The 72089-nt window shown below is 42.4% G+C and overlaps 3 protein-coding genes across 3 annotated transcripts in view; 2 read left to right on the top strand and 1 right to left on the bottom strand.

The window, feature by feature from the left end:
• Positions 1 to 24078: 24078 nt before the first annotated feature.
• Positions 24079 to 51715, top strand: nyap1 (neuronal tyrosine phosphorylated phosphoinositide-3-kinase adaptor 1; the record flags this gene model as incomplete). Its single annotated transcript, XM_080748800.1, has 6 exons — positions 24079 to 24272; positions 41587 to 41945; positions 42441 to 44432; positions 44725 to 44952; positions 50506 to 50612; positions 51293 to 51715. The coding sequence occupies 6 exons, from the start codon at positions 24079 to 24081 to the stop codon at positions 51713 to 51715; spliced, it is 3303 nt and encodes a 1100-aa protein (XP_080604926.1).
• A 7030-nt stretch (positions 51716 to 58745) lies between these two features.
• On the top strand, positions 58746 to 67510 carry atp1b2b (ATPase Na+/K+ transporting subunit beta 2b; the record flags this gene model as incomplete). Its single annotated transcript, XM_080748583.1, has 8 exons — positions 58746 to 58839; positions 64314 to 64442; positions 65323 to 65430; positions 65584 to 65789; positions 66413 to 66472; positions 66616 to 66639; positions 67101 to 67196; positions 67346 to 67510. 8 exons carry the CDS (start codon positions 58746 to 58748, stop codon positions 67508 to 67510), a joined length of 882 nt encoding a protein of 293 aa, XP_080604709.1.
• A 3442-nt stretch (positions 67511 to 70952) lies between these two features.
• Positions 70953 to 72089, bottom strand: part of gltpd2b (glycolipid transfer protein domain containing 2b) — a 9942-nt gene continuing 8805 nt past the window's right edge. Inside the window, exon 4 of the mRNA XM_080749167.1 lies at positions 70953 to 72089. This exon is cut by the window's right edge and continues 2473 nt beyond it. The gene's annotated coding sequence lies outside the window, so the exon portion shown is untranslated.

Here is a 72089-nt window from a genome sequence, read left to right as displayed (position 1 = left end):
CGCACAGCATTGCACACCAAATCCAATGCGTTTTAATCATGCAGCAAATGGAAAAAAAACGCAACGGCCTGTGTGCAAAGCCCTTTAAGCTGGTTGCACACTGCACTGCGTTTTGGAAATCCGAAATCTGGAGACCAGGGAGAGAGAGAGGAAAGAGAGAGAGGGAAAGGGAACAGTTGGGAAAATCGAAAATAAATACGAAACAGGCGGCATTGTGCAAACGTGATTGCTACGAAATTCGCTCCGATATTCGTCCCGAAAGACGCAGTGTGCAAAGACCTTAACTAATACCTACTAAACTGTGCGCATTTTGCGCACACTTTATTGCTCTGTACAGGTTAATTCACCCTTTGTCAGCCTTCTGATTGGTCCCTGACTGGCCAACCAGAAAAATCCTTCTCTTTTCCTACAGAGGGCGGAGCTATGCAGTGGGACAAAGTCCTCATTCTTTCATTCACATCAATGAAGAAATTGTAGTTTTAAATTGATATTTATTTTTATTTGTATTTAATCTTTTGCTTTGTCATGATAAATAGGAACGTTTCGGAACACAATAGAGTGAATACACAGTGAATATTTGTTGAAATGATAAAAATCGATATGTGTATTAAGCCTTCCATAGACATCTCCTGGCGAGACCTTTGCATTGTGACTGATGCGGAAGTCTCGGTACTAGGAGATCACCCCCGCTGCTGGCGGTTGAAGGCTGAATTCCAGCCGGGGAAGAGGGACTAAAAACGGACGAATTGTGGTGGTGCGGTGCGGTGCGGCGCGGCACGGTCATAACGATTTTGATAATTATTATGAATGTAACAAGATATTTGATTGGGTACATATTTTATGTGGGGTGGCATAGCTCAGGGGTAGAGAAACCGTTATTAGAGCACGAAGGGTTCCCAGTTCGAATCCGGGCTCCCCCTGAGTTAATCCTTGGGCAAGACTCTGAACCCCACATTGCTCCCGGTGAGCAGGTTGGTGCCTTGCATGGTTTCCTCCGCCACCGGTGTATGAATGTGTGCGTGAATGGGTGAATGTAATGCACAATCTCTGTAAAGCGCTTTGGATAAAAGCGCTATATAAATGCACCATTTACCATTTACCATTTTTAAATGGGCACATTGGGCAGAATTACATTTAAAATACATTTTATGTTGAGGCTACTTCCTAAATGTCCTGGTCAGTGCGAGTCAGCTGCTGTCTCTCTCTCTGCCCTCTGCCTGGATTTCTTTGGTTAAACTAAGAAAAACATGTATTTTCGGGGGAAAACCCCCGTTTTGCAATGTAACTACTGTACTTTTTTGTTCCTTTTTTATTAATATCACATAGATTTTGGATCTTTGGATATCAGTCTCATAGCAATAACACATAGATTCACATGCGCAATGTTTGAATCCAGGTTGTGGTATTACTAGCACACATAGCTTTGCTCAAACAACTTAACCATCAACTTGGTTGTGGGAGAGAGAGAGAGAGAGAGCGCACATCCCCGGGTATGCAGTATGCACTATTAGTAATAGTTTGTGTTTGGTTAATAGCATATTTATACTTCATAGTACAATATAGTTTGCTCAAAAATAATAATATTCACATCTACTTGGCCGATGCCAGGTGGGAACACTTCTACTACCCCTTCTGTCTCTCTGTCTCTTTTAAGGCCATGTATGGAGCCGCCGAACCGCTGATCTGTCCATTTATGGACATCGCTGATCTTCAAATAGGCACCACACTTCCTCGGGTCCTTGGGATACACCAGGGGTCTTCAACGTTTTCAGGCCGAGGACCCCTTAGTTGAGAGAGAGATGAAGCAGGGACCCCCACAACCTTTTCATAGATTCCATATAGTTTCATTGTTTGACAGCACAATCATCAGTGTATTTTGGATTCATGTCAATTTGTGTTTTCAGATATTTAACCACTTGAACCGTCAATACTTAATAAACTTGACCTTTCACTCTGTACTTGGTCTGCTCTTTTTCCCCTCTACTCCAAAGCTCTTTCCCAAAAATAGCCGATCTACAAGCTCACAACGCCTCGCAGCGCGAGGCGTTGTGAGCTTGTAGATCTGCTATTTTTGGCTTAAGTTCTCAAAATAAAGACACTAGGGTTCAAGTGGTTAATATAAAAAAATAATAAAAAAAGTTTCTATCACACAAAGATTTGGAGGACCCCCTGTAGTAACTCTGCGGACTCCCTAGGGGTCCCGGACCCCCTGTTGAAGACCCCTGGGATACACAACAGACAGATTATAAACACAGTCTCAGACTAACAAATCTGGAATCATATGTCATAGGTGACTGACATTACAGACAGGCCACATTAAGCCAGAGATTCCACATGGGAGCCGCACTGTTATTATTAGACCATGTGTTGTTTTAATTTGTAATGTACCGGTAAATGGTGCTGCTCAGTAATGACAGAATGTAGCTTGGGCTCTAAACTTAATCTATGCCTGTATGCATTGTCATGATTGTCTTCATGTTATAGATGATAATGTTCTCATCAAAGTGAGAAAGAATCCTCCTGTGTGAAGACATTGTTTGATATTCCTAGAGGTCACAGTGTAAAACTACACAATATATTGGTTTAGGCAAGAATAGGAAACAAATATTTTAGCTAACATGGTGTTCATTTTGTTGAGATTCAAGTACAAATGCAAAACAAGTTTTTATTTACATTATTTCCAAATGCTTTCCAAATGTATGAGGGTTGTGAAATCACAGTTTTAGCACTAGCACCCTATTTTGTTTTAGTTTGTAGGTTGAGAAAGTGATATGGCGGTCAGGGACAAAGGTGGCCAGCAAGTCATCAGTGGCTTGTCTCTGACCTACATGTGCCTCCCCATATAGGCTGTTCTGTTCAGGTTCCATTATAATGCTATTTGAATTGCTTGTCAATTCTCAGCTTAGCCTATCCCTTATGTAGTCTTGAGAGGTTGATCAATCGCAATCAACCGAGTTAAGTTGAAAATTGAACAGATCTGAAATACACTCTGGCATGATTGGTTAAAGGAACATCACATTTACAGCATACATGTTGTATTGAGGTGGGTCTATGATAGCCTATTGTTGCACAATCTTTTGAATTTGAGCCACTTAAGTCAGAATAAGCTAGTTCAGGAGCTACATATAATTGCCTAGATGGTTAATGTGCTATTTTCCCCATTCTATATTGTTGCCCTGCCATCTGTCCTTCTACTGTACACCCAACCAACCAACTACAATACAGAAAATGCTGCCTGAATTAATTGCCCTGCAATCAAGTCACCCATTATCATCTGTCATTTCCCACTGTTCCTTTTCGTTTATCATACACAGCATAATGCATAGCTAATAAGAATATGAATTGCGCATGCAAACCCCACAACTGAAAAGCTTTCAATCATGTCTTTAATGCCAATGAAAGCCGTGCATATTGCAGATGCATACTTATTCCAATATGGGTGTCATTCACCATTTTGCTCTGCACCTCACAGTGATAGCATCCATTCTCCAGATGGGTGGCATGCTCTAGTCTAAGAAATGTCTTTTCCCCCACAAAAAAACCTTTTAAAGCCAGTGATTGAATTCTGATTGCATGACATCCAAATCCGATTCTCAATTCCCAGACAGTGTGATACAAGAATACTCGTCCAGGACGTTCTAATCACACTTAAACATATTCATTAGTGAAGCCTCAGGTAGTATAGGTAGGCCTATGCAACAAGAAACGCCATAGGGAATTGATTGTAATAGTACAGTAGGAGAGGTGTTAACTATATATATATATATATATATATATATATATATATATATATATATATATATATATATATATATATATATATATATATAAAATATTATATATATATATATATAATATGAACTACACAGTTCAGTGGCTTCCTTAACAAGTGAAAATTTTGCTTGCTACTGTAAACATTCTTTTTACTGTAGTAGTAGGCAGGTGGGTACACCTGCCTTTCCAGTGACTCCACTCTTCTGTTAAATTACTCTCTTTTTCATCTGAAAACACAAGGGGTCATTCATCAAGTACACCAGCATCTTAAGCATGTCACCAGGACCTGATTACTAGATTTACCATTTCTGTGTTTATTGTAGTTGCATAATCCAAAATACCAGCTAACTATTTTGTAATAAACTCTAGATTTGTAAACTCAGAATCAACCTCCACACAGCTGAATCACTTGCATATAAGTTACCAATAAAAAGTAAGTATCTGCACTATATGGGCTAAAAAAGCCCATCCTCAAGAGAACTACAGTCATTTTGTGAAGAGATGTTTGGGTAGCGCGCCCTTCAAGTAATAGTCTCTTTATTGCACTTTTGTAGATTGTAAATATGGAAAACCTAATTATTTGCAGTTTCCAGGATGTTCCACTATTAGGCTCTAGGCTTTTTGGCTCCTCTTTATATGGTTGATGAGGTACTTTGTTCATCGTTGTGGGGAAGGTGAGGGGGGGTAGCTGTTAAAATCCTCATTTTGCATCAGTGTTTAAAATGAGCTGAAATACAAGAAAGATCCAATTTTACTTGAATGTACTCAATTATCACTCTTTTTTTTTTCCAGCCATGAAACACATGATTTCCTCACATCCATTGTCATAGCCAAATGCACTGGCCCAAGAAGGTATATAAATGATGTGACAGTTTACTCACAATACTGGACAATATCCCTCAAAGGCATAAGACTATCTTGTTGAGCAAGGATAACCCACTATAATTCAACAGCACCACAGACTATTAGAGTTTGAGCGTAGAAATACAGGTAGAGAAAGGGCATTTTCATTCATAGCTGTGCTTCTGTTTCCAGGAGGTACCCAATCCACGGGGACCCAATGTGATGCATTTATTTGATATAAAGATGTGTTGGTTAAGGTATCCATAGCAATAAGCTTCACCGGGTTCCCCAGGAAAGTCGGTGGCTGTGAACACAGAAGTAGGGCGCTTATGACCGATCCATACTTCTAGTGTATCTAGTCTAGTGTATGAGTTGAATGAATATCAGCGCTCATTTGTTTTTCCACTGATGCTGCTTGTACCCCATCCAGGCTGCTCTTGGGTTTCCTTATTCCCACTTGATTTTCTCTCTCTTTCTCTTCCCTTCTCTTGCACTTACTGATGCATGCACAGACTCCAGCAGAGCAAATAAATTGTCTGTCATTCCTTGCTGAGGGTGCATCTGCCTCAGACAGTGGAGGTGCTGTGGTCCGTCTGCAGAGGCCTTGCTGTTTTTTTTGTTTTGTTTTTTCATCTTGTTTTTTTTTTTTTTTTTTTTCAGGGTCAACTATGACCTTTCCCAACAGCATGTTCAACGTTTTCACATGCACACAGCTTGGCCGCTTGAGAGCGAGGGAGAGCATGCATGCCGTCAGGGGTGTCACACCAAATTTTGGGCCCTGGGTACTTTAACTATTGAAAAATAGCAGATATACAAGCTCACAGCGCGGCACGAGTGCCGCGCTGCGAGCTTGTAGAGTTGCTATTTTTGAAAAAGATTTCTTTGTTTCTGTCAGTGGTGCTCAAACCTTTTCATGTGAAGGACCCCCAAAATGATATGTATTTGGCCATGGACCCCCATCCCAAAATATTTAGTTCCAGGGGACCTCCTAGAAGCAAAATTTTAGTCACAAATGTTCGCTTAAAAATACATATATTGAAAGATTTGCACACATTTTTACGACTTTTCAAAAATAGCAGATCTACAAGTTCGCAGTGAGCTTGTCTGCTGTTTTTCAATAGCTAAAGTATAAAATAATTAACGCCCCTCCACCTTGGGCCCTAGTAACTCAGTCCCACTCCCCCCCCCCCTTTGTGACGCCACTGCATGCCGTCGTATGTGCATGCGTGAATCTGTAAGCCAGTACGTGTTCATGTATATGCTAAGTGCACTGGGTCACCTTGGTTACTGCAGATTCCAGCAAGAGATGATGAAGCCAAGGGCAGACTGGGTTGGGGAATGGAGAGCGGAGTGGACTGTGCTCTTATTTTGAAACCACGGGGAGACAGATAAGGGCCGCACAATTTTCACTTTCATTTACATTGTGATACAATATTCAGTGCAACTGCAGCTGTTGCCATTATGTTCTACTCATTATGCATACATTCGTTTGTGCACAGACGCACGCTCACACGCTCAAACAAACACGCACACACGCTCGAAACAAACGCACACACACACATACGCACACACACATACGCACACACACGCACACACACACACACAGACACACACACACACACACACACACACACACACACACACACACACACACACACACACACACACACACACACCTTTAACATGCTTCTGGCGGAATAGATGAGACAAACATTAAGCAATTCCATACATTGTTTACAATTCAAGTCTACACCTCAGTAGAGCAGAGAGGCTAACCAGGGAGGTTTATTTGAAGTGTATTTTTGGTTTCAGTCTATGAAAGATTTATTGGTAACTTAGTTTGTACAAGAGGAAGGGAAGCTGAAGTGTGTGTGAGCGTGCTGCTCCATCCATGTGTATTTATATACACATAATGTTAGTTTACCGCTTTTTTGATTTTCCTTTGTTGACCTGTTTGTCAATTTTGTTAATCGTGAGTGACAGTATAATCTCCTTTTGATTTAGCCATCTGATTTTCTTAGCCTTACGCAGAGAAATATTGAATACTATTTACCCCACTAACCATCGTCACATCTTGTTATTTATGGCGTTTTGAATTCTTTCTCCTGTTGGATGCTACTGTAAAACAAATCGTACCATATTTCTTTCTTGACATGTTCCTTCACAATTCACATAATATGGATTTCAGTTATATCTGCTGGAGAAGAGGAAAACAATAGACTGTGATTTTAACGGAACCACATACCTGCCTGGTACAGTATAGGAGAGCTATCAGTCATAACTCCATGTGTAAAGTACACCACACACTGTGTGACCACAGTATAAACAGTATGACATTGGATATATTCTGAGCGGCTAGAGAGACTGTTGAATAATTTTTATTCATGCATTTGACCGAGACATGATACACTCAAGATTACCTGAGATCAGGATAGGGTTTCCCTTCTGCAACAACAGCTTGGCATGTGAGATTTGAGTGGAAAGCATGAAATCAATTCAAGAAATGTGGAATCCCACTGAAGGAGACATACAAGTGAACATTGTACTGGTTCAAAAAGAATGGTTATGCACATTCATATACCGGTAGGTAGCTGGTGCAGACAAAAAGTTAAAATATATATATATAAAAAATAAGAAGAATAGTCTGCACAGGCAGCTGCTGCTCCGAGAAGTCTTGGTGCAAACAAGACAACGTTTCGACCATCAAATGGTCTTTTCTCAGGGGACCATTGCACTGGCACATAGACAAGCACCACAGTTGCTGTCGAAAACCTGGTTAAGGCAGACTGAGCATTTGGGTTGGTTTGACAGTACTTTTGATGATTTGCCTGTGACAAGTCAGAAGTTCTGCACCACAAGGGGAAATCACATAAAATAGGGCTTCAGAGAAAACTACAGTCTGAGGGGGACAGGTTAGATAAAGAAAAGAAAGCAACAAACAGGAAGCTGTGTGTTGCTTTGAGGTTAAGTTCCAGTGTCTACAGTCCAAGTTGTCAAGGTGCTGTATGAGTAGATTGTTCAGTAGAATACTTGTAGCACTAGCTAGCAAGATAACTTGCTAATTAGCTCTGGTATGGACAAATGAAGTATGAGAACATAGTATGAGAATAGTCTCAAATGCAAGCATAATATAGTATACTACAGCTTACTGTTTAGAGAAAAAAAGGAAAGATTGAATTAATTGCTGCTTTTGATTCGCCACATTGCTTCACTCTAAGACTAACTACTGTATATGCTTGGCAGAAATAAAATGCGATTATACAAAATATGTAAAGACAGGATTCAAGTTATAAGAAATTCATTTTTTACTTTAAATTGGTTTATGTTGGCTAGGTGTCAGATTGGCTGGCTGTATCTTCTTAACGCTAGGCTCTTAAATGTAGTAATTTTTTTTTACAAACCAAGACATAAAATAGCTCACCAATTTGAGAGACTAGCAATTCCTCTGGGTGCTGTTGTTTCAAATTGTTACTTCTCAGTCTCTCATGTAACTCACTATTCAAACCACTCTGGTCTCATACAAGTATTGATCCCATGATAAATGAGTTTTGGTAGACCTGTTGTTACATGCAGGGGTTTTCTTCAATCTGGCATGATCAAAAATCTGTTTAGTTATGTGGATGTTCTATTATGTTGGTCTGAGTTTTTGAGACCTGTCTCATTCGCAACCATATAAGGAGTTCCCATATACAGCTACCGGTACGCCCAAATATGGACCTCAATCTGTCGTCATGGCATCAGGTGCAAACAAATCAGTCAGCTCCTTATGGGCACAAAAGGGGGAATGCCCATATATGGGCATATATTGAACCTCTAGTTCTTGAAATTAGATGGAAATCTTTGAAAAACTTTAGTTTTAAATGTCATGACCGAATTAGGGTAAAAATATACACTAAATAAAAAAGAAGTATGGTAAAAATAACAGTTACAACACACCAAATCACATCTGTCAAGCACATGCCTGCTGGAGTCACACAACTAAGTATAAATCAGGCTCACGCTCCTTTCATATTCTGCAGCTTTGTGTCTGTAACCTTTAAAAAAAACATTCTGTTTAAAATCTGATAGCATCACATAGCCTGTCATGTCATTGCAGTTCTGGTATCAAATGCCTGTCCCACAACAACGTAAATATATATACTGTATATAGACAGACAGACAGACAGACAGACAGACAGACAGACAGACAGACAGACAGACAGACAGACAGACAGACAGACAGACAGACAGACAGACAGACAGACAGACAGACAGACAGACAGACAGACAGACACGCACGCACGCACGCACGCACACACACACACACACACACACACACACACACACAGTTGTTTTTAAAGGAATGTAATTTCCACATAATAAAATTACCTGCTTAGCGACCATGTTATTGTTTTGTTGTATGCCCTTAATTTAATTTAAATAGATGTATGGAATGGGAAGGTGGCGTGCCATGTGGAAAGTGTTCATAGTAGCTTAGTATGCCATGGATGTCTGCCGCTCACGCCGTTTGGGGCTAACACTGGTTGTCAGAGATAGAGGCTAATGGTAATTAAGATATAATGGCATGGTAAGTTCAAACACGTGCTTAGAAGTGTTAAATCAGATCTGCTGCATGTTAACTTTTATGCAGAGATAATCATGAATGACAAGCCTAACATCTTGCTTTGTGCATCATCGTCCATCTTGGTGTGGAAACCTTGTATGTCCAAAACCTTCCTTTTTTATTATTTTAAAAATGTTTTTAGATGGCGACAATAGACGATCTACACTTTTGTATGGTGAAGTAGGGCTTTACTTTACGAGAAGAAAAAAACATACAAATTTGAAACTCTGAGATACGAGGTTTCTGGCCGACAGTGACGATATATTCAGTGGCTAGGAAGAGATGCATTGCTGACAGTGTTGCTAGGAGACCACACACAGTGACTAGTGTGAGAGTCTTGATTCCACATCCCTCCCCCATTCTCCTCGTCTAGCTCCCTTTCACCGTTTCTCTATCCTCCCTTCCTCTGCCTTGACTCCTCGCTTATAACTGCACACTCTCATTTTCTGTCTTGATATTGGCTTCTGTCTGTCTGTCTGTCTGTCTGTCTGTCTGTCTGTCTGTCTGTCTCGGCTGCGTTTTCAGACTAATCATATTTGTCTCCAGCCCGCATGGTCGCTCCCGCTATCGCCTATTTACTGGCCTCCCCCATCCTCCATCCAGTGCTCCCTTCCATCTCTCTCTCTCTCTCTCCCCTGCTCTCCATCTACGTGTCTCCAGCTGCTCGTTCTTCTCCTCAGTGTACGCTGCTCTGTTTCTGCACCTCTCCTCTCTCTCTCCTGGTCCATTACTGTGAATGAGATGCAGCACTGCATGTCAGGCTGACATCAGAGCAGCGTTTACAGTCAGTGTGGCCATGAGGTCATGTTATGATAGCATGCAGAGTGGTGTAAGCACAAATACAATCAAAATATATTACACAATAATATATACATTTAGCAAATTAAGCAAAAATAGTGCCAGGGAGGAATTACAATTATTCTGACCCATCCCTAGTAAATGGCCCTATGGCATGATATGGAAACATAAACATTCACAAAGTCATGCCCATTCTCAGTTGATTGATAGCCAATCAGAACATAATGTAACTAAACTATGAGACCACATAAAATAAGGCATTTTCTGTTTCAGTTCAATTTTAATTTGACATGAACACTATAGGCTATGTTCAGTTCTGATAAGGGTATACGTACATTTGATCTATTGTAGAGAGTAATAATAAACCCTTAGCAGGACATTTATTTTTTCTTTCTTTTTTTGTGCTTTTCACACTTTATCTGGAGGTAATATGTAAACCTGTATTTTGAAAGAAATCCTGACCCTGTTACAAATAGCATGCAGATGTTTGGTTGCCTGAAAAATGCAAATTATATATACACAAAATTAATGAACTATGTAGTACCGTATATGCATTGGAAATGCAGCCCAGCTGTGGTGATGTGGGGCTCCATAATGGACCAGAACTGTGATGGTATTCAGTAATTCTGCTGCCCTGTCTGCCTGCCTCACTGGTGGGAACCAAAACACATTAGTCGCCATTTGTTTAGCTGGCCGCTCCCAGCGGTTCGTGTATTCTAGTATTTGTTTTACTGAGGTTACGGTTAGGAATACGGTTAGGCATAGTTTTACTGAGTTTAAATTAGGAATACGGTTAGTTTTAGGAATAGTTTTACTGAGGTTCCAAGGTCGCCGGATTAGACCCGGGGTGAGCGTGTTTTGGTATTCTTGTATTATCACTGACTACCAGGTGTAACACTTTAATGGTTAAAGGCATACTACTGTAGGTTGCAGATCTGTGTGTGTACACACACACTCCCCCATGCGGCTTGTTTTCATTGTTGACCTAGTTGCTTATTTCTCTCGCAAAATTTGGCAACGCGATAGCCAGGTGTACCACTGCTAATGTTACATTGTCATCTCACCGACCAGAACCAGCAGAATGTTAACCTGCTGTCTCACAGACAGTCAGGTGTGCGACCACGCTGCTTTGATTGATTGATTGATTGATTGAAGACTTTATTAGAAGTTTGCATAGGAAAGGGTACAGTTTCATGACAGTACAGTTCACTGGTACAAGGTCCTAGTAAGCTTTTCGACTTATTTACACAGGAAACCTTTATGTATCTCATATAACATTGAATTGGATAGAACACAGTACTAGATAATGCTAATGTACTCACTGACAGCCAGGTGTACCACCATCACTAATGCCTCGATGTCTCATAGACAGCCAGATTTAATTGTGTTATAGCCAGGTATATTGAACATCGGAACATATTGATAAAATGTACATTTCTGTTGGTTTTAAGGTAAATATACAAAGAAATCACTGATCTTTTTTTTCATAAGATATTTTTGGGGCTTTTTCTGCCTTTATTGATAGTACACAGTGTAGAGTGACAGGAAACAGGGAGAGAGAGACGGGGGAGTGACACGCAGCAAAGGCTGTCGGGGTCAGGACTCGAACCTGCAACACGCTGTCAGGCTTAGAGCCCATGTGGTATGCGCTTGGACCGCTAGGCCATGCAATAATGTAATAATTGTGACAGGCCTATGTACCACCACCGCTACCTTTGGATGACCTGCTGGATAGGACAGGAAGGGAGAGTACTGTACTACTGCACTGTACACCGTTAAGATTGTGAGTGTCAACTGTGAGAGATGCACATGGAACCAAGATGGTTGCACTCAGATTAACACTGAAGAATTATTTGTGTAGTACATGGGTCTTCAACAGGGGGTCCAGGACCCCTAGGGGGTCCTCAGAGCTACTACAGGGGGTCCTCAAAATCTTTTGAGTGACATTTTTATATGAACCACTTGAACCCTAGTGTCCATATGCTGAGAACTTTAGCCAAAAATAGCAAATCTAGATTGGCTATTTTCGGAAAAGAGCTTTGGTGTAGAGGGAAAAAAGAGCAGACTAAGTACAGAGTGAAAGGTCAAGTTTAGTAATTATTGATGGTTCAAGTGGTTAAATATCTGAAAACACAAATTGAAATGAATCCAAAATACACTGACGATTCACGATTGTGCTGTCAAACAATGACACTATACGGAATCTATGGACAGGTTGTGGGGGTCCCTGCTTCATCTCTCTCTCAGCTAAGGGGTCCTTGGCCTGAAAACGTTGAAGACCCCTGGTGTAGTAACAGATATCTTACACATCAGGTCTGGTGAAAGTGAGAGAGTCATCCATCCTTCACTTTCAGTTATACATATTAACTACTAATGTAGTTCATGGTAATTCATTTCAATGAATAGATCCTTCATTTAATATGATACTGAGCATTTGCGATTATACAGCTAGAAGGCATGTGTGTGTGTGTGTGTGTGTGTGTGTGTGTGTGTGTGTGTGTGTGTGTGTGTGTGTGTGTGTGTGTGTGTGTGTGTGTGTGTGTGTGTGTGTGTGTGTGTGTGCGTGCGTGCGTGCGTGCGTGCGTGCGTGTCTGTGATTTGTGTGCTTACGTGCATGAATGGGTAAATACTCTGCAGCCTTGCATTCAGATCCAGCTACATGAATCATGCCTCCATCTGCCTCCTGGTTCTAATGAGGGGGATTTGAATGATTTCTGACCCTGAAAATGCCTCATGTGCTGCTCCCTAAATTCACAATTTGTATTTTAAATTAGAAGGTGGATACATACAAACTGTGTGTGTGTGTGTGTGTGTGTGTGTGTGTGTGTGTGTGTGTGTGTGTGTGTGTGTGTGTGTGTGTGTGTGTGTGTGTGTGTGTGTGTGTGTGTGTGTGTGTGTGTGCGTGCGTGCGTGCGTGCGTGCGTGCGTGCGTGCGTGCGTGCGTTGCGTGCATGCACACATCCGTGTGCATGAAACACTCTAGCATATATATCGTCGTTGTCGGGTGGAAACCTTGTATCTCCAAGTTTCAAATGTGTACGTTCTTTCGCAAGTAAAGCCCTGCTACAAGGCAGTCGCACAAAAGTAGTGAAAACAGCAGATCTACAAGCACACAACGGCGTTGTGTGCTTGTAGATCGGCTGTTTTCACTAGTTTCACGTGGGGCGGCATAGCTCAGGGGTAGAGAAACCGTTATTAGAGCACAAAGGGTTCCCGAAGGGTTCCCAGTTCAAATCCGGGCTCCCCCTGAGTTAATGACGAAGGGTCCTTGGGCAAGACTCTGAACCCCACATTGCTCCCGGTGAGCTGGTTGGTACCTTGCATGGTTTCCTCCGCCACCGGTGTATGAATGTGTGCGTGAATGGGTGAATGTAATGCACAATCTCTGTAAAGCGCTTTGGATAAAAAGCGCTATATAAATGCACCATTTAGTTTAAATCATTTTTAACATACGAGGTTTTCACCCGACAATGACAATATGTACCATAGGAAACACCTTTACACTATACTAACCTATAGCACATGTTCTCGTAAGAGAAGCGCTGTGGCCGCTTACATGTTCTTTTCAGCTTGGCTAATTGCACACTACCTACAACATCAGGCTATAACATACACAGCAAAATCCTCATGGTTAATTCAGCTCTGAGAAACTGACCCAAATGGATCCACGATGTCAGAGTTTTAAAAATGAACACGTGAGGATCTTACTGTGTATATATTGTGACTGTGGCGAGTCATGCCCCGGCCGCTCAGCTGCTAGATTCTGGAAGCCCAAATCAAAGCCGATGTTTAACAAAAGCCCAACTTACACCAATTAACATTGAGTTGGCCAGCATGGCAGCCACAGCAGTGGGGGTTGTGGTCAGGGCTGTGGAATACAGGAATAGCAGTGGTCCAATCTGACATACTAGATTACACATAGTTTCATGTTGGAATCACACCGTTACACACCTCCACATGATGCATGGCCCAGTTCATGTGGTTGATTTAGCTCTTATCATATGGCAAGGCATGCATGTAACAGACAATTTGAATTGGTGGCACGAGCATTAATATTGCATGCATGTTTTAAGTGTTATGTAATGGAATGTGTGTCTGAATTAAGTCTTTAACTCTAGAGTCACGTCTTTAACTGTACTGTTATACTGTAAGTTGAATGCATTATATTACATATCATGTAATAATCATTTTTATTTCATTATTTACAAAAAGTAATAATAATGTTTGTTTATGTTTAAAGTTTTTCTGTTCTCTGATTCTGTAAAGATCAGTGTGATACGTCATACAGGAAGGAGAAGCAGCCAATGATGTGCCACAAACACTATCAGCCATTTTTATCTGAACCCCATAAAGTTGTGCCTAGCTGTTTGCAACCTAGCCAGTTACAGTACCAGGATGCCCCACAGAACACATTCAAAGTGCTTGATCCAGTTCTGACAATGCACTTCAACTTAAAACAAACTAACACAAAAATGCCAGGAGCACTAATTTTAGACATCCCAGTGCATGCCCACCTCCAAAAAAACACTTCAAACTCTCTGTTCCCATTTTAACATGGATGGAAAAATACTGGAAACATGCATCAGCTGACAGCTGCTCTTTTCTTAGCCAATTGCATTGCACACTCACAATCTCCTGTCTCCAATGCGAAAACACACAGTTGGGCCTTCAGAAATATCTGCCCCACAACAAGCCTGACTTCTCATGGGGTGAGCGTGTGTAGGAAGCTTGTGCATGCACTACATATGACAAACCGCATTACTGTCTGGATGGCGGACAACCCTAGCTAGGCCACCCCAAGGCCTGCAGTCAGGGACGTGCTGGGCCCCTGATTCAGCCCGGGAAAAAGAGTTGGAGAGGCCCTCATTGCTGCTACTCAAAGATTTACCATTTCAGATCACGACAAGTGACAAGCCAATTACATGAGTTATATATCGTTGTTGTCGGGTGGAAACCTTGTATGTCCAAAACCGTTTGTTTTGTATTTATCATTTTAAAAATTATTGAAACTAGTGAAAACAGCCGATCTACAAGCACACAACGCCTCGCACCGCGAGGCGTTGTGTGCTTGTAGATCGGCTGTTTTCACTACTTTTGTGCAACGGCCTTGTATGATGAAGCAGGGCTTTGCTTTGCGAATAAATCTACAAATTTGAAACTTGGAAATACGAGGTTTCTGCCCGACAGTGACGATTTACTTTGTTGGCCGCCCAGCCCCCAAAATGGAACGAAGGCAGACATTTTATTTAATTTTTTTTCCCAATGGCCGGCCTGGACCGGCCGGGAATGAACAGGCCGTTCGGGAGTTGTCCCGCTTTTCCCAATGGCCAGCACGTCCCTGCCTGCAGTCAGAGCTACGCCGCAGCTGAGTTACTGTGCTTACTCAAATATTCATAAGTGGATAATGAAAATATAAATAGTTTGCATGTGATACACTGGAGGTTGGGATAAAATAAAAAATGCAACCTCTGTCAACTTGCATCACTGTTTCCGTGCTTTGAGGCCAGCCTATACAGGAGTAATGGGCATGGGCTTCCAGAAATGTATTAGGCATGATCGCGAAATTGCATGTTTAACCCCCATACCAACCCATTCTTTCAAACATGGCAGCCATGTTTGTTTACATCTGAAGAAAACATAATGGCCCATAAATCATGAATGCCTGAACGGATTTCCAAGCGTATTTTTTTGTTTGAAAGCTGTGAACAGTGTGCACACACGTGGTGCATCAGCTAGGCATGGGCGTGCACTTTTTACACAATTGCGCAATTACATGGAAGTCTATGGTAACCATGGCAACGTGGGACATTGAAGAGAAAAAATCATAGCGACATAAGTGTTTTTGATGACATAACTCGAGTCACGTTAAAATAAATCAGTCTCAGTCATGTCACCTGAAAGCAGGTGATCTAGGAAGGCTACAGTATGTTGCAGACTTGCAGTGCTTGCCTATACTCTTAACCGTGCACTGAGAGGCAAGTTGGACAGTTGGATATGACATGGTTGAGATACTTGTATATGCTGAAGAACATATTTATGATTATTTCGATTATATTTAAAACTAGAATGGGGTGTTCCACAGAGTGCAGATCTCCACCAGGCTTGTTTTAATGCCTTTTTTCCTCTGCATACTGTAGTTCTTGGCTCGGATACTGGTCAGGTGGGCACTAGGGACATCGGGGCACCTTGATGTAAAATTGTCTATTTTGTCCAAAATGCTCCTATTTAAAGAAAGTATACATCATGTCTGAACAATGAACATGCATGGTACATCATTATCAGACTTATTTTTGAGCGGTGGTCACAACGCTCCTATACGTGGCCGTGTGTGTGGGTCTGTCTGTCTGTATGCGTGTCTGTATGTAGCCTACAGTACCTTTTGTGACCACCCATGTTAAGGGAGGGGCGCTGTTGTTCAGGCCAGGCCAGGCACACACACACACACACACACACACACACACACACACACACAATATATATATATATTTGTTTTGCTGTTGCGCAGCCTCCACGACCACCGCTCAGTTCACACGGGTGTGATTTTTATCCTCTTTGTTTATGCCCCCAAATAATGGATATAGAGGTTTTGTAGCAATTTTTAGAAATATTGTTGTTTAAGCATGCAATGATCATGTATATCATAAGTATATTTGCAGAGAAAGGAGGGCTGGGGGCATGGGGCAGAGGAGGCTACTACCAAGGTGTTCAAGGAGTTAAACTATGCTCGATTATGTTAGTGTGGTTCCCCTGACATCACAGCGAAGTCAGAGTGTGATGTCAGAGCGGCAAACCCATTCTCTTAGAGTGGTTCCCCTGACATCAGTGATGTCAGAGCATGATGTCAGAGTGCCAAACCCATAGACCGTAAAAAAGTGTACACGTCCAGACGGAGTCATGATGTGCCGTTTCACAAATGCCAAAACCCATTCCACGTTCATCACATGACCGAAAAACCAGTTTCCTGCGATTCAAAACATGTCATTATTTATCTCTCTGTTGTGAATGCACCTTAAAAGTGAAAAAATAACAACAACAAAGCCTAGAAAAAAGCAGGTGCGCTTCCTCTGAATGCCTTTTTGTTTAGGCAGTGGGTGCTGCAGCTATAAATACAGCTAGGTTCAAATACCACTGTAGTGAAAAAAGCAGCACATCAAAATAAAGGATGCAAGACTGGCTCAGATACACATTCTTATTTATTGAGGATGCTTGACGTGTTTTGTCCTCAGCCTTCCCCAGAGCAGATTCAAAATGTATTTTAAATCTGCTCTGAGGATATAATTATGTTAATAGCAGCAATTCTTGAAACAAACGTGACTGCAAACAATACGCACACACAGCTCAACTCAGTAAAAGTATGCAGACAAGACTACTAAAGTAACATGCGTAAGCATGACAAAATTGTCTGGCAGTGGTTTGAAATTGAGTTTTAATCCCACCACTCCAGGAAGAAGTGGCCTCTGTGAAATAAAATTCATTGATTTAGCCATGAAATAGTCTCAGAAAGCTTAAATAACAACATAAGACTAATGTTTCTAATCAGAACACTTGGCCTAGGCCCGGTCCGGGCACCTGGGCTGGGTGGAGTCTGGCGGTTTCACTCTCCATCTCTCCCCCCCATTTCCTGTCAGCCTACTGTCTATTCCTATCAATAAACGCATAAAACCCCAATAATAAATCTTTAAAAGATAATAATAACTAGAATTGACAGAGTCAATTTTGACAAGTGTGCCTGCAGCGCGCTAAATGCGCGACCTCGTGCGGCGGTTCGGACCGTGAGACCGTCCGCCGAGTCGTCCGCGTTTCGTCGTGAGAGGGTCGGTCCCCGTGAAAAACGCGTTCTGGCACGAAACGGTTACGTTTCGCGCGTTTGTGACGCCCCCTAGGGGTCGAAGTGGAAATGCTTTTGGGGAATCGTTGAGTATGCCGCCCGCGACCTGTGGTTGAAATTCAGTGTTGACTCGACCTATTGTTTGTGATTTATGGCTATCGTTTGCGAAACGGGCCCCTCCCGCTAACTTTGGAAGCGCGTTACGAACGAACGGTACGGACTATCGAAATATCCTTTGACTATGTTTATCGCGTGGCTTCATAGATCATGTGTACCGGTTTTTAAGACATTTGAAGAAAATATGTAGGAAAAGGAGCAAAAAGTGTGTTTTGGAGAAAATTTGAAATGGTGAAAAATCTTCCCATGTGCAAATTGCCGTGTCCTATATGGAGAGATGCGTCGTGACCCAAGGAATCCAGGGAAAAAAGAATTTTAATTCTCCGACCTATGGTTCAAGAGTTACGAGGCAAGTGGTCCGTTATAGCGCCACCATGTGGCCAATTGGAAATGCTTTTGGGGATCGTTGAGTATGCCACCCCCGACCTGTGGTTGAAATTCAGTGTTGACTGGACCTTTTGTTTGTGATTTATGGCTATTGTTTGCAAAACGGGCCCCTTTCGCTAACTTTGGAAGCACGTTACGAACAAACGTAATGGACTATCGCAATATCCCTTGAGTATGTTCATTGCATGGGTTCATAGATCATGTGTACCGTTTTTTGTGCAATTTGAAGAAAATATGTCGGAAAAGGAACAAAAAGTGTGTTTTGGAGAAAATTCAAGATGGCGGAAAATCTATCCTGGCGCAAATGGGCGTGGCCTATATCGGGAGATGCGTCTTGACCCAAGGAATCCAGGGAAAAAATAATTTTAATTTTCCGACCTACGGTTCAACAGTTACAGGCCAAAACGTAAAGTGGCCTGTTATAGCGCCACCATGAGGCCGAGTGATGTAATTATTTTTTGATTAATTCTTACAATCATTATGAACCTCCTCTCCAAGTCTTGAAACTGTAGCCCCTATGGTTTGCGAGAGAAAAATAATTGAATGTGAATTTTTGCTTTCTCCCATTATAAGTCAATGGGGACAATTTAATTCACTAATAAATTAATATAAATTAAACTATAGAACCTTTCTCTTAGCAAGTTACTAGCACACCATTCCCGAGTAAGCCGGTCGATTTGACATATGGCGCGAGTGTGTGGTGCAAAAACTGTGGGAGGAGTAGCGTGCCAAACTTTGGGGAAAAGCATGGACATACATACACTAGAATTGACAGAGTCAATTTTGACAAGTGTGCCTGCAGTGCGCGACCTTGTGCAGCGGTTTGGACGGTGAGACAATCCGCCGAGTCGCCCGTGTTACAGTTCACTACAGTAAGGCACAGAACGGTACCATAAAAGTACAGTACACTACCATACAGTACAGTACAGAAGACACAGTACACTACAATACAGTAAGGTACAGCACACTACAGTACGGTAAGGTACAGTACACTACAGCACAGTAAGCTACAGCACAGACAGTACAGAAGATACAGTACACTACAATACAGTAAGGTACAGTACACTACAGCAGAGTAAGGTACAGTACAGTACAGTACAGTACAGTACAGTACAGTACAGTACAGTACAGTACAGTACAGTACAGAAGACAGAGTACAATACAGTACGGTACGGTACAGTACAATACAGTGCAGTAAAGTACAGCACAGCTCAATCGCAATGCCTGTGTCTGAAACGCGTTCTGCCACGAAACGGTTACGTTTGGCGCGTTTGTGACGCCCCCTAGGGGTCGAAGTGGAAATGCTTTTGGGGATTCGTTGAGTATGCCACCCCCGACCTGTGGTTGAAATTCGGTGGTGACTCGACTTATTGTTTGTGATTTATGGCTATCGTTTGTGAAACGGGCCCCTCCCGCTAACTTTGGAAGCGCGTTACGAACAAACGGTATGGACTATCGAAATATCCTTTGACTATGTTTATCGCGTGGCTTCATAGATCATGTGTACCGGTTTTTAAGACATTTGAAGAAAATATGTAGGAAAAGGAGCAAAAAGTGTGTTTTGGAGAAAATTCAAGATGGCGGAAAATCTATCCATACGCAAATGGGCGTGGCCTATATGGGGAGATGCGTCATGACCCAAGGAATCCAGGGAAAAAATAATTTTCATTTTCCGACCTACGGTTCAAGAGTTACGGGGCAAAACGTAAAGTTGGCCGTTATAGCGCCACCATGAGGCCGAGTGATGTCATTATTTTTTGATTAATTCTTACAATCATTATGAACCTCCTCTCCAAGTCTTGAAACTGTAGCCCCTATGGTTTGCGAGAGAAAAATAATTGAATGCGATTCCCATTATAAGTCAATGGGGAAAATTAATTCACTAATAAATTAATATCAATTAAACTATAGAACCTTTCTCTTAGCAACTTGATAGCACACCATTCCCGAGTAAGCCGGTCGATTTGACATATGGCGCGAGTGTGTGGTGCAAAAACTGTGGGAGGAGTAGCGTGCCAAACTTTGGGGAAAAGTATGGACAGACTTAAGTAAGTAAATATGAGCGATAACAATAAGTCTGCCCATGCTATGCATAGGCACACTTAATAAATATGAGCGATTGCAATAAGTTGCCAATGCTATGCATAGGCACAATCCATTGCATTTCCTGACTGACTTTGTCCTATTATTATGTTATGGCCATTGGTGTTCCAGCCAATGTTCTGTGACCGTAACAACGGCCAGAGGGGATGACAACAGAAATGTCAATGAATGCTTCACAACTCTATTTTCACTGTACCTCTCTCTTATTTGTGAAATGATGTTACATTGTATTCAAATTCAAAATGACAATGAAAAGACAAGCATGTTTATTGTACTGTACCACTGCATATCTATTCATTATGCTCATTGATTTAATATACATAAGACAAAAAAAACTTACACGGTGTGGTCTCCTTTATTGTGTGGCCGTGAATTTCAACATTTTTTTGGACAATGTCTGATTCACATGGGATATAAGTACCAAAAGACATCTATATGCTCATTGATTTAATATACAGTGAGAGGGAAACAAACTTACACTGTGTGATTTCCTTTATTGTGGGGGAGTGAATTTAATCAATTTTGGAGAAACTGTCTGATTCACATGGGATATAAGTACCTAAATTCAAACTACAAGCTCTTAGAACATAGAAATGTAACTGACCTCAACAATTGCATGATGGCCCATTCACTTAGTTAGTCATAGCACATACCAATACACATTCAAAAGAACTTACACTTAAGGGAGGATAAGTGTTTCTCTTTGCTTAAATAATAACAATGTGAAAATGATGTTTTAATCAATCACAATTACATATTTCCTCAAAACATTAAGGCCTAGCCTAGACCCTATTCATATTAACCTGCATACATTTGTGTTACTTTTTGTGTGCATCCTGCTCCCACTGTGTCTGCATGCATGATGCACCACAAAGCTAACAGCAAAGCCGACGAACACTTTCATGTTATCCACTCATGCAACAGGAAAAAAACACTTCAAATCAATAGTTAGGCATGGCCCATACCAATAGACATTCAACAGAACTTACACTTAAGGCAGGATAAGTCTTTCTCTTTGGTTAAATAATAACAATGTAAAAATGATGTTTTAAGCTTTACAGAGAAAAAAACAATATAATACCTCACAAACACAATCACAATTACATATTTCCTCACAACGTTAAGGCCTAGCCTACACCCTATTCATATTAACCTGCATACATTTGTGTTACTTTTTAAGTGCATCCTGCTCCCACTGTGTCTGCATGCATGATGCACGACAAAGCTATATAACAGCAAACCAACGAACACTTTCATGTTATCCACTCACTCACACCATCGCCTCATGCAACAGGAAAAAACACATCCTGCGAGTCTGCATGTGGGCTTGTGGATCAGGGACCCCCAGATGTAAAAAATGACCACATGTGCTCACACGTCACACGTCACACTTGTCCCCTGCTCATATCTCCCCAACCATTGACCCCATCCATGCCAGATTTTACACACACTCCCCTTGCCTAACATACTACAACCTCCAAGGACCCCCGGAGCCCCAGGGACCCCCAGGTCCCTGGGGGACCCCCAGATGTAACACATGACCAAATGTGCAAAAATGACCAAATGAACACCCCAACAGGGCTGCTCACAGCCATTTCCCGGGGACCACCCACTCCTGGTGCTCCAGAACGGATGCAAAAGTGGTGGCGCCCCCAGTGGAGGACCCCCTGCCACTGCAGCGCACATAAAATGCTGTAACTCAACCTAGCAGCGTCCGGGAGAGCAGGGGCCAATTTTGTACAGTAAAATGTTACAAAGATGTTATCAGAGGTACAGTAGGACGTTCTTAGGGGATTGTCATTGTAATAGTGAACAGAACTATTATGGTGTTTTTTCAGTTAAATCTCAAAGTCCAGAGGTTTTGACTAAGTCCCATGTTTTTGTAGTGACTTTAAAACTATATTACTCCACCTTCTAAATAATGTGTTTTTGTTGTGACTTTAAAGCTATATTACTCCACTTTTGTACAGTAAAATCTTACAAAGATGTTATCAGAGGTAGAGTAAGACATTCTTAATGGATTCCCATTGTAATATTGAACAGAACTATTATGGTGTTTTTTGAGTTAAAGCTCAAAGTCCAGAGATTTTGTCTAAGTAATATGTTTACGTGTCGCATGTTTGTGACGCCCCCTAGGGGTCGAAGTGGAAATGCTTTTGGGGATCTGTTGAGTATGCCACCCGCAACCTGTGGTTGAAATTTAGTGTCGACTCAACCTTTTGTTTGTGAGTTAGGGCAATTTTTTGCCAAACGGGCCCCTCCCGCTAACTTTGGAAGCACGTTACGAACGAACGGTACGGACTATCGAAATATCCTTTGACTATGTTTATCGCGTGGCTTCATAGATCATGTGTACCGGTTTTTGAGACATTTGAAGAAAATATGTAGGAAAAGGAGCAAAAAGTGTGTTTTGGAGAAAATTCAAGATGGCGGAAAATCTACCCATACGCAAATGGGCGTGGCCTATATGGGGAGATGCGTCATGACCCAAGGAATCCAGGGAAAAAATAATTTTAATTTTCCGACCTACGGTTCAACAGTTACAGGCCAAAACGTAAACTGGGCTGTTATAGCGCCACCATGAGGCCAAATGACGTAATTATTTTTTGATTAATTCTTACAATCATTATGAACCTCCTCTCCAAGTCTTGAAACTGTAGCCCCTATGGTTTGCGAGAAAAAAATAATTGAATGCGATTCCCATTATAAGTCAATGGGGGAAATTAATTCACTAATAAATTAATATCAATTAAACTATAGAACCTTTCTCTTAGCAACTTGATAGCACACCATTCCCGAGCAAGCCGATCAATTTGACATATGGCGGGAGTGTGTGGTGCAAAAACTGTGGGAGGAGTAGCGTGCCAAACTTTTGGGGAATTGCATGGACAGACTTAAATATATAAATATGAGCAAGAACAATAAGTGTCCCCATGCTATGCATAGGCACACTTAATAAACACTTTGATAACTTTGTTTTTCTAATCCTATATCTATCCGACAGTGAAATAATTATTTACATCAATAAACGAAGGAAATAGTATTTGGGTTTATTCCAGGAAAGAGTTCCAGATCAATTCTTCTCACGTTAACACAGAGATACAAAGGTTTTATACACATAGGGTTTTACGCCTGGCGTCATCACGTCAAGCCGTCAGAATTGTGCTTAGTTTCCTGGGCAACCAGGGTTGTTGTGACATCAAAAAACTGTAAACAATTCTGAGGTTAACCTAACGTACTATCTACATATTGTTGACTTACACTCGTAGCCATTACACAAAACAACGTTGATAGCACAGCCTGGGAAGCTCAGACATTTTAACCAAACAGATACACCAGAGACATGCTGGCTACCTAATATGCACAAGCACATACACATGAAATATATCTATATCAGAGTGATAAATACATATTTTCATTCTATCACACTTGAATCAATGAATCCTCTGTAAATATAAGCAGGGCGATGTAGAAACAGCTGCTTGCGTCTGTCTTCTTGTCCGCGTGATTTCAAAGAACATATAAAATGATTTATGAATAACGTTGCCTCTATCTTCATGTCTAGGTGATTTGGAAGAGGCCGGCTGTGACGTACATCCCCTTCTACCAAGTGGTCTTCTATACCATGAACTCTGGCTCCTCCCAGGATGTGGCAGTCGAGCATTTCCTGCGTGACATAGAGAGGCGGAGCAAGCGGCTGCATTGTGCTGTGATAGGCTGCGAGGAAGAGCGTTCCTGCAGCGACATGAACCTACTTTATCGTAAGAGTCGTCTGGACTGGAGGCATCAAGGAAGGGACCAGGAGGGCAGTAAAAAGAGGTGAGAAGCTCAGGCTGGTTAGAATGACATGACATGAATTAAGTATTAATACAATGTACGGTACAATACAATATTTCTTCCACTGTAAAGTATGATGTGTGTCTTTGTCATTTGCTTAGTTGATTGGCTGTATTTGTTGACATTGTCTTTATTGGATTTAAAAGGCCCCTTGATTGTCCTGTCTGTTCCCCGTCAGGTGTGTCATTGTAGGTGTGTCATTGTGGCCTATATAAGAAGTCACCCTGCCATTGGTTGATTCTGAGGAAGGCCAACAGGTTGAAATGTCAATCAAATTAATCACTGCACATGGAGCCTTTTTTCTTCCGATTCTACAAATTCCTTCTAAACCAGTAGTTCTTTCAAGATCTTTCACAGATGTACAAGCTTGCAGTGTGGCACCAAGTGATGTGCACATGCACGCGTGCACACACATCCCTCTCAAACACACACGCACGCACACGCACGCACACGCACGCGCACGCACGCACGCACGCACGCACACACACACACACACACACACACACACAGAAATAAAAAAAGAAAGAAAGAAAACATTTGATCAGATTTCTCGTGAAGAGTTTCCAAAACAGTTGCAGGTTTGTCTATACAGTATACCGGTAGCAATATTTCAACAAGAGGAAATATAGAGAGCACAAACTTAGCTCCTTTAATTTAGGCTTTTCCAAATTAAAATATGGTATTATGAGAGAGGATAAGCTGAAATGTCAGTGTGGCTTTTGTATGAATAGAGGCTGAGAATTTGAGAAGCCCTATCGCCATCATCCTGTTTCCTTTGGATGAAGCGAGTTATTCTTAAACATGCAGCATTTCACTTGGCTCTAAATCAGCCTAGCCTCACAACTACAGCAAATTGTTCTTCATATTCATTAAGTTGTAAAACATCTGAAATGCATTTACAGTATGCGCTAATAAATTAATAGATTTATAGACGGTCGAATATAACTAGCCTCTACAGAAAGCCTTATGAAAACACTCAGTATGTTATGTGAATCAAATCAGATTTAAAGTATTTTTCCCATAGCAACTTCTCAGTATCCTTTACACAGTAAATGAAATCAGTAAGGAAAGAAAGCAAAGTGGTTATTGATGTAGCTGCGGTTAGTAGGATAAATTGGGGTTTATATAGCTTGTTAAAAATGGAAGGGCAGTGCTGACAGATTCACTCAAACTGTAAAGTGTTATAGCACTTATGTTGGCAGTATAGTCAAACTTCAGGACAGCACTAAAGTGGATTGCAGAGTAGAGGTGCAGGGCAGCACAGCACAGCATGAATGACCAACCTTTAAGCATGGCTTGGACACATGGAGTCGGGATGAGCCACAGGACAGGATAAGTGGTGATTAGGAACGGTGCAGGCCAGGGTCACCAAAGAAATGGCAGAACCTGGCAAACAGCCATTAGTCTAGGAACAGACACGGGGGAGCAGCAATAGCTGCAGGGCCGGTGTAGGTCTGTATTGGAGGATGTAAAGAAATGGAGAGAAACAGGACAACGGTTCTGTCCACACCGCACAGGGTTTGCTGAGAAGTGTGGATGACGTTGTTGTTTAGTATGTTTAGTATAGCGTCACTGTCCAAGATTCAAATTTGTAAAATGTTTCGCAAAGTAAAGCCTTGCTTCATCATACAAGGCCGTCTCACAAAACAAGTGAAAACAGCTGATCTACAAGCACACAACGCCTCGCGGTACGAGGCGTTGTGTGCTTGTAGATCGGCTGTTTTCACTTGTTTAAATAATTTTTAAAATGATAAATACAAAACACACGGCTTTGGACATCGACAACGACGATAGATGTTGCCCTGGAATAGTTGCAACTTCCCCGCGATCATGACATACGGTGCAAATCACCAGGACGCTCCAAACACTTTACAAGTTTGCACTCAAAAACATTACGAAGAAAGTCAAAAGACTTTTAAATTGTTTTTATAGGGGGTTGATAAGATCACAGACATTTTACACTGATGAGCCACAGGCTGAAACATCTGTACTCTTGTCAAACCCTCATAAAAATGAGTTTAAAGCCTTTCGGCTTTCTTCGTCATCTTCTTGAGTGCAAAGTGTTTGTGAGGCCCTCGTGCATGTTGAGGTGCTGCAGAATGCTGGACTGCACGGATCAGTGATCTTAGAGCAGTGGTTCTCAACCTGTGGGTCGGGACCCCCAGGGGGGTCCCCAAATTATTTTGGGGGGTCCCCAGATGATTAACTTAATGTGCAACATTGTTTTCTCACTCAAAAGTAAACAAACTAACTAACTAAAGTGTATAGACTAGAGCAGGGGTCTTCAACAGGGGGTCCGCGACCCCTATGGGGTCCGCGGAGGTACTGCAGGGGGTCCGCGAAATTATTGCAAAAAAAAAAAAAAAAAAAAAAAGATTTCAAAAAAAGTTTTTTTTTCTTTCATTTTTCACATTTATGTTAAAAAATAAATCATGATTCTATCCATTTTGAATAGCTTGAATACATGATTATTATGCAATTGACAGATTGTTGATATTATTGACATTGGTTCTCAGTTAATAAGTACTATATTTAGAAATGGTAGTGGTACGGCCCACCCTGCTCGCTGTAACTTGTACATGTTTAAAATAAAAAATATGTCGTAGCCCCCGCCCCCCCACCCTCCGATATGTCGTAGCCCCCACCCCCCCACCCTACGAGGTGGTAGGGGGTCCCTGCTCCATCTCTCCATCAGTTTGGGGGTCCCCGGCCTGAAAACGTTGAAGACCCCTGGACTAGAGGGTATCTGCACATTTCTCAATGTAAGGACTTTTTAATACCTCTAAAATGACAAATTAAACATTGGCCAAATTGTCAAATATTAGAGGCAGAAATTGTGAAAATAGCTGATCTACATGCTCACAACGCCTCGCGCTGCGAGGCGTTGTGAGCATGTAGATCGGCTATTTTCACAAGCATGTAGATCGGCTATTTTCACAATAAAACGGTGTTATAGAAAATGTAATGCCTCAACTCAATTATTTTGGGGATCCCCAGTTAAAATATGATTATTTTGGGGGTCGCGGCCTGAAAAGGTTGAGAACCACTGTCTTAGAGTGTGAACAGACAGGTACAGTATACGGTACATGTAGTATGGGTGTAACGATCCATTTTAATAACGATATGATACGCATCACGATACATGGTTGACGATACAATACATGGACGATATTGGTTCATTCATGGCGATACGATACGATTCGATTCAATGATTTAAAATCGATATATACTGTAGTAACTATTTAGCAAAGAAATTAAATCTGTGTGAAACGTGTCAATAGTGCATGTTTTTAAGGGAAGAATCTATTATTATGGATATAAATAAGTAAACACAGTGATTCTCTAGCAAATAGATGGACATTATATTTCAACACATATGGACAAACTTGCACCTTGACATGAACACAGAGATTACACACATTTATCGATAGACCAAGAGTAGCTATATGTAATGGAAAAGTAATTAAACCCCTCTTTTTCATTTTCCCTCTTAAAATTGCTAAATACAAGGCACAAATTCTTAGTTTCCATACAATCAATTATGTTCACTGCAAAACGATTACCGATTATCTGCATTGCAAAACGATAGGCCTACCGATACGATTCATAGCCAAAACGGTACAATATATGTTTTTGCATATCAATATAGTAGATCATTGTAAATTTAAATCAATTTTTCGATTCAGTTACTAGTATATCGTTACACCCCTAGTATGTAGCATAATTTTTTGCAACCGTCAGGTCGCAAGTTACTATGAAAAGCTCCACCGGCTGTCTGTCCCTCCGTCAGTCTGTCCGTCACGCCACGCCACGCCACGCCACGCCACACTTTTGGCCCTACTCTTATCTCTGCCACCGTTGCCCCTATCCATGCCAAACTTTGCAAACACACTCCTTGCCTGGCAAACCACTACCTCCGCCCCTGATTTCTCACATGCCCCTCTTCTAGCTTCACCATGGGGTTGCTGACCTGACGGTTGCTTATCTCCCGATTAGGGAGTCTTACTGGTATTTAGGTTCATGGTTGTGTTGTGATTCATGGGTTTGTGTGAGTTTGGTTAGTATTGGAGTGTTGTGGTCAAATTGCCATTTGACAGCTACAGTAATGCTCTGAACCAAAACATTTTTAAAGCTACAATCCATAATTTATGTATTTTCTGACAGAGAGATTCCAGCAATGTTCGTCCTACATTACAGATGACAGGGCATCCAGTGCACCGCCTGCTTCAAATACTTTAACGGTTGGAGGCGGGTTGGAGGTGGTTTCCCTACTCTTACATTGAGACCTCCCCCAACCACTGCAAATGTGCTACAGGGGCACATCAGTTCCAGACTTGCCCATTACATTAATCTTGATGTACTGTAGTCTTGATGTAGTAAAATCATTGATCAGTTTCTGCAAAATGAAAAGGGCAGAGATTGAGTTTGATAAATAAATGTATACCTGATTTTGCTGGAAATGTAAGGTCTTTATTTTAGTTAGACAAAACTGCATTCAACACAATTATGATATTGGGTTATTCATAAAACAAAGTATCAGCAGGTTTAGTAACGTTATTAGGACTATTACAATAGAGAGATTTCTGATTCATAGCATGGCACCCAAGTCATCAGAGATTTGTGAAAATACATCACCACCTTTACTCAGGGCCGTCGACAGGATTCTTGGGTGGGGGGAGAAGATAGAAGATAACGGGCCCCCTCCTCGGTTGTGAGGTTTTCGGGTCGGATCGGGTGTCTTTGCATTAAACAAGTACACAACCACAACGTCAACTGTGGCTAGAATAAACAAGGGATATGCTGTTGTTTCCAGTGAGAAATTATGCTCAAAACATCAGACTTTTCAAAGCATCTCTGACGCCGTTTTACAACTGGTATTTGCCTGAGTACTGGGGCAGCTGAGGCTCTTTTCAATATTTCATATTAATTTGACACACTATTCAATAATCTTGGAGTAATCCCATACAAACACTTGTTGTCGATGTAAGCATAACATTTTAGTTCTCTTAAAGGAGTAGTTCACCCCCAAAATGACTTTTTTTCCATTGATTAGTCATGCCATGGAGACTAGAGTTCAATAATATTTTTTGTTTTTTGTCGCATTCCTAAGACAAAAATGTGATAACAATAAATGTACCCCCATTCGTTCCGGATGGGGACCCGTTTCGAAACGGGTCCTCATCCGGAATCAATGGGGGTAAATTTACTCGAATCAAATTTTTGTCTTAGGAATGTGACAAAAAACCCAAAATATTATTGAACTACTCTCCATGGCATGAGTAATCAATAGAAAAAAAGTCATTTTGGGGGTGAACTACTCTTTTAAGGGCAGGGGTATTCAACTAAATTGTTCAGGGGGCCACATTGTCAGAAACCCAAGTGTCCCACACACACACACACACTCACACACAACGTGCTACCACATTTCATCCAACTACATTGCATGTAAAAGTGCTTAATTTCTGTGCAACAACCGTAAACATGCTTTCTTAATTAGAACCTAGCCTACTGTAGCTACATCACACTAGTGATGGCCAAGTTCCACTTGGCTTTGATGCTATCTTAGATTAGATGTCAACCTATTTGACAGTGTAGACACATAATTGCCTTCTTTGATGCATTAATGATACGTCAACGAGCATCAGCTGGTCCCTCCTGGGAGGGGGGGAAACTCCCCTCTATCCCCCCCATCGACGGGCCTGCCTTTACTTGAACTACGGCAGGCTTGTCAAACTCATTTTGGGGTGAGGGCCGCATTGGACGAAAGGTGACTTGATGAGGGCCGCAATGGTATAACCATGGACAGATTAACCCCCGCGAGGGCCCCTGGCCGATAATTTTTTAGGGCCCCCCCACCCCCCACCATAACCCCTCCTCCCTCCCGACGTGCACTATCCAGCTCGGATTTTAAGCGATGATGATCATCTGTGGACCAAGAAAGCACCTGTAGACAACAGAGGAGGGGCCCACACATTTGATTTTTTTTAATTGTCAATGACCACGCGGGCCAGTTCACCCAAGGGCCCCTGAGAGCCAAGGGCCCCTGGCAACGGCCCCACCGGCCCAATGGTTAATACAGCCCTGGGTATAACCAGCCGCGGATCGGATGGCATGCACACTCGCGCTCTGTTTTTGTTTTTGTTTTTTTCCTGTTGTCTCAGTCACTGCTATAGCTAGCAGTATAGCAGTATATCATTTTCCAAATCGTGTTCATTATTAAGTAAAATAGCTACTTTCATTAATAGTGCGACGATTCGTAAGGATCAAAGCGAGTTCAGGGGGCGGTCCCAAGGGAGCGCGCGCGCGGAGGGGGGTGGGTCACTAGGTCCTGCCCCCCCCCTTACCCATAGTTCTTAGGGAAGTCAGATGGTGGGACTCAGTCTTGTTGCATAGCACTGCTGCTTGCTACCATGCTGCAGTACACACACAAGTGCCACACTTGTTGCTTGCAGGTAGCTGTGCTGCTGCCCACCGCTTGGAGAGGGTGCCTAACTTGGCTGAGTATTTCTGTCTGTTTCTGCTATTTTTCTATCGCTCAATTCATGTATGTTCAATGACCATACATGAAGCTAGTTAACATTTGTTTGTTAGGTTTCTTTAGAACTTGATTATATTGTGTTTTTCTCTAGATAGATATCCATTTACATTGTTATATTGCTGTTAATGTACTGACCTATTATCTTGTTTATTATTGCGATGTTGTATCTGCTTATTGTAAATCGCTTTGGATTAAAAGCGTCTGCTAAATGCCTAAACTGTAAACTGTAAACTGTAAACTTAGCTGCCAAACTAAGAAGCTGTGTTCTTGGCCAGGTTGTATGGGAAGTTTGAGATTGTTATTCTGGTAATCGCTGAATTCTAAACTGCTGTTTCAAGGTTCAGATTTCTTGCTATCGTTGCTGGTGCCTAGCTGATTTCTGTACTTTCAGTTTGTTGCTAAAGCTATTTTAAAGGTGTTACAGGCTTGCTAAAGTTGCTAAAGGTAAACTCAGTATCATAGAAGTTGGCTGTGGCTACGGGCTAAATGCTAACTTATTTCGTGCCCTGGTGGGCCTTTACTGGGCTACCATGAGTTAAAGTAATCTCAGTCGTTGGGTTTGTCGATAACCATGTCAGTACTTTGCAACGGCGCGGGCCGTATCGGCTAGCGCGGAACAACAGGTTTAATGTATAGTCAGCTAGGAGCTAGCTGGTGGCTATTGCTAGCCGGCTATTTCGGTAAGGATGCTGTTAGCTGGTAAATCAATGTGCTAGCCATTAGAGCGGCGGCCCGCGTGAAAACACAGCCCCGTAGCAGGTAATGAATCACGCTAGGAGGATTCAGTTTGTAGGTTGCAGGTGTCTGTAAACGGCAGAGTTCACCTAGCTCCTGAGCTAGCCGAGTTACGTCAAGCGGTGATTTACGGCATGACGTTCGGCAGCAAATACTAAGCGCTGCGTGTGGGAAATGTAGTTCTCTATCATGCCAAGCCTCGGCGTCGTGCTAGTAGCAAGCTTCGCCCGCAGCGTGCTTAATCTAGTTAGTATGGGGCCTATATTGCTTCTGCCTCGCCTCGGGTTATGTGTATGTTTTCCTCTTTTTGCACTGTCTGGCCGTCTTAACAGCTGCTGCTTATGAGGTGCTAGTTGCTATACCTTAGCAGCTACTAAATGGTTCCTGTCGCTTCTTGGACCATAGTAGGGCTGCTGCCATTTACCGTGGCGTAGAAGCCCTCGCGGGAGGAACTATTAAAAACAGTAATCGCCTCTCTTTGAGAAGCCTATTAAGGATGTTTTCCGTGTGAGCTCCTGGGAGGAGGAAAACCCGCAGGCTATACAGTTTACGTGCGAACTTGTTTTGCTTCCGCTAACACAGTCGTGCCTGTCTGTCCTGACGTCACCAGTTGAACTCGCTAGTGCATGCAGGGAATCGTAGTCTACTCTAAATGCTCGATAGACCACCCTCCCTCCCTCCCATCCAGCTAAACATTCTCTTTCAGTTTCAGCATCCATCAGCTGTAGCTTTTCCTCGCATCGTAGGCTTTTAGTTGATAAGTTCTAAGTTGTCAGCGGTACTGCTATACTAAATGCTATAAAAACCAGCAAGTTATTGTTTCTACTGATGTCAAGCTGTTAACAGGGTGTTGAGTGTTTTCTGCTAACATGTTGTCATTACTGCTCCAGTATGGCAGCTCCAGGCTAAAGCGGCACAGGTCCAGCTAAATCACTTTCTTAACAGCGTCTCGCTGCGGCGGCTATAAGGGCGCGGCTAACACCAGGTCTACGTTTTAACTTCAGGTTCCTAACCTAACATTATGTTTATTTTTCAGGTTTCCTAACCCTAACATCAGGTCTATCTTTCAGCTTCGGGCTAAAGCCGACGCATAGCGACAGCTACAGCAGGTCGTCTTTGCAGCGTCGCACGGCAGCTGCGGGGTGTTTCTACTGCATGTTAAGCTGCTACCAGTGTTTCAGAAGTTAAAGGGGTTTAACTCAAATATTTGTTGCAAACTAAGGTTATAGTACTGGGTCACATAGCACACCGTATGTTCTAGTGGTGTTTCCGTAGCCGCTGCACTTGGCTTCAGTACTGTTTTCCTTCAGCTCAGGCTAAAGCTAATACTTGCTGGTTGCTATTCATCCTGTCTATTATTCCAGCTTCAGGCCGGCGTGGCTGCAGGCCCACGGCTAGGACAGCAGGTTATCATGGCAGCTTTAGCTGCAGGTTCCACTAATCATGTCATGAAGGTTATGTTTCTAGCTTCGTCTAATGTTGTGTGCGGCTGGGAGTCCAGTTGGGAGTCGGTCGGCACCACGGAGGGTATCGCTGCGACGGCCACAGCTGCTTCCGTGCTGCCTTGGGACAGCCGGCCCGCCAGCCTCCTGACTTCCCGGCGGCCCGCGAGCCCACGACGGAGGCACGTAGGGCACAGGCTCATCTTCCGGGGGGAGCGGCACACCGACACCGCCGTCACGCCGCAAAGGAACGCCAGTTCTAGCGCCAACGGCGGGAGCCAGTTTTCTCGCCAGCGACGGCTGCCCTGGAAGCACGGCGGAGCCAGACTCTAGCAGTTCGCCGCGAGACTGAGGGAGCAGGGCCAGAGTGAAGGCGTCGCGCCATCTCTCTACACGCCGCATTCCCTGCGGAGCGGAGCAGTTTCGGCAGCGGTGCCCCGGGCGTGGAGCAGCTTCAGCGGCGGCGCTCCGGGCGCCCTCGGGCTCAGCCAGATGCCCTGAGGAGCCACACTCTAGCAGGTAAATAGCAACGCATTCGCTTGTTCGATTCTGTGAGCGTTCAGCCGCTCTCTAAGCTTGCTAATAATAGGCAACCATAGTTACATGGCAGCGTCTTACTTGTACTGAATGTTGGGCTTTAGCCGCTCTCTAGGCTTGCATAGCTTGCCTTTAAAGGTCAAGACGGGTATCTCGTGGAGATTCTCATATGTGCAGCAGCAGACTCTGCAGCAGAGCGCTCCGTGGGCTGCGAAAATTTCTCTGTGATCCTAAAAGTCAGCGTCCTTAGGCGTGGTTTCATTGTTATGGTCAGCTAAAGCTAAGATTGTAATTTCTGCGGCAAGCACATGCGGTCACCAAGGCCAGGCTTAAGATGCGACTAGCACATGGCCTCTGAAGATTGCAGCTCGCAGTTTAAGCAGGGAAGGTACACCAGTGTCAGTCGCAGAACTAACTCTCCCTTCTGTCCTTTCATGTCCATGCTGAACACCGGGCCGTCTGCCCGACGTCCTCGTCACACGACCCCCGGAGAGAGCTGCCAGATTTGCGGCCCGCCCCTCTTCACTCTGCATTCTCTCCGGATCGGAGCAGCCACACCACCAGCACTTCTGGTGCCCTCAGCTAACTCAAGATCCTGCACGCCAAGCTATCAAGCACACACAACACAGGACTGACCGAAGCGTAATGGTTCCAAGCTGGAGTTGGACGCGTTTCAGTTAACGCTTCTGCTGCTGATGTTAATAGTGCTGCAGGCACTATTAGCAGGGTTGTTCCATAGGGTTTTATTTGCTGCTTCTGTTGCGTTACTCGGGGCTCGCGCCCCTGATAGGTTGCGGGCCACGATAAATATTACGCTTTAATATTTCAATCATCGCTGCGAGTTATAAATTCTATCATGCAAAAGCTAGGTGGTTGCTGGGGTGTTAGTTAGGTAGGATGTGAAGCTGTATGGCGCTGTAGTTATTTGAATTAAAGGTTTCATCGCTGCTTCTGGTTCTGCTGTCTATATATATACGTCCATGTTGCTGCTCCCGCTTTCTCTAGGGTGTTTTAGTATGGCTTCAGTTAGATTGCAGTATATCGTTATAGTCAGCAGTACCACCTTCCTCACCGTTGGTTCGGTCTGCCAGCTGCTAACATTCTTAATTATTAAATTGCTTTAGCAGTACTTATAGCGTTTTGGCAAGCTGCCAATATCATTGCTTAGTATTTTGCCTTAGTAATATTCGCTCTGCCAGATGCTAATATGCTTAATTATTATTTTTGCGTTAGCAGGAAAGGCAGTTCATAGTTGCCCCGCAGTAATGATAATTTAATCGCTAGAGTCACAGCAGAGCTGCCTTCCTCGCAGTTGGCTAGCACTGGCATGGGATTCTGAGATTTTGGCGTGCTTTGGGGGTTTGTAGTTTTGGGGGGTATCGGGCCAGGGCTCGCTGTAATTAGATTATGCCCTCGATGCTCATGGTAACATGAGGATCGTGGGTTCAGCGAGCCATGGCCCGAGGCAGAACCCCATGCCAAACCATGCTAACTTAGGCTATAGATTCTAGGCTGTCTTATAGTAGAGCTAAGGTAGGCTGCCAATACTATGCGCTTAGATATAGGCTTAGATTCTATGCTGTCTCTATAGTAGGGTGCTCAATATGCCATGTTGTGTGATGCTTGCTTTCTGCTTCATTCTGGTCAATAAAGTATATCTTAACCCAAGTGATCGTCTCCTGAAATAGTGCGACGATTCGTAAGGATCAAAGCGAGTTCAGGGGGCGGTCCCAAGGGAGTGCGCGCGCGGAGGGGGGTGGGTCACTAGGTCCTGCCCCCCCCCTTACCCATAGTTCTTAGGGAAGTCAGATGGTGGGACTCAGTCTTGTTGCATAGCACTGCCCCGCCACCACCCCAGCGCCACCTTCAGGTTCTGCCTTAGATCCCCCTCGGGGGGTATCGGGCCAGGGCTCGCTGTAATTAGATTATGCCCTCGATGCTCATGGTAACATGAGGATCGTGGGTTCAGCGAGCCATGGCCCGAGGCAGAACCCCATGCCAAACCATGCTAACTTAGGCTATAGATTCTAGGCTGTCTTATAGTAGAGCTAAGGTAGGCTGCCAATACTATGCGCTTAGATATAGGCTTAGATTCTATGCTGTCTCTATAGTAGGGTGCTCAATATGCCATGTTGTGTGATGCTTGCTTTCTGCTTCATTCTGGTCAATAAAGTATATCTTAACCCAAGTGATCGTCTCCTGAATTGGTGTTACAGTTAGCAGTATAGCAGTATATAATTTTCCAAATCGTGTTCATTATTAAGTAAAATAGCTACTTTCATTATTGGTGTTACAGTTGCAGCCTACAAGAAATTTGGTACGAGAAATGCTATTTGTTTAAGTGCCAATTAGAATAAATCATTTGATAATAGAATAATTATTTTTATTTTATTTTATTTTGAGTAATGAACAATATAGTCTAGTAGCCAAAATGTGAACCTGGACATTTTGAGTACCCTAAAGTTTTATGTTAGAAATGTTGAGTATGGGTCCCCTACATGTAGAAACTGCTGGATGCTGTTGAGCAATTTGCATAATATGCATAACTAGAAGGGCGGCCCAGCGTCTAGTCGGCGACCTGGCCAACTCGGAACAATGTAAATAGGGAATGAATGCCCCGCCCTTTAATGCAAACTCCATTATACCTGTTTTCATAGGACCCGTTTTGACCATCTGTCTGCCTGTGTCCATTTATGCCCATATACGGAGATATCTGTATCTGTCTGTCTGTCTGTCGGCGTCCATTTTATGTCCATATATGGAGATCACTGCAGTTATAGTTCTGGGTCCATTTTATGCCCATATATGGAGATATCTGTCTATCTGCGTCCATTTTATGCCCATATATGGAGTATCTGTCTGTGCCTCCAACTGTGTTGCAGACACAGTGCCGGTTCCCCCTTTAATGCAAACCTCATTATACCTGTTGTCATAGGACCCGTTTTGAACATCTGTTTGCCTGTGTCCATTTATGCCCATATATGGAGATATCTGTATCTGTCTGTCTGCGTCCATTTTATGCCCATATATGGAGATCTTTGACCATCTGTTTGCCTCTGTCCATTTATGTCCATATATGGAGATATCTGTATCTGTCTGTCTGCAATCCATTTTATGCCCATATATGGGGGCATTCATTTTATGCCCATATATGGAGAACGCGCGTGCCCGTGGGACGAACGGTTCTCGAGATACGCGGATTACATACATACATACACACTCACAGAGATTTTTTGTTGACTCATGTGGCGTACGTGATGTCAGAGCCTTTTATGAAGTGATGTCACAATGAGTCAGAGCTTTTGCCGATTTCCTCCGGAACAGACTGATGTCAACAATCAACCCCGCATAAGGAGATTCCGAACGTTTCGCGCCGGTTCGGGAAAACCGCGCGTCGGGTCGGGTCGAGACCCGGCACTGCACTCCGTGCCGCGGCGGGGAACGCGCGAATCTGAAGCCGGTGGGACGAACGGTTCTCGAGATACGCGGATTACAGACACACAGACAGACAGACACGCAGAGACTTCTCGCATTTATAGATAGATAAGCTTTAATTAGCATAATCACCTATATGGATAATATGTCAAAAACTGATAGGACGATTTGAACAATATTGGAGTGGTTTTGGGGGTTATTGAAGATGCTGAATCCATTTATGACATTTTCTAAATTCAAAATGGCCGCTTTAAACTGTAAATGGCCATATACCAACTTAAATTGGGATGATTTTGATACTTTTTTGTTGATTTTGATTATGAATTAAATTATAAATGTGGTTATTTATATGCTTATACTTTATCTGCATTTCAAAAGCCAAATATAGACAATCCACACAAAATGATTAGAACAATGACTGCCACAATAGCCTAGCAAAAATAGTCACTTCATCATTTGGAAAATCAACAAAAAACTATCAAAATCATCCCAATTTAAGTTGGTATATGGCCATTTCCGGTTTAAAACAGACATTTTGAATTTAGAAAATATCATAAATGGATTCAGCATCCTCAATAACCCCCAAAACCACTCCAATATTGTTCAAATCAGCCAATCAGTTTTTGACATATTATCCACCAGTAAGACTCCCTAATCGGGAGATAAGCGACCGTTGGTCGCTTATCTCCACAAATAGGCCAAAAGTTTGTTTTACCAATTATTACACTCTATGTGAACATTTACATCAACAAATCCCAAGTACTAGCAGAACGACCCATTTCAAGTTTTTAATGTACAACAATATTTAGAAAATAGGTCTACAAGCTGACAGTCCTCGTCCCTTATATTCCCATAGGTTATATGGAGATCTCAGTGTTTGTCAGTCCTTGTTCATTTATGCCCATATATGGACATCTCTATATCTACTGTAACAGTCCTTGTCCCTTTATGCCCATATATGGAGATCTCTTAACTGTAAGTCCTTGTCCCTTTTATGCCCATATATGGATATTCCTGATGTCATCAGTATATGAACATATATGGGCTTTCTGATATGCCCATATATGGAGATCTCTTAACTGTAAGCCCTTGTCCCTTTTATGCCCATATATGGATATCCCTGATGTCATCCGTATATGCCCATATATGGGCTTTCTAATATGCCCATATATGGAGATCTCTGTATCTCCATATATGGGTATAAAAGGATACTTCAGGTCTGACATCAGGTTTGTTTATATTGGGTTGCTAGGTTTGACATCACAAACTCTATGGGCCATCTGACCTAGAAATCTATATTTGGGCATAGATGACTCATCGTGACCTCATCACACGTCGACCGCACGTGTGACGTGCGGTCGACCGCACGTGTGACCGACGGACGGCCGGTGGAGGTTTTCATACCAGTAAGACTCCCTAATCGGGAGATAAGCGACCGTTGGTCGCTTATCTCCACAATGCCCATATATGGAGATCTCTTAACTGTAAGTCCTTGTCCCTTTTATGCCCAAAAAAATCATAACTCTTGACAGGAATGGGCTAGAGACTTACTTTTTTTCCCTAAATGCTCAGAAATGTATGCTCTACAAGCCTGGGCCGGATTGAATCATCTCGCGGGCCGGATCCGGCCCACGGGCCGTATGTTTGACATCCCTGAACTACGGAGTTATATGGATGAACAGGCTGACTATTCATGTCACACTCATGCCTTTAATGTGGCTCATGGCACTTGCCCATAATGTGGTTAACCAGTAGATTATCTATTAAATATGCAAAAGCCTGCATAAGAATTTCATTTGCCGTAATCTGCACCTCTTAGTCAGAATATTGCAACGGTAATATTATATGATAGCGTCACGAAAGTCACCACTGTGGTGACTTTGCACTTCCACTTGTGAGACAGGACACGCTTACCGTTGTGTGTGTATAATAACCATGCACGATGTCAAGAACAAGACATTATTTGTAATTCTCAGTTGTACACTCAAAGGCACCTTTGATTTTAAGTCCTTCACTATCTGTCTTTATCGCCCCCTCCTTTTCCCCCTCTGCACCCCAAATTTTGGGATAACACCATTTCCGTTTGTATTCTGGGATCTGTAGTCCTGGGATCACTCACGGTTTGCGGGAGAGCGTGTTTTCAGCAAATCACTGAAAACAAGGACATGAGGTTGGCGGTCAACCGTTCTAACAGGACATGACGTAGATCTACGTCTTTGGTGGTGATTAAGACTAGGGTTCATGTGGTTGATTGCTATTGAAGTGCTACTGTATATAAGAGGTTGGTGGGAGAGAATATGATATACAGGTGCAAAGAAGTAGAACTCAGAATTATTAAGCTACTGAGCACCACAGCTTCTTTTGTAGGCTAAATATAGCCTTGTGGTATTTATCATGATTTATGTCAAGTGAACACCCCATTCACAGACATACACATTCTGTAGACAAAAACATTCAAGTACATTTATCTACACACAGACCTTCTCCCATAATGCGATAAGAAAGGAAACAGTTGCAGCTTTGTTCTCCGTGATGAGCAGCGTCGGAGTTGCCTGGTTAATAAACCAGACCGAACACAACAACACACCCTGGCGGTAGTGGTGTTGTAGTACGGTCTGGAACCGATCCATTGAGATTCTATTTCCTCAACCAGCTTCAAGGGTTGGCCAATCAGGGTTGTATGCTTGGGGCATGTGGTTTGGGGCTTGCGTCACTAGGCTTTAGCCCGCCCCCCCAGAAATGAAAGCTCGATCTTCCTGAAATCCCAGACTCTCTTCCCAAAACGAAGTGTGTGATAGAGGCTGGCAACGCCAGGCAGGTGTCGGAGAGGTTTCAATTTCACGAACAGCACTGTATGCCCTGAAATGCCCAATTGATCTGCGTTCTTGCCAGGGACGTGCTGGGCCCCTGATTCAGCCCGGGAAAAAGAGTTGTAGAGGCCCCCATTGCGCGCTATAGAGAGAGATCTCTCTCTATAGCGCTGCTGCTACTCAAAGATTTGCCATTTCAGATCATGACAAGTGACAAGCCATTGGGCCAATTACATGAGTTATATTTCGTCGTTGTCGGGTGGAAACCTTGTATGTCCAAAACCGTTTGTTTTGTATTTATCATTTAAAAAATTAATTAAACTAGTGAAAACAGCCGATCTACAAGCACACAACGCTTCGCACCGCGAGGCGTTGTGTGCTTGTAGATCTGCTGTTTTCACTACTTTTGTGCAACGGCCTTATATGATGAAGCAGGGCTTTGCTTTGCGAAAAAATGTATACATTTGAAACTTGGAGATACGAGGTTTCTGCCCGACAGTGACGATTTACTTTGTTGGCCGCACAGCCCCCAAAATGGAACGAAGGCCGACATTTAATTTTAAATTTTTTCCTAATGGCCGGCCTGGACCGGCCGTTCGGGAGTTGTCCCGCTTTTCCCAATGGCCAGCACGTCCGTGGTTCTCGCAGACAATAACTGATCTTCAATCCAACAACGTGCCGTGGTAAATTGATCCTAAGTGTTCATGTTGCATTCTGTTGCTTTCCCCTGGCACCAACCAAGCACACACATCCAGCCCTAAAGTTTGTTTGCATGTAATAATAACCACATGAATGAGGGATTTGATTAGATGTTGAGAAATGAAATATCTTATTTCACCACACATGTACACAATGAAATGGATATCCAGATGTCCCCGTCTCTGCTGAGGCAATAGATAATAATAGATCAATACATACCTTGAAATAAAATCTGATGCTAAATAAAAACACACTCTATTCTATGGGATTTCTTCCTGGATGGCATCAGAAAACAGCAATAATGCGTTCAGTTCAGCACAGAGTTTAAAGCATCTTCTCAACTGAATTCTTACATGGTACAACAGAAAGCACATTTATTGAATTACTATAAATTCATGAGTTCAAAGAAACCAATCTAACAAATATAGTACAATACACATCACAGCTCACAACTACAGACACTGTACTATACATACAGTAGGGCGGTAGTGTATGTAGTGATGTAATTATGTTGTATGGAGATATAAAAGGAATTGCAGAGAAAGTTAAATTGAAATTATTTTGTTTTAGGATGTCAGCAGTGAATGTATTTGAGATGAGAGAAGGTAAGGGAGGAAATGGACGGATATAACCAGTATCTGCTGGTTTTATAAATCTCTTTGTGATTCAGGGCAACAGATGATTTTAATTGCTGGAAATTCTAATAATGTGAAAAACATTACTATATATATATATATTCACACACATATATGTTGAAAATAGGTATTTGAACAGCTTATATTGCCCTGCCCAGTTTTGTGATGTCAGGAGTGGAGGAGTCCAACCTGGTAAACTCACCTGAACTCCCTAATACAATTAGGATAAGGTGTGTGTGCGTGCGTGTGTTTTCTGCAGAACAGAGAGATAAACAGAAAAAGGGAGAGAAGACACCCAATTAAAATGTATGTGTATATATTCTTTTTTTAAGGGAGAGGAAGTGATGAGGTCAACTAAAAGGGATAGGATAGAAAATGTGTTGTTGCTGTCTTGTTTACTTTCAACTGCAACTGCTAAATGCTAGAATGTCTTTTTCTCCATTCTCCCCCCAAACCCCACCTCAGCTCCACTCAGAATGACCCCTCGGCCACCGTCGGCAAGGCCCGCGACCTGGCCTCCTTCCGCCGGCACTTCCGAATGGGCTTCATGACCATGCCGGCCTCCCAGGACCTGTCCCCTCACTCCTGTGCCTCGGCCATGGCACCGCGCTCGCAGTCCTGCCACGCCGTGGGCGCCGGAGACGCCGGTCTGGAGAACGGCGACGACTACTCTGACACCCAGTCGCAGCACGGCGGCCGCTGCCCCCCGGTCAAGCCTAAACGACACCCCAGCACTCGACTCACCGCCTCTTCCTCAGACCCCAGAGGACCCTTTGAGACCCCACCTGCTCACTCACAAGCCAAACATTCAGATAAGAAGAACGGTAGGCTTTTGGTTTTTGGAGTTGCAGAAGGAATAATATCTCTGGCCTTGGTCAGATTTTATATTCTCTTGTTACTGTTTCTTTTTTATTCCCTCTCAAAGTCCAATTGTGTGTGTGTGTGTGTGTGTGTGTGTGTGTGTGTGTGTGTGTGTGTGTGTGTGTGTGTGTGTGTGTGTGTGTGCGTGTGCGTGTGTGTGTGCTTTTTCCTTACATGCTTTTATTATTTTTTTTACATTTCTATTCAGGTTTTGCTCGACTTTAGATAGGACTGCAGCAATAGATAAGGCACTGAGGGCAGAGATGGGGAAGCACTCGGTTTGCTAGCTGTGCACCCCATAAGTATTTTTAAAATATTACATAGACTCCTGTTTCCATTTGGACTATTGCACGGTTTCTAGAACACTTTGTAACTTTGTTCTTAAAAAGCGCTACAGTATATGCGTGATTATGATGATGAAGATTGTTATCATTATTAACCCGTTACTTCTCCCACAGCCATGAAGAAGTCTGAGTCAGGAGACGTAGGAGGGAAGAAGGTACCGCCGTTAAAACCCAAGAGGAGCCCCAGTACTCAGCTGTCGTTCGACACGCCTCCGCGCTCGACTCCGTCTGCCACCTCGCTGCCTTTCCAAGCGGCGGAGACCAAGCCTCAGCGAGGGGACAGGGACGACGAGCCCGTCTACATAGAGATGGTGGGACAGGTGTTCACCAGAGAGAGCCAGACCGCCACGCCTCACCCGGTCACGCCCGTGGCCACCACGCCGGACTCGGACTCGGACCAGAGCGAGGCCATCTACGAGGAGATGAAGTACCCGCAGCAGGACGACAGGGAGGCCCACCGACGGCCCCCAGTCAAACACGATAAACTGAAATCCTCCAAACACTTCCATTCCACGCCGGCCTCCGGCAGCTCCTCCTCGCCGCTGCCACGACCTTCCTCCTCCTCTCCCTCTTGCTCCAAGTCGAAATCCGCTGTGTCTGTGTCCCACTCCTCTCCCCTGCCCTCCTCTGTGTCCTCCACCCCTGTGCCCCAGGCCCTGTCGTCGAGTCCGCACACTCCCCGGGCGCCCACCCCCTACCTGCTGCAGGGGAGCAAGTCGGAGACGGAGCCCAGCAGCACTAAGATCCCTGCCCCCTTCCCCAACCTCCTGCAGCACCGCCCTCCGCTGCTTGCCTTCCCCCAGCCAGCAGCAGCCTCCAGCGGGGTTGGGGTCCAACACAAGGCCTCTGCCAAGTCAGGAACTCAAACCCCCAGCGTCACCACTCAAGCCAGCATCTCCTCCTCCTCCACCTCTGCTCTTTCCTCCTCTGGCTCCAAGGAGTCATCTGGGGGGAGTGCGGCGCAACAGGACAAACACAACAGAGATAGCCAGCTGGGGCCTGCACCAGGATTGAGGGCTCGGAGCCATTCCACACCGCTGCCTCCCTCCTCCAAGTCCACCTCCCCGTTCTCCCATCACCACCACCACCACCCGCACCATCGGCCCTCGCACTACCATCACTACCGGAAGCCAGAGAGGGGGGATTCCCCGGCTCCCACCAAGAGTGGCTCACAGGCAGCCAGTCAGGCCACCACACAGACGCAGACACAGGCCCCCGGGAAGGAGGGCAAGTCGGTCAGCTTTCTCCTGAAGACAGATAAAGCAGAGAGGGAAAGAGAGAGAGACAGAGACAGAGACAGAGACAGAGATCGAGATCGTGATCGAGACAGAGACAGAGATAGGGACAGGGGGGACAGGGGGGACAGGGACAGAGACAGAGACAGAGACAAAGATAGGGACCGCGATAGAGAGAGAGACAGAGATAGAGACAGGGACCGCGATAGAGAGAGAGACAGAGATAGAGACAGAGACCGCGATAGAGACAGAGACAGAGACAGGGACCGCGATAGGGAGAGAGACAGAGACAGAGGTCGAGACAGGGACAAGGAGAGAGACAAAGACCGGGAGAAAGACAGGGACAGGGACAGGGACAGAGAAAGGGATAAGGACAGAGACAGAGAGAGGGAACGTGATAGGGATGGAGGAGGCCACTCCTCCCAGATGGACCACAGCGCCAGCACCACCACCACCAGCCAGCCATCTCAAAGTAGTGCCAGCTCCACCCCAACGCCGCTGTCCTCATCGCAGCGGCCACACTCCCGGCCACACCTCCGCTCTCACACCCCACACGGGCTGCCCGCCTACAAGCCTCCCTCCTCCGACAGCCCTCTGTTGTGGACCTACCCGTCGGGGGGCTTCCGGAGACCCCCAGCCTACGAAAGCCTGCGAGCGAGCTCTCAGACGCCCTCTGCCCTGCACCAGGCCTCAGGTCTCTCTGGAGGAGGGGACGGGGCGACTAAAAATAATGCAGGATCTAGTTCCATCAAGGCAAAGGCTGGCTTCATGCCATGGGACAGCAGTGCTGGTCTGGCCTTTGCAGATGATGGATCATATTGGCCCATGCAGAGGAAATTGTCCTTTAGCCATGGGAGCAGAGATACCGAGAGTAAGTTGTTCCTGTTAAAACACGGGGGCTTTGCGAGTGAATGCAACTACTTTACTGTATGTTACTCTAGTCCAACTTTTAAGAATGAAGAAAAAGAGGGAGTATGTGAGAGAGAATGAGAGAGCATACGGTATTCACGATATATAGTATATCTTTGCACAAAAAGGGTAGTGGCAGAATTGAGAAAAACAGGCTTTATATATATACTATTTGGGAATAAAATATTCTTAGTTAATATGTTCAACTTTGTTGCTTATATTCACTCATTTTGTTTGTCTTTTGTCTCTCTCAGAAAATGACGGTCGGGCATGGAACGGCAGCGCCGATGCCCTGCTAAGGATGGATAAAGAAGAGCTTGGTATGGGGTCCAGAGGAGGCCACTCTGGCATCCCGGTGCATTTCGGTGGCAGGGGCCACAGTGAGTCGCTTGCTGGCATGGACAGTAGTCCAGGATTCAGAGCACTACCCAGAACAGGGCTTCCTATGCCATGTCAGACCTTCCCTGCCTGTCGCAATGGAGGTAGGAAAACTCTGGTAGCCCTAATAGTTGACCACTTAATTCCCCAGTACCACTGATTCCCAAACCTTTTAGCTCGTGACCCAAAAGAGAAATTAGACATTCACACCGGGACCCAAACTAGTGAAAATAGCAGATCTACCAGCTCACAACGCGTCGCTTCGTGCCGCGTTGAGAGCTTGTAGATCGTCTATTTTCACTACTTCTTAATTATTATAGTGATTATATATATATATTTGAAAAAGGTTTTCCATCTTTTGAAATATATATTTATTTTTTGTAGGAGAAGAAAATGTGATTCTTACTCAAGTCGTGACCCATAAAAATTGGTCCGTGACCCACAAATGGCTTGCCACCCACTGTTTGGGAAACAGTGCTCTATACTTAGTAAAAAGGGACCTGAGTTGCAACCATACTTGTTTTTTTTGTTTTTTTAACTCCACACCAAATATCTTTGCCCAAAAGATCTACAAGGCTCACAACTCATGGCGTTGCGACGCGTTGTGAGCTTGTAGGTCTGCGAACGATCCCCCCCAGAAAAGGGATGCCGGGGGTTCAAGGGTTAAAAGAAGTTCATAATTCACCAAAAAAAAAAAGCACAGGGCAATCTATTTCAGCAGGTTAACCTGTGTTGCAACAACTTTTAATTTTGTCACACAGGGTTATTTAGCCCAATGGTTCTCAAACTTTGACATTTTAAGGTCTCCCACAGTGCCAAACGACTTTTAGATCAACTTTCTCACTATGGACTTCCCTGCCAAGCGACTTTGGGCGACTTTTACTTAGAAAAAAACCCCAAAAAAAAAAAAATCTTTTTTTGAATATATATATATATTTTTTTTGAAAATATTTTTTTGGACCCCATTAAATCTAGTAAACATGATTTCAATCGCGATTTTGCATGTTCCACCCCCCATACAACCCCATCTTTCAAACATGGCAGCCATGTTTGTTTACATCTGAAGAAAACATAATGGCTATTTTCTCAAGAATGCCTGAACGGATTTCCAATCTGATTTTTTTGTTTGAAAGCTGTGAACAGCCTGCACAAACATGGTGCATGATCTGTGCATGGGCGTGCATGATCTGTGCACTATAAATTACATGGGAGTCTATGGAGATTTTCTGGCAATAATGCCACTCGAGGGCATATTTAATTGGCAGTAACTGAGTTAACTTTGACAGTGTACAAAATGGAACCAAATTTGGTTCCATTTGTCAAAGCTACAGACTTGTAAGGGTCAGTTTAGACCCCCATAAAGGAACCTTGAGAGTCCCTGAAATCCACTGATTTAGCCCATGCAGGCTGCTGTAAAACAAAACAAAAAAACGAATGGAAAGTGTAGAAGACAAATTCATAATAACACCATAAAAGAACTGTAAGGCTCCACCTCCGCCTAATAAAACATAAACACAATAATATTACCTACATAATATTGTCATATATGAGCATACTTTAATATGATTGTGTCAATTTGTGTGTGTGTGTGTGTGTGTGTGTGTGTGTGTGTGTGTGTGCGTGTGCGTGTGCGTGTGTGTGTGTGCCTGTACACTAAAAGTAATGTTGAGAAACACAGTTAGGCTCAGTGCATTTATTTTGCATATGCATGTGTATTTGTGTGTGTGTGTGTGTGTGTGTGTGTGTGTGTGTGTGTGTGTGTGTGTGTGTGTGTGTGTGTGTGTGTGTGTGTGTGTGTGTGTGTGTGTGTGTGTGTGTGTGTGTGTGTGGGGTGAGAATATAGATTGGCTATTTTGGAAATTCCTTTTTTTTACAAAGAAAGCACCTAACATTTAGCCTACAGTACATGTATCACTAATTAGACAAATTGCCTAAGATTACATCGTCATCATATTTTATACAACTAATATGGAAGTCAATGGAAGGCCTGTCTTGGAACAAAACCCTACAGTATATCGCTATATTCTTCACTCTTCCCGTGCGATCATCTGTGTGATTGTGGTGTTCCTACTAAATATGTGGTCAATAGAGCTACTTAAACATGACTATCTGAGACTGAGAGGTTGTTTTTTCCTGGAGATTTCTTAGGGCAATATGCTTTAAAGTGAATGGGGAGATTCATCAAACTCCAATCAGTCAGAGGGTCATATAGTTCAAATTCTTTATGTCACTGGGTAGTCACATTGTGTGAAAGAAAACAAATGTTCCTATGTTTAAAAAATATAATTATACGCCGCTGCCTATTGGGAACGCATGCCCCTCTGGTTATTGCTTCACAGTGAGTTTACAGAAGTAGATATCAGCTATAATGTCATCCAATGTATATTTACTGTACCACTATAGCTCCTGGTTGTAAAATGATGCTCCTGAACAAGCCACATGTCTGTATGCAATTAATCTACAGTAGCTTTAAGAAAAAACATGTTTCATCCGTGATGTCACAGAGTGCTGCACTACTGTGACTCCCTGACCTTCCAGTTCCACATAGCAGTGGTTGTCGTCTCCGCCAGGCCGGACGGCTGAATGCTGGAGGCTATGTTTTTGTCCCGTCTGTCTGTCCGTCTGTCCATCCAGGAAGAACCTCTGCCCCAAAATCTTCACATTGGCCTGTCTTTGTCCACCAAGAGGCAGATTTTTTGCAAAACTCTTTTTTTTAAATACCTATCCTACAGATTTTGTCATAATATTTTACATATTTTATTAGAGTGTTGTCCAATCAAACAACAGCCACCAATAGACGGGACTTGACAAAGGGCCAATTTGTCAAATTGACCAGATACTTGTTGCGACTGTCAGGGAACATTTAGTATGAGAACGCCGAGCCTATGTCCGTCAGTCACGCTAATCAACAACTGCTCAGTCAGCTGCGTCTGTTGGGGGGATAACGTTACCGCTGAGATAGCGAGAGGCAGATCATGTTACCGCTGTGCATTGCCTAATTATTATTTTTTAAACACCAACGCCATGGTCGTTAGCCAAAGACAGAACGACAATTTTGTGCCGTATTTAGAAGCTCTGACCTGACGGTCGCCACTGGCGTGTTACTTGTACTAGTAATATCCAGTACCTAGAACGTCAACTGATGTCAACTGAGCATGTAGATGAGTTTTATGCTGTGATATATAAAGTAACTGTCTATAGTATTGCAAGAGACTAAAGTGAATGTGCAACTCTGTAAAAGGTTCCCTTAAATACGCATTTGCTTGGTTATATTTGATCTCATCATGTCCTGAACAGTAACTAGCATAGCATGGCGTGTGCCACGCCCCTTTGAGTCAAACGTTTCTGGGTTTGATACCAAGCGCTAACCTCAGCGTATGAGTGGCATGAATACAATTCTGCACAAGGTCCACTGCCTCCTTTTACGACTTACAATTGCCCAGCCCTGACCATTGCTCTGCAGCAGCTACAGTGTATCCATTTGTAACTCAGAGCGTGTACAAATGTAACCGAATTTACCCTTACTGCAGATTTTACTGTGCACCCTGCTCCAAGGTGGATGTCCCCCTCGCACACAATTTCTTTTCGTTTGACGAAGCAGTAGATCATTTTCAACTCTGCCTCGAGTCAATCTTCCAGAGAGATGCTGCTCTTTCTTAGAAGAGCTTTGAAGCTCTGCATGTCTTATCAATCTTTAGGATGAGATGGATCTGCACTCAACTCCTTCCTCCCTTGATTTTGAAGTCTACCCCCCCTTCACTCGTGAATCCAGGCCATGCACTGTACTTGTTGAAGCATAGCCAAGATGTGAAGTGTTCCATTAACGGTTTGACTGTATCTGTATGCTCCTCAGATGGTGACATCCTTTGCAACAGTATTGGTTTTGGCTGTAGGTCATGGTTAGCTAGCTCCTTGTAGGGCTCTGTCTGCCTCAGGAGGAACTCTGCTTCACAAATAAAGTACACTTACATGAAGGCTGCCGTTTTATGTCCCCTTTGAGAGTGAAGCATAATTTATGCTAATAACTGATTTTCAAATGAACAATGACGTTATTGTGAAAATCGGTTTACTGTGGATCAGGGGTCTTCAACAGGGGGTCTGGGACCCCTAGGGGGTCCTCAGAGTTACTACAGGGGGTCCTCCAAATCTTCCAATCCTTTTTATATAAAAAACTTGAACCCTAGTGTCCATATCTGATTACTGTAGCCAAAGATAGCAGATCTACAAGCACCACGCGCGTTGTGAGCTTGTAGAGCGGCTAGTTTCGGTTTGGTGTAGAGGGGGAAAAAGAGCAGACTAAGTGCAAAGTAAAAGGTCAAGTTTATTAGGTAATGACGGCTCAAGTGGTTAAATATCTGAAAACACAAATTGACATGAATCCAAAATACACTGATGATTGTGCTGTCAAATGATGAAACTGTATGGAATCTATGAAAAGGTTGTGGGGGTCCTTGCTTCATCTCTCTCAACTAAGGGGTCCTTGGCCTGAAAACGTTGATATAGTTGTAGAGTTAACGAGATGCAAAACATGGCAGATAACATTTAAGTGCTGTACACATTGTGTAAATGTGTAAAAAGAGTTGCTAAGTGACAGTAGTGAAAGTATGGAGAACCCTTGTCTTGCCAGACAATGGGGGAACAGTGGATAAAACGGCCGCAGACAAACCTACACATACTGCTTTGAAAACAAATCATATCACAGTCTCTATATGAAGGAACGCGCCAAAGGCTTTGCATTGGTTCTGCTGTGCCGTTATTCTTTTAAATCTCTGAATTGATGAGACTCATCATCCCCTCCCAGCACAAAGAGATTCGGACTGTCCTTTGTTCCAGTTGCTATTAGGCTCCACAGCCAAGCCTGCCCCCATATGTTCTAATATGTTCTTGGAGTACTGACTCCTTTGCACATGAATGTACATTACAGAACAATGCCATGTTCCTGTTATGGATAACTGTTGTAACTGTTATAATTGTTTAGAGATTATATATATACTAAGTATCACTGTCGATAGGCTGAAGATTATCTGGATACCTACTATTGAAGGCTTATTGATGCAGTTCATATCCCTCTCATTATATCTCTGTTGATATAGTCAATATTCATTCATACTGTATGGTGATAGATTTATATTCATGTATACTGTATATTCACTGGTGATAGATTTTACATTAGGCTATACTTACTGTATACTTATAGAATATACATTATGTTAACTCAGTCAGACCAGGTGCAGATGGCAAGGGTCAGAGTATATTTAGGCCTATTTATTTATAATAATACAAAAATATTACATATTTTTTATCCTACCTCTCTGCTCTTACTGGCTGGTACCTCTCCTGTATTTCACGCTTACTGCTGTTGCTGCTACGACACCTGAATCACCTGAATTATTTCCCCACAGAGATGAATAAAGATCTGTCTAGCGTGACTTTTCTGCCAAAGATTAATTTATATCACAGATGAGCCTGTTATAGGTAAAATAGTAGTAGTACAGCATAGGGTAGAGCAGCAGATAGTTAGACAAACATTCCATAATCCTAATTTGGCGTTCAAAACTATGCCAACAGTACTTGTACACATATATGCATATGGTGCCACCGTGCCATAAATAAACGAGAACACAGGCTAACACTTGTTTCGCTCTCCCTTTTCTCAGAAGTGGGACGGCTGGGCCGTTCCTCTTCTACCTCTGGCGTGAGGCAGGCGGGTGCAGGAGACGTCCAGAGGCAGAGCAGTCTACCAGCATGGGAGGCCCTGACTCAGGTGAATATACAGCAGTAATCGGCCTTGTACCATATAGCATAAACACAATCATTGTTATCACTGATGCTACATACAATTGAGAGCAGTAGGTATTGTCACCCCCCCTCCCCACCCCACCCCGGAGACAATGCTCCAGCAGATCTATTTATAGCTGGTTGATATGTCCACTGAGCAGAATAAGGTTGTGGCCAGCCTTAAAAGAATAGGACCCGGGGAAGATGCATAATGTGACGTCAGCAGAGATAGGAACAGCAGATGTGAGTGAGGCTGAGGAGAGTATGATGCCGTACTGTAGTTTGGAGTGGCGAGCTGCAGTCCAATGGCAGCACATTTTACCCAGAGTCTTGGCGGCGTAACAAATGCTGACGCAGTTTGAGTGTGCTGCAGAAACTCTGCATGTGCTTGGCCAGACCCTCCCTCACTTAGCACAGCAAGACAGTGCAGCACTGCATCCTGGTGGCTGAGGCTGAGAACCACACCTTTAGTACTGGATATGCCACTTATTAACTGGTCGAGGTTACACCTGAGCCTTTCAGGCCAGCAGGAGTGTAGGGTTCATTCATTCTTCAGTATCTTAAAAAAATTATAACATTATACTGTATATTTTAGTAATTTTCGATTGAAAATGCCATAAAACGTTTCTTTCCCCCCTGCTTTTCTTGGTGTATTTGCACACTCAGCTGCACGGGCTGCCACAGTCCCGAACTCCCTGCAGTCCCAGCGTGTCTCGGCAGCAGCAGCAGCTCCAGCTCCACCAGCAGCAATTGCAGCTGAAGCAGCAACTCAAGCAGCTCCAGCAACAGCACCACCTCCAGCTGCAGTTCCAGCACCTCGCCCAGTTGGCGCAGGGACAGCCTCCCATCGCCGGGGGCAACACCCCTTCTGCAGCGCAGAGCCAGAGAGACGGCAAACTGCTGGAAGTGATTGAGCGCAAACGCTGCCTGTGCAAAGAGATCAAGGCCCACAGGCGACCTGACAAGAGTCTGTGCAAGCAGGACAGCATGCCCATCCTCCCTAGCTGGAGACGGACACCTGAGCCTGGTAAAACTGGCACGCCACCCTGCCAGAGGCCTCAGGCCGTGGTGTGGGACACCGCTATCTGAGGCATGATGGCAAGCCAGGTACTGTGAGGCATCAGGGTGGAGACACAGGACAGAGAAAGGTAGCGGACAAAGATGGTGGAACCAAAAACAAACAAACAAAAATTGTAGAAGATGGTAGGAGAGATAGAGAGATTGAGATTCTCTCAAACAGAAGTCACATGGATGAGGATGAGAAACACTCTTATGGTATGGTAAACCCAGACTAAAGAACTATCATCAATGAAAGTTCCTAAATACTTTCATCTTGTTTAGGCAAAAAAGCAGTGATCAAAGTTTTTTTTAGAAAAAAGGAATGAAGTAAAATAAGCACTACAATCAGTAATTTCAGTCCATTTCTTATCCAGATGGTTTGACTTTGTATTTGCTCTGTATGTCCTTCTTGATGTGTTCTAATTGCCAATGATTTCAATATTTATTGCCACTATATAAATCGACAGAATACAGATTTATTAACACTGAGACTGATGTATTCTTTGATTGGTGTTGCCAAATTCCCTCCTGATGACTTCAGGCATAACGGAATCCTGTTTTCTCTCTCTGTATTGGGAGAGTATCTTGAAAGAATGCACACAATAATATTATGGCACACTTAACCGCTGTCTGACAGAAAATACACACAATCGTGTTCCCCGAAAAACGTGAAGGTCCTTGAAGTGTCTTGGTACCAATAGGTTGTCGTTGTGGATGCCAATAATCATGACGGAGGAGTAAATGCTACCTAACTGTTTGCATATTTGTAATGTAAATATATTTACTTTCTCAATGTTTCTGCAATTTTATAGCAATATACTCCCAATGTTGGAGCAACATAATTAAAATGTGTCAACTAGCCTAACATATCTAAGACTTGAATAAGTCATATTTACTGTGTCATTCTCTGCATGTCACAATAGACATACAGTATTGTAAAAATATGTTTAGAGAGGATCATGTCAGAATTTTACCTACACATCAGATCGTGAATATGATAATGAAATCATGTGGTTGTATAAAAAAGACTATTGTGTTGCTAAGGGTATAATTAGAGACGGTTTTATGACAGATGGCACATACTGTGCAATCCAGCCAAATACAGACATAGCTTAATTGTACAAAACTTTCATAATAATGTCATGCTTATTTACAGTTGCACATAAGTGATTGTTCCACCCCATGAGAAGTAAGCACTGACACCACAATCACCACAGACTGTAGAATATGGTGCAACTGATAGGACTGTGAATAATGATCACCTCAAAATGCTGGAACAATCTGCACAAAAACATGGCATAATTATACTTAGGAAAAACAAACACCCTAATGTACTGTAAATAGATATGTAAAACTGTATTGAAAATGTAGCAATTATTTCCATTTTCATACTTGTAATCAATACATATTATGTAGCATATATTGTATAAACATAACTTTGTTGCGTTTTTGTTGGTTTTTCTAAAATAATTAGGTACTTTTTCTGCTGCGGGCAGTCCATTCATCACTTAAAGATCTACCAGTACAACACAGTAAGCCCTCTGAACAAAAGGTACAGTACAACAGTTGTCCAATCAGATTTATGCAAGACTCCCTTTAAGCGGTACACTTGTTTTATTTATTCCTTTTCTACATTCAGTTTTTATTTGTGTACAGATTTCAACAACTGAGATTCGCTCATTGACTGGACATTTTACATACTACTTTGCTGCTATCTTGAACTACCGGTGTTCATTGAACTATACATGGTGTCACCATGGTTAACATTATCAGTATAGTGATTATTGTTACATATTGGTTTTATTTCTGAAAGCCACATGAGATGAGGTTTGTACCTTGAAGAGTGAAGCCCTCTGTACTAGTATTAAGGCACTTGAATGTCTCTTGGTCGTTGTTGTTTTGATATTTAGCACCAAGCTGTATAGTTAACACCCAGTGAAAAAGAAAAGGTCAATGTTCGGATTAGTATAAAAAACACTGCTTCGCCTTTTTTTCTTTTTCTCTCTTTTTTTTTTATACCACCTGTTTGTGTTGGGGGTCCAGGTTGTCAAACTTATCAAGTCCTTTTTTCAAACAAACAAGGCTGGGGAAATGGGCAAGTGCAATGCATGCAAGAGATTCCTTACACTGAAACTGTTCTAATGATACTGACTATTGAGCCCAATTTATGGTATCTTCAGATACCTATAAACACCTTATTATGATTTGTTTTTCAATAACTGATATTGAACTTAGGCATCATTTCCAGAATAGTTTACAGAAGCTGTTGGTTTTGTGTGTCTACTAAAACAGTGGCCATTATATGAGTGCCATACTATATTGATATGGTAAGATACGGTGTACCTTGGAAATCACTGTAGTGCTATATTTGCATTGATATTGTCATTAAATAAATTTTATATAATGAACTTTATACAATGAATAGAATTTCTACATGTACCTCTCTTTCATGCAATTTCACAGCTTCCTTGATTGAACTGCAACAATGCCTGTCAGTTTACCTTAGTGTTTCTCATCGGGGTACTACCTAGGAGGTGTACAGAGAAGTTTTGGGGGAGGGTGGAGGCTGGACACAATCTTTAAAGGGGGGCACTGAGGTGCTCTTGGGGGGCGGCAGTTTAATATTCAAACAAGTGCACATTTTCTTTGTTTCATCCTTGACTTTTTTTCACTAACGGTGCAGTCACATGAGGCGTGGTTTCTCAATTGTGTGTAGTTGCATGTTGTTTATTGGGATGATAATGGAATATTGGCTTGATTTGTAAGTGTTGAATGAGGTTTGTACAGGTGGAAGCATATCTGGACAGGCTACTGAAGCATAATTTATACTCCATTGTAAGACAGTGATGCTTGCTGAAAAGAAAACATCTACAAGCCATCAATGTGTCATGATGTGACACATTGTTGGCATATAGATGTGACCTATTAGCTATGACTGGGCCTGACAGCCATCATGTTACTATGATAACAGCCATGGTTACAGGGCCTGACAGCCCTGTCACAGGGCCGTCATGGTAACGTAACATGTTATCATGTCTTGAACTACTGGTGATCATTGAACTATACATGGTGTCACCATGATTAACATAATCAATATAGTGATTATTGTTACATATTTGTTTTATTTATAAAGGCCACGTGAGATGAGTTTGTTATCATGTTTGTTAACATGTTATCATGTTACCATGGTTACATGATACTGACTTGATACTGATAATGACCATGATAATGTTTGACCATGATACTGACCATGATACTGACCATGATAATGACCTGATACTGACCTGATACTGACCATGATAATGACCATGATACTGACCATGATAATGACCATGATAATGACCTGATACTGACCTGATACTGACCATGATACTGACCATGATACTGACCATGATGCTGAACTGATACTGACCATTGTGGTGGAATTCAGATCAATCAATAATCATGAGAAAATGAGGAGACAAGACAATTATATTAGGTGGTGTGTGGGCAAGTTTATATATATCATGATATCATGGACAGAAGTACAATTAACACTCTGGGCAGTGGTAAAAGAGTTCTGCCCAGAAGAATGGTCAAACACTAGAGTTATACTGTGGCTTCAAGGCCTCTGGAACAAGCTGTACCATAACAAGATAGGCTTTATCAAAACAATAGTTACTGAGGCCTTCTGAAGACCTCTCGACTCCTAACTATCAAGTGTTAGTATCATCATACTGTACAGACCTAGATATTAATATAATCAATGAATACATGATCTACTCTATAACGTCATACATAATCAATCATGATAAACTCTAATCTACTGCACCATGATAATGACCATGATAATGTTTGACCATGATACTGACCATGATACTGACCATGATAATGACCATGATACTGACCATGATAATGACCATGATGCTGACCTGATACTGACCATGATAATGACCATGATGCTGACCTGATACTGACCATGATAATGACCATGATAATGTTTGACCATGATACTGAGATAATGACCATGATACTGACCATGATACTGACCATGATACTGACCATGATGCTGACCTGATACTGACCATGATACTGACCATGATAATGTTTGACCATGATCCTGACCATGATACTGACCATGATACTGACCATGATAATGACCATGATACTGACCATGATACTGACCATGATGCTGACCTGATACTGACCATGATAATGACCATGATACTGACCATGATACTGACCATGATAATGTTTGACCATGATCCTGACCATGATAATGACCTGATACTGACCATGATAATGACCTGATAATGACCTGATACTGACCATGATAATAACCATGATACTGACCATGATACTGACTTTATACTGATCATGATACTGACTTGATACTGACCATGATGCTGATCATGATATTGACATGATACTTACCATGATACTGAAAGGGTACTTAAATGATACTGGTTGTGATACTGACTACTGACCATGATACTGACATGATACCAACATGATACTGACATGATACCAACATGATACTGACATGATACTGACATGATACCAACATGATACTGATATGATACCAACATGATACTGACATGATACCGACCATGATACTGGCATGATAAAGACATGAAACAGTGACAGGGCCTGACATTCCTGTGACAGGGCTCAGCTTTTTTTCCTCCCTGGGCAGTAGTCTAATAATTACACGATTTACACGATTTATCACATACTACTGCAACAGTCCAGTTTAACATTAAATCTGATATTTTGAAATATAGGGGGAAAAAAATACAATACAACATTTTAATTGGGTGTGGGGGTGTTAAGGGATCTGGATATTGGATAGGGGCAAAGGTTGAGACACACTGGTCTTTGAGACGTTTGCATAGGAAAAGGTCTAACTGATTATGGACAGATACAATGTAAGCCATATTGCAATCTCCCCCCATTCCACCTGGTGGCACTATCTCCACTCTTCAGTGCTGGGGTAACGCAGTAAACCTGCATGCACAGCAGTTTGCCAGCTAGCTATAGGTGGTTGCTGCAGGTTTAGTGCGTTAAAGGAGTAGTAGTGGTGACGTGTGAGGTCAGGAGGGCTACGGATATTTCTACTCCTAGTTGAAAAAAAAGGGGTTTCAACCAGGAGTAGAAAATGAATTATGCGTATAGGCCCCCTGACCGTGTGATGTGATGATTGTTAACCCCTTGGCCTTAAACCCCTTGTCTTGGTAAAAAACAGACCTGAGTTAATTAGGCCTAGAACTGTAGTTTTTCCATCTACACCAAATCTCTTCGGCTATTTTAATTTTCCTTCACAATATTAAGCCCAGTTCTATAGGAGAAAGCTTCTGTGACTGTAAACATTAGGCTACACTTTCAAACCAATATGATTGAATTAGCTTTAAGATATATTGTAAATTGAGGCTGTCACTATATTAAACACATAATTAACAACATGAATTATAGCCTACCCCACGTGTAGCCTAAAGTGAGTGGGAACAAAATAAACAAAATCATAATGAAAATGTCACTGCATAAAGTAATCCCTGATCCCTGAACTGCCTGAACTCACTGGCTGGCTGAAGAGGAGACCAGTGGTCTGATGTCACGCAATGCAGAGATAAACTTAGCCAAGCCATCGATTATTAAAAAGAAAGAGAAGGAGTTGCAATCAGCTGTTCTAGCTCATCTTAGTGCTTTAATTCTATTCAGGACATTGGAAGTATATAATGCCTGAAATTCAACAAATCTGCATAATTAGATCCTATGTATACATCTGGAGACATCTGTTATCTTATAGGCCTTTTTTTATTTTTACCTGTAATTATTTTATTCTCACTGGACACCATCCATGGCTCATGGCAAATTGTCTACCTGGTCGATTGCAAATTAAAAGCATAGGGCAGTGGGATGGGATTGGCCTGCATTTTTTCTCTACTTTAACATCCTTATGGATGGCATGCCATGACATGCAGGCCTGTGGAGTAACTTTTGAAGAGTGTGCGCAATGCAATGCACTGCAGATGATTGGCTAGTGTACAGGACTTTGGGTTCTTGATGAGACAGTAGGAAGCAGCAGGGAGGCGGGGGGTGGCGGCAAAAGTATTCACATTCTTTACTTAAGTATCAATACTTCAATGTGGAAATAGGCTAGCTGATCTGTTATCATTTAAAGTCCGGAATTCAAAATTTACAAAAGTATTGGTATCAAAATGTAGTAGCCTACTTAGGCCTACAAAAAGTAAAAGTAGGTCTACTCATTATGGTGACTGTCACATTTCAAATGTTTTTAAATTTATCATTTAAAAAAAAATCTTTTGAAAATCGCAGAATTACAAGTAGGTCTGTAGATCGGCTATTTTCAAATGGCCAAAATGTATATGCCTATATGGGCTGAAGTGGTTAATGTAGGCAATGTGTTGTAATAATAATCAAGATCTACAAAGTAACTAGTAACTAAAGTTTTCAAATAATTGTAGTGGAATAAGAGTAGGCCTACAGTATTTGCATCTGAGATGTTGAGTAGAAGTAAAAATTGAGTATTTATTGGAAACACTCGAGTAAAGTACAAATACCTCAGAATTGTACTTAACATAAGTAGCCTACATTACTTGAGTAAATCTACTTAGTTACTTTACACCACAGGGGGGTTAGAGGAGGGAGGGGGGAGGGGGGATGAGCGACTGCTGAAGGGAGGCGGAGAGAGAGAGAGAGACTGCTGCTTTACCGCAGTATCACTAGATTTCTGCACCACTCATCAAAACGCTGCGGCATGCAGACACGAGCTGGGGGGGAGGGCTGATTAGGTCTGTGCTGAGAGTAGGATCACTATAGCTCCGACCATTTAATTTCCGTTTTGTTATTAGATAGGCTATATAGCACCATCGCTGGACTTTTATTTAGTTTTCTTCTGAAAACGTCCATTCATGCGCGTGTCTTCATTTTGACTAAGACACATTTGACTGGTTGTAGGCTAAGCCTATATTGCTCAGTTGTCAGAGCAACCGATTGTGTTTCTTTGTGCTGTAATTATTATATCAAAGTTTAGCATCAATCGAAAACGTATTGAATCAAAATGGCAAAGGATGGAGAAAAAGGTGGTGGATGGGGTGAATTTGTATGGAACCCCAGAACGCGGGAATTTATGGGCAGGACAGCGTCCAGTTGGGGTAAGTCCACTACTTCATATTATTATTATCATCATTATTACTACTCTTATTATTATTATTAGGCTATTATTATTGTTATTGTCATCATACAATGCAGCAAAAACTACCATATAGGCCCATGTTATAGCCTACCTTTACAGCAATATGTAACAAAGACTACAACCACCATATAGGCCTATGGTTAGCCTATATGACATGATATAAGAGATAATGGTTACAGCAATGCAGCAATCTTTCTTCCTCTGGCCCTAAAACATAAGAAATGGCCCTATAACGTCCCTTCTTGGCCCCATAAGCCGGGGGAGAAAAAATAATAATAAAAAGAATGCTTCAGAATGCTTCATTAAGAGGAGATTTGAGCAGAAATGGAAACATCTGGAGTGTTAAAGAAATTCTGGCGTATTTCAGTGTTTAACGCTCTTGGTCGCTGTCCACTACATCGTGGTGCTGATCATTAAATGCGGCATCGGTGCGGATTGCTTCGTGGATGCCGGCGAAATGCAGGGCGTCATTCGGGGCATCAGGGTTATGGCAATTGCCACCCCCCTAGTGTTGCACATTTAACCTCAAATTCAGTTATTTTATGCAATTTGTCCCCAACTCATTTATTATCCACTTTCAAAGTGGCATCCCAATTATAGGCGAACATCTTCAAACATCTTCGCCCCCAAACAAATAGTGAAAATAGTGGATCTACAGGCTCTCAAGGCATTGCTATTTTAGAAATTAGGCTTAAGTGCTAACTGGCTTTTTTGCCACCCCCATTCTTTCTGAAATTACGCCTCTGGCGAAATGTACCCTGCCTTGTTTTATTTATTAATTTATGTCTGCATGGGGATTTCTGCGCAATGCGCTTGGCGTGAGGGTGGAGGCTGTTGCCTTATTTTTAACCAAGAGTGCCCAAATTGTTACATTTGATATGTTCAAATACCCTATACGTCCGCTCTTATAGCCTATAGGCTACTGTTCCTATGGCGTTCTGGTGAGGAGTAGGGAGGAGGCAGCCATTTCTTGGTGTTACACCTCAAACCATGGCTACCACAATGTAGGGGTTTCATTTCAAATAGCTATAGATTCGTATAATTATGGCATTTGTATTCACACTTTATCTTTTCCAGAGGTTTGGAAACATAATGTGAGCCCAGACTCTTCAAAAGTGTTGTAGCATCATAACATATTTTTATTTAGCCACACACACCCAAGATGAATCCATTTCAAATGTTCGTGTAACAAATGATTGAGCGCATATGGCGGCGCCGGTGTTCAAATGACATTGGAGCGTTTTAATCTGGCTAAATCCGAGGGCCAAATTCTATTTGTATCGCCTCCAACCCCACCCCTCCCAAGTGTGAGTAAATCAGCGAGGGATTCTAATCCTAATCTAATGGCTTCATTGGCTGACAAGGAAAGTATCGATTCAGGACGTCAGCTCGACTGATGTAGGACCTTTAGGCCTACTTCCAGGAACTTATGTTCTTTCTTGTGAACATAATTTTAATGACAACCATTTACTACCATTTTCTTTCTTCGAGGCCTTGAATCACAACTGGAATGTATATGCCATTGTACTGTGTGTACAGAATCATTGACTGGGTCTATCTTCCTCCCACAATGCATCACTTAATCCAGCTCAGACCATAGGTGCTTTGAGGACTAGTGGCCTCTATAAGCTGTGCTCTCTAAGGCCTGTTAATTGGGATATTTCTGTAGTAAGCCACACCGTGGAGACCTGCTATACTTGGTCTTTCGACTTAACATTGTCTATGGCTTCCTCGACACTCCAAAGGACAAACCTGCCCTATGCACATCTACAGTACAATGTAACGTTGACTGATTTCAGAACGTTTACGGGTAGTCAAAGGCCATTTCATTCCTGGTACAAAATGTACAGACATACTTTCATTTGCAGGGCCCTAGTGGTTCCAGTGGTTATAACATAGTTGCAACTTGCAGTGATGATGCAGTGCTGCCGGCTGACTCAAAGCTACATGTACTGTTAAGGATTCTCTCCATTTGACGTAGGCCTAATACACCATTATTCTTTTCACATCTTTAAACAACTGATGTTTGTCGCAGTAAAGCTCCATGGCGTGACAGTTGCTTGATGAAAATCTGTTATTTTTGACTAATGATTCTTTTCACATCTTTAAACAGCTGATGTTTGTCACAGTAAAACTAAATGGAATGACAGTTGCTTGCTGAAAATCAGTTGTTTTCTGCAAGTGACAGGGTATAAATTAGGCTTGAGTTACATTCAAAAGTTAAAAGCCACAGACGAGTTTTGCAGACAACAGGAAGCTAGATAGAGTACAGTATGTTCATGTTTGAGATTACACACCCACACACAAAGGGGCATAAATATTCAAAGAGCCTCTTCCTTTCATCCATGCCCTTCCATTTCCAGTTCAAAGCTCAGTTTTTAGCAACCATTCAAAAGCCAAATGTGCGACCTGTCGTTCTAATCAGTTCTGAGAGAAGAAGGAACCCTTCTCTGCCATTATTCTGCATGAAAGAACCGGACGCTGACTGTGCTCTCCCAGCCCGCCCTCGTGTGTGTTTTTTCAACTGGCCCTGCAGGAAAACGAAGATCAAAGCAAGATGTCCATCGTCAGCCTGTGAACTGGACACCCAGTGCGCACTCTTGACCCTATGTGCACGTGTGCACTTAAAGTAGTCTTCCCAAAATCCCAAGACTAGAGAACATAGTTGTATTTTTGAGTTGCACAATGTCCCATCTCGTTGTATGCCCTGTCTCATCGTGCCTTGGATGCTGTCCAGGAGGCCGAGCCCATATGTACAGTATATGTTGGCTGACTCATCAGGTTGTATTTATTTATTTGCTAGATGGACGAGAAGCTTGCTGGCGTCAGCTTTTCATCAGGTGGCATTTAATCTTGCCCCATACTGTTAAGATCAGGCAGACCGGAACACATGCACACAGTCACAGACTCACAGACTCACAGACACACGCACACACGCACACGCACGCACGCACACACACACACACACACACACACACACACACACACACACACACACACACACACACACACACACACACACACACGTGGCAAAGATAATTGGAGGAGTTTAGAGTTTAGGGTCCTTTTGCTTTGAGGCATTCAGGCACGTTGATGTGCATATCGGTTTTGGCATCTATATGCACTTGAACTCCTGACCTGATGGTGCTGAGGCAGAAGCCTGAGCTGTCACTATAAGACATGATGTGATGATTTGAGCCCGCACCCCCATGAGGGAGCCTCCCCTTGACGTTGTGATATGGGATATGGGAGGAGAGGGGCTCTGCAGCCTCAGGCCTGCTGACAGGCTGGAGATTCAGTTGTGTGAGTTCCATGTTGGGGGCCTCCCTGCGGAGCTAGGGGGCCTCCTTGCAGAGACCACTGTGCTGTGCTGCTTTCCTGCATTGAGCCCAGCGTGGATTTATGAGAAATGTAATTTGCAATGCATATTTCTCATGTACTTATGAATGGCTATTTTTGTTTTTGTTGTATGATTCCTCTTTTCCCTCTGGAACTAGAAGAGTATAGATGAATATAAGTAGTCCCCCCCCTATCTCTCTCTATGCCTGAGACAATTGCAGTGGTAGGAAATGTTTGCCTCAATCTAAAATCCAAACATCTTCATCACTCAACATTACAAATTAAACACATTGTTGGGGCCATCTAGTTGTGAGCAACAGGGGACAGAGATAGGACAGTACAAAGCTTTGTACGAATTCACACCACATTGCCCCATAGATAGAAGTTATTTTCCTGTTGGCCTTTAAAAAGAATTCTAATTGAACATGCATGCTCTGTGATGAAAATGGAAAGAATGTATTCTTCATTCTTTCTGTGACGAACCTCTGTTTCTCCACTGGCGATGCAAGTGGTTGACATCCTTCTTCTTGTACATGTTAATGAATGTTCTGCAGGCAAAACATTGTAAAGAAAATACCTAATAAAATAAGATCAAAATATCTATCTATGAATGTGTGTGTGTGTGTGTGTGTGTGTGTGTGTGTGTGTGTGTGTGTGTGTGTGTGTGTGTGTGTGTGTGTGTGTGTGCGCGCGCGCGTGCGTGCGTGCGTGCGTGTGTGTGTGTGTGTCCACGCCGTGCATATGTGTATGACTGTCCTCCACATAACGAAAAAGATATGTACAGTATATGTACGTATGTATATATCCAACTTATCGCCACCTTCAAACTTGAAATTTGTATCACTGAGGACCGCGGTTGCGCCAAGTGGGAAGTTGGTTAGACCAGCGGTGGTCCAGAAGCGAATATCCAAAAATCTGTATCTGTCTGTCTCTGTCGCTTTTATGCCCAAATTTGGAGATCCCTGATGTCATCTATATAGACCAGCCTCAAGTACTACAGTATGTTAATCTGTACAACACTAAGTACTGACAACAGACACAACGGGTATCGCATAACTGGAAGGGCATTGTTCTTAAAGAGCTTTGTTCCCAACCGGCCTAGTGATTAAAAAAAAGGAATTGCACTCTTTTGTATATGAATCAAAGGCTAAAACGACGTAATATTTTAAGTATGGATAGTAATAGTGTACAACCAGTAATGTCCTATTCACCTGCACGTTATAAAGCAACGCCTCACGCAGCCTATGCCATAACACAGCAATGTGTTACTACGTCTGCAGTGCTTATGTACGTAATGTACAGGCCTGTAATCCCCTGACCCTCTGCCCTAATCTCCAGGGGGTCTCCATTCACCCTCCTATTCTATCTCCGTCTGTCATCCTTCCTCCCGCTCTGCTGTTCTTCCATCATCAGTGCAATTTGATAATTAAATTGGATGAAGACCAGCCCTTCAATCCTGGCTTAGTTCACACTGTTTCAGATAATGGTAGAGGGCAGCGTTGGGGTGTAACAGTACTGTGGTTGTGGTCTGTGTGAATGCATGCCAGAACGTGTGGGAGGCCATGCAGATATGTATTTTTATGTGTATAAGGGAATGTGGTTCATGAGTGGGTATGGGGAAGGTGCTGGAAAGAAGAGCCTATAGGATAAGTGTGATTAACTGATCTCCTTTATAGATTTGATCAGTTGCTACTACGTATATTATGGCCCTACAAAGCATTGAAAGTCAAAATGTCTTCATTTTAATAATATATTAAATAAGCAATTGCGTTGTCTGTAATGCTTTTGAATTAGCTATCAGTTATAGATAGTAATATAGTCTTTAATCCAATTGTATATGCTTATGAATGGCTATTTTTGTATTTGTTGTATTCCTCTTTTTCCTCAACTCTTGTATCATAATGGAACTATAGAAGATTAGATGAATAGAAGTAACCCCCCCTCCCCCCCCTCTCTCTTTTGGCCTTTAAAAAGAATTTTAATTGAACAATGATGCTCTGTGATGAAAATAGAAATAATGTGTTCTTCATTCTTTTATGATGAAGCTCTGGCGATGCAAGTGGTTGACATCCTTCTCTGTTTTTTTTCCCCCAGGTCTCATCCTCCTCTTCTACTTAGTGTTCTACATCTTCCTAGCTGGCATGTTTGCCCTCACCATGTATGTTATGCTGCAAACCTTGGATGAACACAAACCAACTTGGCAGGATAGGCTCGCCACACCAGGTGCAGTATAGCTACAAGCCACTGTGTATTAACCACACAAACCTATTCTGTGCATAATAGGCAAACATTTGCAGAAACTAGCAGATCTACGCTTACAACTAATTTCAACTAAATGCTTTGTGAGTGAAGAGATTTTGTGTAGGGGGAATAAACTAGGGCACTAACTATAGACCCCTGGGCGACTCCAGTCCATAAGGTCTATATAGGGTTTAAGTTGTTAAAGTTACCCTATAATTTACAATTTTGCCTAAATGGCTAAATTCAGAGCGACTTACAATAAGAAAGGTATTAATACATCAACATCAATACATCAAATGCTTAGAAATATTAGTCTAAGAAAAACATAGGTAGACAAGCACCTACCTATTCAGTATAAACTTTATAAAACAAAAACATATCCTATGTAACATTCTACTGACATTTCAACCACTGCGCTGATAGCACCTGCCTGCTTTCTCAGGGGAGAAATTATTACATTTTGACCTTCAGGCATTACCTGTCAACATGTTGTGATAAACCAGTCACAAGATCTAAATATGTCAATAGAAGAGCCAGGAGACCAATTACAGTATTAACATACTCTACCATACAGATTTGACCATGATATTGTAACCAATAGTTCAGCTTCAAGTTAACTATATTCATATTCTCAATCCATGACATGTTTTAGCTGAAGAACCTGTTGGAATGCCTCTGTCCATTGGCCATGGTTTTCCTTTAATGATAATCTGCTATTTGCAAAAAGCTATCTGCTTATGTTGAGTACTACTACTATTTATTGTGCATTCAGATCACCATAATCACTCCAAAGTCATAAAACATTTGTCATAAAACTAAGGCTTGTGTTTTTTCTTGCTTCCACCCACACTTCTCTCTGCAGGTATGATGATCCGGCCCAAAGGTCCTGACGCCCTTGAGATTGTCTATAACATTCATAAAACTGAGAGCTGGGACATGCACACTACAGCCTTGGACAGGTTCCTTGCTCGTGAGTCTCGCTCTTCGCCTCTCTGGCTTTGGTTTTCAGATGGCTCACTTCAAATGGTGTACTGCTTTGAGTTAGCCGAGATTCTTCATTGAATTATGGAGGCTTGATGCAACATTATAGCTTCATAGAATCATGCCTAACCTTTCCTTGCAGCTTACAACAACTCAGTCCAGGTCGAGAGAAGCGATGAGTGCGTACCAGATCAGTACTTTAAGCAGGACGACAGTGGTGATGTGAAGAACAACCCTAAGCGCTCCTGTCAATTCAACCGCACCATCCTGGAGTCCTGCTCTGGAATTGATGACCGTTACTATGGGTTCCAAGACGGCAAACCGTGCATTATCATCAAGCTGAATAGGGTATGGAGTGAAGGGCAAGGGGAACTTGTTGATAGGAGACTTGGAATTACTGAGATATCATATTGGTGGGGAATCTGGGAAAATCACACCAGTGAAAGCAAGGAAGTACTTAACCACATCCACATGCATCCTAACATCCCTAATTTGGGCGTGAACATTCGGCAAAAATAGGAGGTCCAGAAGTCTCTTGTGACACATGATACTGATATGATACTAGCCATGATAGAGACATGATACGGACATATTATTGACCATGATACTGACATGATATTGACCATGATACTGACATGATATTGACTATGATACTGACATGATATTGACCATGATACTGACATGATATTGACCATGATACTGACATGATATTGACCCTGATATTGACCCTGATACTGACCATAGTATACAGACCATGATACTGACATGATACTGACTATGATACTAACATGACGATGACATGATACTTACCATGATACTGACCATGATTCTGACATGATACTGTTCAGTAACATGTTGCCATAACACCTAGGTGGGTTTAGGAGGTGGTTAATCAAGACCCCACTCAGAAATGAATATTTTTTGTGTTGTTGTAAACGATGCTATCATACATTGTCTGTCTTTCTCCCTAGGTGATTGGCATGCTGCCAGGGAAGGATGGACAGGCTCCATTTGTCACCTGCGGGGCAAAGGTGACCATTTGACTCTCATTTGTGACAGGAGACCTGTTACTTAGGGACATACATCTGCATTATTTTGTCAACTGTATCATTTGTTTCATGAGTTGTCTGTCTTGCATGCTACCTTATCATTTAACATCACTGTGTATTCTCAGAAATACAAATCTGGCAAAGATTGGGTAAGAACGCGATGGGATCCACTGCCCTGTGCAATTACTGTATATGTTGTGAGATGCAGTAGCACCACTGTACGTTGTAGTTTTCCAACAACCTGGTTTATACTTCGTCATACGATAGTGTCTGTCGCAGAAAATAGACAATTTTTAAGTAAGAAATTGCAACGCATCAGGTAGGACGAAATATAAATCAGGCTCAATACACCTGGGAAATGTTTTGTGTGTAGAGTGACTAAACCATAGAACATGTACTAGAACGTGTATTATTTCTATGTTCTGAAACAGAGAACATAGAAAGACTTGTAGTAGATTATTGGCCTACTTAAATCAAGTGAAGAGAGAGACAGAGATTTTAATCCATTCCAGGATTTTTCACAACATTCTGTATTCCACTCCTGTTCCTCTACTTCTATGAAAGTCATCTGACTAGCCATAACTTGCTGTAATTTGCCTTGCACCCACAGAAAGATGACACTGACAAAATTGGAACGCTGGCATACTTCCCCCCCAATGGCACGTTTAACCTCATGTATTACCCTTACTACGGCAAGAAAGCTCAGGTACTGAACGTTTATTCATCCTAAATGAAATTAATATGAACATAATCAGTAAAAAAACTAAAAAAACACCATATTGATAAAGTCGGTTCCAGTATCAAAAGCGTACATCTTGAATTACAGTGCATTCTAAAACAGTTCTTGTTCCCCAGGTGAACTACTCTCAGCCTTTGGTTGCTGTCAAGTTCCTTAACATTACCACCAATGAAGATATTAACATTGAGTGCAAGATCAATGCCAACAACATTCCCGAAGGAAGCGAAAGAGACAAGTTTGCTGGAAGAGTGTCCTTCAGGCTGAGGATCAACACTAACTAGGCCGACGCGCTCCCTCCTGAAAATGCCCAACTACAGTACCAGTTTACTCTTCATTCTCTGCAGCAATGTGCACCCACAGAAACAACATGACAGCATTTGCACCCTTGGTCTTCTATGTAGAACCTGTTTACAGCCCCCAGAGCTTTTGGGGCACTGTTTGTCCCATTGTGCAGATGAAAGAAGGAAAGAACCAAGGGTGGTAATCCTGTCATCATTTCTGTCTGAGCTTGGGGACGATTCGTTTTTCTGTAAATTAGTTTGAGGTGAGGTCTATTTATACTGCATGACAAGCTAGGGGATATACTAGAGGACATGAACATGTGATTTCATAGTTTGTGAGGATCAGCAACATTAACACTTGACCGCTGGTCTCTCTCTCTCGCCGACTCCCTACTGAGTATCCCTCTAAATATTAATATGCACCAAATACAGTACAAAAGGTGTATATCTATTTATATCATAACCCTATATCAGTATGTCTATTTTGTTGCACTTGAAAGAATAATCCAACAAACTGACGTATATAATATATGTGATGATAGATGCAGAGATGGAGCCGTTTTGCATGTGTGTGTATTGTCTCATCTCTCTGCTCTGTGTGAAGTGAGGTTATGTTAAACCACTTGACCACCAGGAGGGACCACACTGCACTGCAGTGATCTACTAAAATCCACACCGCGACTCTGCACAGTAAAATCCTCAGTGTTAAATGAACACATAGGATTTTACTGTGTGTGTGTGTGTGTGTGTGTGTGCGCTTCTAATATGAGATAAGATAATCATCTTCATGAAGAGGAGTTAGAGGTAAAAACCTTTAAGTCTGTGTGTGTGTGTGTGTGTGTGTGTGTGTGTGTGTGTGTGTGTGTGTGTGTGTGTGTGTGTGTGTGTGTGTGTGTGTGTGTGTGTGTGTGTGTGTGTGTGTGTGTGTGTGTGTGTGCGTGTGCATGCAACCGTGTGTTTGCACAAGCCTGCACATGTGTGTTTGTATGCAAAACTCTATGTGCACTGTGTGTGTGTATGTTCCATTTACAAGTCCAATTTCATACTGTAGGTCGGGAAATTGCATGCATTGTGCAATATTCATTTAAGTGATGTTATGAATGGATATATTCCAGTCATTATGTAATTCCATTCAGAAGATGAGATGATTTGTATCCTATTAAAGGATGCTTCATTTATTTATTTCATTTTAAGATTTCCATGGTTCTTTGGCCTGAGAGTGGTAGGATATGTGATTTTATTCTCTGGTAACGCCATGTTAACATCAGTAATGTGAAATGGCTGAAACATTGGAAACTAATTCTACTTGTACCAAAGTTTTCTGACAGACTTTTGTGGCTGTTACTAGAGAATTGAGCCAGGTATTCTCCAAGTTCTTTATTCTACTCCCAGCTTGAAGGACACTTTAAAAATTACTTAACAATAAACAAGGACCCTTCACGTGCGCATTTTATGTTATATTTCCTTTCAATAACATTTTATTCATAAGCCCAAGACATGTTTTCTTGTGTCTTTAAGGCAAATACCTTTAGTCAACTAGATTCTTTATTCTTTGCATTTATTGCATCTGTTTCATATGTCTGATCATATCAGAAATAGATGTGATGTTTTTTATTGTTTTGCACTGGGAGTGCTTTTTGTGTGAAAATGAGTTCATTTGATTATTGTACAGTTCTGGGGACTATGAAGTAGAAGGAATGTTTGTTCTGTTTTCTTTTTTTTATTATTCTTTTTTTTGGGGGGGGGGGGGGGGGGTGTCATACTCATATCACCATTCAAAATATTTTCCAAGCATATTGGATTTGTACATTACATTTTCTCTTTAAGGTCATTAGGATTTTGAGTTTGTGACGTGCTTATAGGGCATCTGAGTTTTGAACCCCTGTTTTAGAGACGTGTAGGAAATGATCAAAACTGGAGAGAAACATTTGATTTAATTTATTGGATTCTTTTTCTTTGTGTGTATCCTCAACACACTGCTACATGAGACTGAAGCATGTAGATCTGAGCTCACGCTTGGCCAGTTCACTTAGTATGTATGGTCACTGTACTCCATGGTGCTCATCTGGGGGCAACAAATCATAGTCAGCAATGTCTGTTTACATTAGTGGCAGAATCTTTGGATGCCGTTTAAGCACTGTTGAACTCAGGCGCATTACCTTGGCATGGTTGTGACATTGTGCCAATGTTACTGTGATCCAGCCACGTCATTGCTACAAAATTAGAACACAGCATCTGTTCACTCAAATGAAGGATTGGCTTCCGACATCTGATTTCGGAATAGCATGTTTTGTCAATATGCTTACATAGGCCTATTCCTCACTATGGTCTAGCAGGCACCAGGTTGATTCTAACCCATAACGTTTGGTCTATTTGGTCTAATGTAATGATCAATTTCTGATAATAATAAATGCTATTGATCATGAATGCTTACCTCCTTCATTAACAACAATGAGGGGGTTTGTCCTGTCCAGATCACCAGTGGATTGGACACTACACACATCGCTTCTTTGGCAATCCTACCGCACTTGGTTAATTTCACAGTAATCTCTTAATCTGTAGCTAATCCAGAGAAGGAAGACTGAAGTTCTTTATCCTGTCTGTGGTGCTGGTTCCTTCTCCTATAGTTTCAAACCGATATTCTCCAGTTAGCAGTTAGCTGATTTACACCACAGTAACCAATTTTGGTTCATAACACAACAAATAAAACCCAATTTCATTTTGATAACTTGATTGGATCATTTTATTTAACTTTTGTGCATTTTCTTAAAATTATATCCAAAAGCATTACTCTCCGTCTCAACCAAAGATACCCATGACAATTCAAACAATATGATTTACATCTACAGTATTGTGCTGCTCTTGCACATCAAAAACCACAGATCAAAGCAAGGATCTCAGGCAAAAGCAGTTGACAGGTCCTTGGCCACTGTCCTGAGAGTTAATAAAAGGCCTACTGTTATGTAACCATACGCACAAAAAGAACAGGTTTCAGTCAAAGTCAACAGTGCCTCCTGGTGGACAGATTGCATTGTTCCCCAGTGTCACAGAATGTTATTTCTTATCTCCATTTGTCATGTTTCTTCTGTGATCATTTGGAGATGTCTCCTAAAAGCAATATATTTATTTCCTGTGTGAATGTGTTGTGTGTTTATTGGAAAGGCTGTAGAAAGTTTATCAAGTCATCAAGAGTGCGACAGAGGGGCAAGAGCACATAAATATTGCATTCACATATAGATATACAGTATGTTTGCCATTGTGCATTGTCAAGATTGAACAGAAAAATATTGTTTTATTAAAAGAAGAAGAGTATTTTCTATTGCTATTTTGTTGTAAGGGGGGAAAGAATGTATTCGTTTGGAACGTATCATTACAAGGGAGGTAGCTGATAGGTTTTCATCAAACATTCTGAATGACAAAACATGACAACTTTAAGTTTGATGGCAAACCAGTTTTTATTTAATGCATCATTTTAAGGTCTAGACATTATAATTTAAGTTTGCCATATAGGCCATCAAATGTTTTCAGTGAAATCACCAACTCAATCAAAGTTTACTGGCTGCTCTTTCAGGCAAATACTGCATGTCTCTTATGAACTTCATTGTATAAGAGTGAAGATGAGATAATTCACATTAACTGGATCACATGTCGAAAATACAACCCCCTTTAAGGAATGAACAATGCTTTCACAGTACATTCGGTACATTATAGAATTTACACACAAAGAAAATCAGTATACAGCACAAACCTTTTTATGGCACCAGTGGTAGTGTGAACCATATTTGTTTTCAGATGATCAAATAATACAGTAAACCCATGCACCCACACCCCCCCCAAATATTGCCTAAGATTGTGGTGCAAAGATAATTAAAGACAACAATGAGGAGGAAATCCATGGAATTTGTTACTTGGGATGCTCTCGTCCAAATGGCTGACGATTCTATTTTGTTTGGAACTTTATATTTTGCTGTTACTGTATGTATATTTTTGCTCATGTTTACTGCAAAAAGATAGAGAAATAAATAAATGTCATTTAAGGGAATTCAATGCCATTCTCTCTTCTTTCTCCTCCTCAGCAATTCTTTCCTCTCAAACAGCAGTGAACACCACAACGATTCAGAGGGACATTAAAAACCACACAATTCCTTTCATGATGATTTATCATGACTTGGACAAAGTCAATTTGGAGTGTTAAATTACCCTTGTGGGTCCGGACTCCATTTGGAATTTTGCTGTGCAAGTTTCAGCAAAGTCAAAAGTGCGGAATCACGAGACAGAAGTCCACCATCAAGTTAAAGTCAGAAGTGTGGATACTGTATACAGTATATAATCTAAATCTAGTGTAATCTCATTCACCATCCCTACAGCCTATGCTCCATTCATATGGACCTCCACTCTTTACCCATGTAATAACGGGAGATGATCAAATACTGCTGACAAAGAACAAGAGATTGAAGAGTAGAGATTCAAAGTTGTATTTCTTAATTGCTGTAAGCTTTACTAACGAAAAAGTAGACATGTCTGGTAGTCAAGTATATTGCCGTCATTCCGCAACCTATCGAGTAATACATTAAATAGT

Source organism: Nannobrachium achirus (assembly GCF_963921795.1).
Source record: "Nannobrachium achirus genome assembly, chromosome: 19".
NCBI lineage: Eukaryota > Metazoa > Chordata > Actinopteri > Myctophiformes > Myctophidae > Nannobrachium > Nannobrachium achirus.
The sequence above is the reverse complement of the archived record's forward strand: the minus strand, read 5'-3'. Positions and strand labels throughout refer to the sequence as shown.